The sequence below is a fragment of the Polyodon spathula genome, chromosome 6 (genome assembly GCF_017654505.1).
Source record: "Polyodon spathula isolate WHYD16114869_AA chromosome 6, ASM1765450v1, whole genome shotgun sequence".
Lineage (NCBI taxonomy): Eukaryota > Metazoa > Chordata > Actinopteri > Acipenseriformes > Polyodontidae > Polyodon > Polyodon spathula.
This window is the reverse complement of record NC_054539.1, coordinates 52,259,765-52,331,853: the sequence shown is the minus strand read 5'-3', so window position 1 is coordinate 52,331,853 and position 72,089 is coordinate 52,259,765. Positions and strand designations below refer to the sequence as shown.

Genomic DNA, 72,089 nt, shown 5'->3' with positions numbered 1-72,089 from the left:
AGAAGAGCTGGGAAGACATGTCGGGTGATTTCCTGCTGAAACTTGTTCACCGAATGCCTCGTATTTGTGAGGCTGTTATTAAGGCACAGGGTGGCTATTTTGAGGAATCCAAGATTTAGAAACAATTTTCAGTTTTCTTGAACATTGCTTTGATACTCCTTATGTTTTGTTTTGTATACTGTAACGTGTTTTCATTTTCAAATATTTATAGAAAAGTATACGACGTAAAACATTGTCAGTTATGAAAAAAAAATTAGTTTCCAGCAAGTTTACTCAAACTTTTGACTGGTACTGTTTGCGTGCGTGTGTGTGTGTGTGTGTGTGTGTGTGTGTGTGTGTGTGTGTGTGTGTGTGTGTGTGTGTGTATATATATCTCATCAACTTTCTGTGTGATTATATTATCCTGGGTCTACAATATATTCCCTCTGCAGCATATCTCGTCAACTTTTCATATTAGTTTACTTTCATATACCAGTGTGTTAATAAAGTATTGAACAAAGAATGTAGGGATTTTTCATAAGCCCTTGTATGAAAGTAGTAGGCGAAGTGATATATATATATATATATATATATATATTATATATATATAAGCTATTAAAATATATAAGCTAAAAATAATGAAATAAACAATCATCTCAACCATATCAGGGTTTGATATTAAACATTGCCCAGCGGCCCGGGGCCGGTAGAGGTCACAGTTTGGCCAGTAGTTGTGAAGCACCATAGGCCCAGCTGGGCCGGTTACATTTTTACTGTGCACATGTCTCTATTTCAGGAAAATGGGTCAGTGTGCCAAAAAGCTGAAAAAAAATTACAGCCCACTTTTTTAAAACAAAACAACTCGATTTCTGATTTCTTAATTTATGGGCATTAGTTGATTAATCGAGATTAATCTGTAGATTAATCAGTCCAAATTTTTAATAAAGGTAACAATCTTATAGCGGCTGTCCTGCTTAGTAATACTTTACAAAAATCAATAGAATCTTAAAAAAAAAAAACAATAAGCTCAATGGGAATTTGGTCTTTTTAAAAGCATTTTTATTATCATTTTTATTTTAGTAAATGTAACAAATTTTCACAGAACAAGCGTTATTTTGAGCCACTGTCACATACCTGAAAACACAAGACACCTAAGCTGCATTTCCAACATCGGTTGATTGATACCGTTACAGCGGCATACTTGGCTTCCTGTACTTCTTTTATTGCACCTAGCAGAACCTGAGACACCGAAGATTCTGAAAGTTTAAGATTCTGAATCTTGTTCAAGGTACCCGAGAATACCGTATTGGTGGTGTATACCTCCCTTTTTAACAATCTCCAGTTTTTCTGAGAAAGTCCTTGAAAATGGATTCATAACCAAATCGACACAATATCTCTACTGTCTGATGACATTTTTTTATTATTTGTAAAAAGCAATTTGAAATATTACTTTGAAGTTCACAGTATAATTCTCAATAAATGTCTCTATAATAAGCAATATCACGTGAATTCAACTATTCTTACACTGCTTACCCTAGCAAATTTATGTCCCGCCTCTGCTCACTAATGATTGGACACCTGCAAAACCAGGGCAGATCTTTGACTTTCTCATTGTTTAAACTCCCAAGACAGTCAAATGAAACAGAGAATACCTTCAACGGTTTATGTTCCACCACTGCTCACTCATGATTGGACACCTGCATAACAAGAGGCAGATCTTTGACTCTCCCATTGGTTAAACTTGCTCAAGACCTTCAGCCGAGAATATCTTCAACTGTTTATGTCCCGCCTCCGCTCACTTATGATTGGATTGCCGCAAAGAAAATGCAGATATTCTATTGGTTGATTTTATTTTATATAAAAAAATAAAATTACGCACGATTAAATTGTAAAAAAAAAACAAATGAATCTCCGATCATCTCTTTAGTTGATTAATCGGTCCAGTTAATCGGAGCAGCCTTAATTATTTTATTACTACATTGTGTCTAATTGTATAATACATTGGTATGAGTGATGCAATTACATTGTGTTAAGCTTATTTGTTACAGTTAGTAAAAGAAAGAAAGAAAGAAAGAAAGAAAGAAAGAAAGAAAGAAAGAAAGAAATGCCCTTGGCTTCACAAATGCAGTTCGGTTGTTTTTTTTTGTTGTTGTTGTTTTGGTCATAACCAACTTGTTTTGAATCAACAACTTGTTTTGAATTGCACAAAAACTATTTAAAACTTTTAATGACTTCTACATGTATAAATTATAATCTGTCTAGTTTGTTTTTGAAATAAATAATATGGAAATGTGATCTCATAGCAGCTTGAAGTAATTATTCACACATCTGCTGGGAAAGATTTGGTTCTGTTTAAAAGCCTGCATCACAAGTATCTAGAATATCTGAGTGATTGTAATGCTAAAAATCAAGGGTTGCAATATGGCAAGAACTTGGCTAAAAATTACACTGTGAGATGCCTTCAAGGGTACTTGTAACCAGTACCTCAGTACGTAGTAATATCACACATTGGCCAACACAGCCATTGTGTTAAAGGATGAGCCGCTTGCACAGGCACCCACTATAAATGCCCCTGGTGAAGCCACTAAGATCCTTCTGTTTTCTCAAGATGTTGCTGAACTGTTGCGCACAGCTCTCACACAGATTATATAGGTCTAGTTGATCATAGGAATACGTTATAGGCGAATTTCGGATGCCTGTGACAAAAATAAATGCTCAAAGTTATCCGAACCCCATCACCATCGTCATCTAGATCATGATCATCAAGCACACCATGACCGCTGTCATCATCATCATTACCATCATGATGAACGTGGTCATTATCATCAGTCAGAATCACCATTATGGCCAATAAACATTATTACTGGGCCTAAAGAACAAAATCCAGTAACGCTCTCCAGCTTTTTTCAGTTGCTACAGTTTTCTGCTTTTTTCATTCTCACACTGGATTTGCACAGTATGACTTGAGCTGGATGCTGGAGGAAACTGCTTTGCTCAGTACTCAAGCCTGTTTTAAATTTATTGCAAGCTTATTTTATTTGTATAACCAATAGATGCCACACAGCTCTCTCCTGTAAGTAAAAAGAGGTGGAGAGGTAACGCTATACATCAAAAATAGTCTTGAAGCCCAGGTGTTAAATCTAGAAGAACAAAACAACACAGAATCAATATGGGTCAGAATAATGGACAAAAATTCAAAGGGCATAATAATAGGGGCATTCTGTAGACTGCCAAATTCAGACAATGAGCAAAATAATCTGTTATACAATGACATTAGAAAAAGACAAGCCATATTAATGGGGAATTTCAACTTTCCCTGTATAAAATGGGAAATCTCGGTGGGGAGCACGAGATACTAAATTGAAGTGGTGGAAATGACAAATGACTCCTTCTTAACGCAATTTGTCAAGGCACCGACTAAAGGGGAGGCATTCCTTGATTTAGTCTTTTCAAATAACAAAGACAGAATAACTACAGCAAAGGTCAGACAACCATTGGTTACAACATGGTCTCATTTGAAGTGCTTTTTAAAACTCAAAAAGTAATGACTAAAGCTAAGGTTTACAATTTTAAAAAGGAATGAAACATAGACTAACAGAAATAGATTGGAGTAAAATAGAGAAAACATTCACAGAAAAGGCCTGGCTTTTTTTTTTTTTTTTTTTTTTTTTTTTTTTTTTATGTTGTACTAGAGGCGTAAAACAATTAAATCTCATAAGTAGTCAAATCGAAATCTAAAACAAAATGGTTTAATAGATCAATTAAAAAATATATTCAGAGAAAAAAGGCACTTTACAGAGTGTTTAAAAGTACACAGAAAGAGTACTTGGAACTGCAAACACAAGTCAGAAAGAGAGCTACAAATAATCATTGTTAAGGGGGCTAATACCAATAATACCAATGGACCACCATCATAAAGTGCTTTACAAGATACGAGACTAATGACATAATCATAGACGAAGAGAAAAGAATAGCAAATATACTAAATGATTACTTTTTACAAATTTTTACAAAGGTGGATACGGACAACATGCCCCACATGTCGACCTGTTCCTATCCAGTTTTAAATAACTTTAGCATAACCGAATGCATGCACACGGATTAGGGAGTGGTTAACATGTAGAAAGCAGAAAGTACTGATTAGATGAGAAACCTCAAAATGGAGCGAGGTAACCAATGGAGTACCACAGGGATCAATATTAGGTCCTCTGCTATTCCTAATCTACATTAATGACCTAGATTGTGGTATAGTAAGCAAACTTGTTAAATTTGCAGACGACACAAAAATAGGAGCAGTGGCAAACACGGTTGCAGCAGCAAAGGTCATTTAAAATTATCTAGACAGCATTCAGAACTGGGCAGACACACGGCAAATGACATTTAATATAGAAAAGTGTAAGGTACTGCATGCAAGCAATAAAAATGTGCATTATAAATACCATATGAGAGACTGAAATTGAAGAAGGAATCTATAAAAAAAAGACCTAGGAGTTTGTTGACTCAGAAATGTCTTCATCTGGACAATGTGGGGAAGCTATAAAAAAAGGCCAACAAAATGCTTGGATATATAGTAAAAAGGGTTGAATTTAAATCAAGGGAAGTAATGTTAAAACTTTACAGTGCATTAGTAAGACCTCAGTTCTGGCTACCTCACTACAAAAGGATATTGCTGCTCTGCAAAGAGTGCAAAGAAGAGCAACCAGAATTATTCTGGGTTTAAAAGGCGGAGGCTAAAATAATTGAATTTATTCAGTCTTGAACAAAGAAGACTATGCGGGTGATCTGATTCAAGCATTCAGAATTCTAAAAGGTATTGACAATGTCGACTCAAGGGACTTTTTCGACCTGAAAAAAAGAAACAAGCATTAGGGTCACAAATGGAGATTAGATAAAGGAGCATTCAGAACAGAAAATAGGAGGAACCCGCATGAGGAAAGACTAATTTAAATTTATATTTAAAAAAAAATAATAACAATAAAAAAAAACATTTATTTACAGATGCAGTTGCTGAGATTGTCATCCCGGTCTATTCACTGAGCGATGATGACTGTTCAAGCTACAACCGGCTTAGCATGGAGAGTGATGCTGAGGACCCCAGTTACACAGAGAGTGACCAAGAAGAGAATTATCACCACACACTACAGCACTACCTCTCCTGCAAGCAGTGTGGGCAGCTGTTAGACAACGCCATTGGAGGCCTGGGCCTCTCCACTCCTTACTGCCTGAAATGTGGGGCGGACAGTGCTGTTGGAGGGGAACCCGAGGAAGCTCACCCTGCCAAGAAAAAGAGCAGCTCCAACCAAATCAACCGGAAGGTTTACCCCTGCAAGGTGTGCAACTTCTCCTCACACTATTCCAACCACCTGAAACGACACATGAAGACGCACAATGGAGAGAAGCCTTTCAAATGCCTGCACTGTGACTATGCATCAGCACAGCTGGTCAACCTGCAGCGGCACATGCGCACCCACACAGGGGAAAAACCCTTCAAATGCAAGTACTGTGCCTTCGTCTGCAACTCCATGGGCAACCTCAAGAGGCATGAGCGCATGCACACACAGGACAAGCCAAACAAGTGCAACCTTTGCGATTACCGAGCCAGCAACAGCCGCATCCTCAAGAGACATATGATGGGACATGAAGTGGAAGAGCCTCCCTTGGAAACTGAAGGTAAATACTTGCACCACAAGGTAGAGTTTCTTTTTTTTTTCTTTTTTTTAAGGAAATAGATCCTAGGTAGCAAGATAAGGGACCTAATTTTGACACTGTTGCAAAGGCAAATTTTAGAAAAGGAGTAGAACTATTTAATTGATTGTCCTCGGTACAAGGCTATAGTGGAGGAACTGCATATACTTCTGTATGTGTGTAAATGGAATGTACTGGCAATTAGGTTCCATTTGTTTAAGTAATAATGGTCATTTTTAATTGTGCAATGATGTGTTCTGTTCTATTTTCAGATGCAGTTGTCTCAGACCTGACCCTCCATGTAAACAGCAGCACTGACTTCCTCCAGAGCTATGCAAGTCTAAAACCAGAGATGGATCCCCACAGCCTGCTAGACTCTAGGGATGTAACAGAGGAATCGGAGACCCTCCCTGAGCTCCTGTTTCCCTTCACCTGCCGCCTGTGTGGCCTGGTGTTGGATGATGGTTTTATGCATGAAGATAACTCATCCAGTCAGATCTGTAGCAAGTGTGGTCTTGAGGTGCTTTCCCAGGAGACCCCCAGCAGCCCAGAGAAAACAGAAAAGGTCTTCTCCTGCGCATTGTGCTCCTTCATCACACATTACCCCAACCACCTAGCCCGGCATATGAAGACGCATAGCGGTGAGAAGCCTTACAAGTGCCCACAGTGTGACTACGCCTCTGCCCACTTTGATAACCTGAAGCGACACCAGCGGGTTCACACGGGTGAGAAACCCTACAAGTGTGATCTGTGTGACTACGCCTGCGGCAACCTGGCCAACCTGAAGAGGCATGAGCGCGTCCATTCTGGCGCGAAGCCCTTCAAGTGCAGCGTCTGCAACTACAGCTGCAACCAGAGCATGAACCTGAAGCGCCACATGCTGCGGCACACTGGGGAGAAACCCTTCAAGTGCCAGGAGTGCCCCTACACCACAGGCCACTGGGACAATTACAAGCGCCACCAAAAGAAACACGGTCACTCCACCGAGGGCTGGACTAAACTACCCCAGACAGAAACAGGGGACGAATCGTAGTTAGTTTCCTAAAGAGGAGGGCCAGTAAATGGGTAATTTATGCCAATCTTGGTCTTAGAATAAAACACAAGGTTCAACACCATTTTCTTCCAGTTTTTCCTTTGAAGTGTTGCAGAGAGCCAGCATTCATTCTGTCTTATACCTATCAGTTAGGCATTGCTTGGTGCATGTTCTTACTATTATAAGTTTTGCCGCCTATGGAATAGGTGCTTTTTGAGTCACAGAGGTTTCTAAAAAAGTTAATTTGGATGGCAGGGAGTTGCCCAGCGTAGCTCATGAGCTTTTGTTCTTTTAATACATTCTCAAAACAATTGGTAAATTGGAATGTGTGTATTTTGTTGTTGTTGATGGAAAGGCCATGTAATAAACTTGAAACTTCAAGTCATCCACATTGATTTTTAAAGTGCTTCTATCATTTTATTTTTATTATTACTACTTGTGTCATCAAAATTTTGTATAACAAGGACATTTATTCAATTGAAATGGCTGGGCCTGTTAGTGGGATTTTTTCTTCAGATTAAGGTTGCTAATTTAAAGAGTTGACAAAATTTGACATTTTCACAGGAAAAGAGAGTGCTGCCAATTCACGTTGGTGAGTAAAAAGATACGGTGGGCTGATTCCTACTGAAGTCCAGACCAAAGGCTAGGGCAATGTATTAGGGAAGGCAAATATAACACAATACTTGTGGACACCCCATGGAGTTCACTGTTCTAATCTGAAGGGGAGGCAGTTTCTTTCAATGTCATAGAGTTTATCCTCAGAATATATGATGAGTGTCATATTTCTTAAATTATTTTTATTGTTAATATAATTTAAACAAATCATCCTAATTTTATTTTTATAGGAATATTGCAGGATTAAACCTCAAATAATGCATACAACAGAAAACTAAATGTAAAATTAAACTTTACCAATCTGAACATTTTTAGCTAACAATAGTATTGTAAAGCTAACATTTACCTTTGAAGAGTATCAGTATTTACTAATAACTAGTATAGTGGTAATTGTGGAAAACTTCTTCAGATGTTTTTATTGAGTAGGAACTAACGTTTTCAAAATGTAAAAAAAAACAAAAAAAAGACAGAAATCTTGCAAGTTACAGTTTGGGTGCACGCATAGGTTTCATGTTTGGTCAAAAATGTTTTTAAATAGCAAGCTGTTGGTTAGGATATTTTCTAATAATACCATTACTGATAATAAAACATCTTGTTTGCTAAAACCTTCCAACACTAATGAAATTATGCAATATTTTTATTGATTGTTGCTAACAACTTATTTATTGTACTACTGTTATTTTCTGTGTGTGAGGCGAGAGTGTATTAAATGGAATGTCCAGACAGTAATTTATGTGTACAGAAATAAAATAATTTATTTTTATTTTCTATACACAACAAAAGGATTAAATAACAAACAAAAAAACAAAATGGTGTGAGGGAAGGAGTGCAGGGGTGAAATCCAAAACAAACTGATGACTCGTCTTTAATTTGTCTTCGTGGTGACCATAAACAAAAAAAGACAAAAGAAATGTTAGTATTTCAAAAATCCCGCTGCACAAAACCAGTCTCTCCCTTCACCCGTTACTCCGCCTACTTTATTTTCGGACCAACCCCGAACACAGTAGTACGTTCCCTTTAGTATGTAATGTCCCGCCTCTGTAGTCAGTGGAACACCAATCCCCAACCGACACGTGTCCTTCTCCTTCACTTGACTCCAGTGGCTGGAAGTTACATACTCGTACTTCCGCCCCTCACCAAGGTGCCGCCCCTCAAAAGATGACTTTTGCCATGGTCACGAGATCTTGGTAAGGGAAGTCCCGAGTTGGTTTGATGCCATCTACTGTCGGGAGGCTGAATCACAGACCGAAAACCCTTTGACTCATCACACTGTGTTTTTTTTTTTTTGGTCAAAGTAAGGAAATGTCTTCTGCATGCAACCAGTCAAGAACAGAGATCAGGCATAATCTGGACTACCACAATACTGAGCTTTCCCAAATTGCACAGTGTTTTTGTGCACTCTTTCCTGTGACAATTTTAGCTAGCATTGGTAAATTGCATTTTTTTAAAACTACTTGATAGACATAGCTGAACACACCTTCATTTGTGAACCACCAAAAATGTTCAGCTCTGAATCCAAAATGTTCATGATAGTACTTTAGGACTGTTTTTAGTGCTTTTGAGATCAGTGGAAAGGCTATGAAAGCACCTGAAGTTTCAGTATTGTGGAGTCCTAAACATTTATGCTTTATCACACTGACTACCCATAGTAAAGTAGAAAATGTTATGCTGAATAGTCTTTAATTCATATTCTGTTTATTCGTTTGACATGTTTTATTAAAAAGTGAAATACATTTTATTTTGTTAAAAAAAAAAATGCTTGTGAATAACATTTAAAAGGCTTGTAATATAGGTTTTTGTGTGTACGTGCTGCAATCTAGAGAAAATTTACAAAAACTATATATATATATATATATATATATATATATATATATATATATATATATATATCTATATATATAATATATTATAATAAAATCACGACTACTGCAGTGTGGGTCATTTTGCCGTAAAAGTGGAAATACAGCACTTTATGAATATCCAGGGTATAGTGCCCATATTGTGTGTGTGTATATATATATATATATATAGATTTATTATATATATATATATAATATATATATATATATTTAAAAGAACATATCTTGTTTCTTGTATGACAGCCTGAGACTCTTAACTTGTGAACAGCTAGTAGGATTTCTTTGAAAACCTGTACACTCCTTTATAAAGGCAAGGGAAAAAAAAACATGCACACTTGTAGATTGTTATAACAAAGCAGTCTACCAAAATATTGAAAACCTACCTGTGGGCTTTTAATAGCTCTATGAGCACAGGCAACCACCCCACCCTTCCAGTTAGATTGGTTTTATTTCAGAGATAGACCCAACCATTTTTGGCACTTTTCTATAACTGACTATGAACTCAAAGGAAATAATTACTCAACGATCTGTACATGCCAACATAAATATAGTAAATAACCCTATAAAGAAGTATGGCTTTGCATGTGTGTCCTGCAACTATCCAACAACACATTCCCAAGACAGATGATTTAAAAAAAAAAAAAAAAAAAAAAAAAAACATACTGTAATTGCTTTAATTCTTAAAAAGTGTTTTTTTTTTTTTTTTTTTTTTGGGGGGGGGGGGGGGGGGGGGGGGGGGCTTTTCAGCTTTTCAGGACACTAAATTTAGTGAGTCTTTTCAGAAGAATGACCCATATACTCAGGTTTTTTTTAGTGCCTTCTGTCACTTCTTTGAGTGAACAGTCTGTTCCTTCAAATTGTCTTTCCTTGTGCCGTTTCAAGATTGGTAGCTACTGCTAGATTCTTCATGGCAATCTAAGCTTTTGATGCATTTTCCTTTTATTCAGAAGTATTTGTGTTTAAAATGTGTGTTTAGTGCCATTAATAAAACCGAAGTTCACATCAGTTCATACTATGACGTCTCTTGCTGCTCATTGTGATCATGGTATAAAGCGGGGCAGGGGCGGGGAGCCTTAGGCAAAGTAACCAGACACAGCATGTACCGTGACTGATTGAAATGCATTAGTGAATGACACATAATGGGATGTGTCAAATTATCTTAATACAGGAGGCACTGGCTCCAAATTGGAACACGCAAGGAATGGTGTAGGTTTTGTTGGTTGTTTTTTGCCAGAGTCAAAATGGCTGTTTACCTTTCTCCAGCAAATCTCATGAAAGTTATTTATACTTTCTCTGAGCACCTTACTGCATGATTTGCATCAATGTATGAAGTCTACATTAGGTGGTGTAGGGAAACATGCCACCGTATATATTTCACAAATTCATTTATGAACTTTACATGATTTGGAGACTTATTAAAATTAACTGAAATTTCTAAGTTCCAAAGTCTAACCAACATGTTATGATGATGACAACGTGGCTATCAATCATTTGTGATTCATGAAGTGCAGCATATTTAATATCTTTATAAACTGTATGTCTGTAAGATGCAGGATTATATAAAGTCTAAGGCAGGGTTGCTGTATAGAAGTACTTAGATTTTATTTGTCCACTATCATCAGTCTACAGAGATTAAGGCAGCCTCCAGCAGTACACAATCATATTCTCATAACAGCAATGACTTCCTCTGCACATAAAGAAATAAATAATTAAGAGTTATAGATTAGCCACTGAGATGCATGTTCAGCTCACGGTTAAAAGAGACAGTCGGTGGCAGAGCATTTCAGGCTCCTTATATCTGGAACACCCTACTTAATGCTGTTAGTGACTTAAATCTAGACCGAAGATTTACCTCTATGAATATACAGTTTTAGATTGTGAAGCATTCTTGGGTGAATTTCATGATATATATCTCCACAGTCTACAATTTCAAAATTACTTGTAAATTCTAATATATTTATCACAGTGGTATTGCCAGATTTGAGAACCAAAGGGCTATAGGGGATATAGATTAATGTTACACTATATTGTATTGAGAACTTGTTGGAAATGATCCTGTGCAGAGAGAATGCATGGGTTATTGTCACTGTGAAAGAAATAGTTGGTGACGTGTTTTGTAACTGAACTGTATCCCATTAAGACCACCCACACAGCATTTGACAGGCTGCACAAAATGTCAGTTAATCACCCGAGATGATTATTGGTTGTTCGTTGCGTTGGAAATAAATTATATCCTGTGGCTACTAAGTAAAACCCAACCAAGAAGCATTTGACAGGCTGCACATAACGTGACAATAAGCGGGTTTGTGAGAGGATATTAAGAGAGGTAATTTCTCAAAAGAACCTATGATGCAGGGCGAGTGTTTTTTTTTAAAATTGTGATAATCAAACGGCATGATATTAAGCAAGGTAATGTAAAATGGGTTAATCTGTATTACTGATTCTAAATTATTTTGCGTATTTAAATACATCGCACAGAAAAAAAAAGATAATAGTTTCAAGACTTTTTCGAAACATACAAATACACTTGAACCTCTGCAAACTGACAGTAATGTACAGAGTGAATGCCTTTTAATAGGGCCCTAGATATTTACTGGACTGGGGAAAACAAACTACCACTAGGTTTTTGTTTTAGTTTTCTAAAAAAAAATTTCAGACATGCTATTAAATACACTAATTAAGGTACATAATGGCCACTCCTGTAACTGCATTGAGGCAGTTAAACAATACATGTGGAAACAGCTAGTTGAAATTAAATCAATTGAATGCCTATTATTATCAACAAATTAAAAAGGGAATATATTTCAAGAAATGGTAAATTAAAATGTATAATAACACAAATGCAAGCTTTGATCTGACACCAAATAAACAATATTGGATTTACTGTCTTGAAATATTCATTCTGTACCTCCATAGCAGCCCAGCGCTATCAGTGCTCACTATTCATAGACTGCTAGGTAGACATCACAAAGCTGTTTACTTAGGGAGACCAAACTGGAGGGGAATTTCAATTAAGGGGCCTATAGCAAAAAAAAAAAAAAAAAAAAAAAAAAAAAAGTTAAGATTGTACTGCAAGTATATATATACTGTTATAATACTCAGCCTAGTGAAATAACTATACAAAGCTTTGGCCATACTGTACTAAAACAGGAACACAAGGGAAAAGTGTTTTATATTTGTGCAGGATTACACCACAGGTCAAAAGCTGCAAGCAAATAATGAGCAACTGACATTTCCTTGAAGAAAAAAAATGGCCCTAGCCTTTGCAATAACCTTGATGAAGGAAAAGTTCATTCTGTATTTACAAATATTTTCATTCATTGAACATTTTGTGCATATGTGATTGCAGTGTTTTGTTGTATTCAGAACCGTAGTTTATTTTTTCTAATACATGCTTCCAGCCTTTTGCAATATAGAGCTTATTTATTTGGAACATGGCTTTAGCACTTCTCTGAAAAACAAAAATTTGTGTGACAACATTATGCTTTTTTAAAATTTGTATCTTTTTTTTTTATTTGTGTATGTACTTATTTTTCTTGTTGGTCTTCAGAAGATCCATGTATTGTGTTTCCATCCCAGCACAAAGAAAATGAATAAATTACTTCACATGAGTATGAAATATGGGCTTTATATTATTTTAGATTTTACCCACATCATCAAAATTGGAAGAAATATTAACTATGGCATGTAAACTGCGTCATGAAATGTGATGGACTTAAATAACCCACTTTTTATAAAAATAAAAATTTAAAAAACCTGACCGATAGTCAGGAAAAACAATTCTGTTTCAGATTTTTTCTGTAGTGTTTACAAATTGCTAAAAATACATTATTTTAAGTGACAGTGTCAGGAAACTGAGTAGAAGACAGCAATTTCTTTTTTTTTGGGGGGGGGGGGGGGGGGGGGTTTTTTTTGCCATCTTCCAGTTCATTTAATTGTTCTTTATCCAAATCAGCATGTCTACTTACTACTGTGGGACTTTTTTGCAGGTAATTGGTCACTCAGTTTCATCTGTAACTGTAAAAGCAAGATGGCTACCGTCCGATACTTTAAATTCTGTGAGGCAGCGCAGTGATTTAGAATATATGACAAGGCTCCAACTTTCCATATCCATCCCATATACAGACAGCTGGAACCTTGCTCAACCAATCACATTGCTTATTTCATGTTCCACAGCCAGAGTTTATGTTATATATATATATATATATATATATATATATATATATATATATATATATATATATATATATATATATATTAATTATGCTGATTTAACTTAAAGCAATGAATGTTGCTCTTCAAAAATACATGTTATGGTATATTCAGTAAAGCACCCATCAGCTCATTTTAAATGTCATTTATTTGGCACCTGAACATTTAAGGGTTTATTTAAACTGTCATTTGTTCCCCCTGCAGTTCACATTATTTTGGAAAATATATTGGTAAGTCTCCTTACTACAATACTTTACTTTACCTATTTTCTTGGATTACAATAACTATTAAAAGACAGAGAATTGGTAACAATGTTCATAATACCTTATTTTCTTAAATGCACGTAGAAAGGACTATTGTGATCTTTAATGCTCCTTTTGTGCAAAATGCTTGAGTAAACTATACATTTGGCAGTTATGAGAAAGGTTTCTTTTTTTTAATTTATTTTGAAAAATTAGAAGGTTCTCGACGACAGCCGCCCCAATTCAATACTCAGTTCTGTGCAAAATGATTGTTAAAACAGGAGCAAGCTTTTCTACAGAACTCTACCAAACACTGCAAGATTCACGCTGAGGGAAGAGAGGCTGGCTTCAAAACTCATATCACATGATACAGTGGACATTCACTGTACCTTTTTCAAATATTAAAGGTGTACTGACAAAGGGAGATAAATTATACCTATAAAAGGCAGTAGAGTGGATCGATCGACCACTTTCACACACGTCACACTACAGAAAATATCAATATCCAATTATAAAGCAGTGTGCATCACTGACCAAATAGCAGTCCTATAATGAAGTGCAAAGTCACCCTTTAAAGGCCTTTTATCAATAGATGTTTCCCCCCATAATACACAAGAGATTTACAAACTTACAGTATTACTGTGTACAAAAGGCATACTGTTGTGGCACTGTATATATTTCACATTTCAATTTAAACTCAAAACTGTGCTTTGTTATATAGCAGACTTTTTCAATCAAATCTATTTACAACCCAAATACACTTTTACAAAGGTGTGTGGGTTTTTTTTTTTTTTTTTTTTTATATATATATATATATATATATATACACATACAGCATGAATCACTAGGGTTTTTTTTTTTTTTTTTTTTTTAAATCATGATAGTCCTGATGTTGGAAATTGGCAACGCTGCTTGAAGACTGTCAGAGACAAAGTTAATTAAATTGAATGAATTATCACAGGCCAGGACAATCGTTTGGGACACATACAATAATTTAATTGAATCTGCTCTGGATATTTCAGCCCTTCCAAAAACACGTTGATCAGTTTATTTTTTTTTTTGCTTTTCAAAGCAGGTGACTTCCTTCCAGATAAAATGCATCTAGAAGAAATGTAACTTATGCAGAAAATGAAGGATTCAGTCTGCAAATTTTGTTCTTTTGGCACTGATTAACAACAGAAATTGTCTGAAGTAGATCAAGGTACTTTATGTTCCTGTCACCTGACCACCCCTGAAAGAAATGCACAGTAATGATTTTAACCCAATAAGGCAACTATAAATTATAACTCAATCAACAACAACAATGGGAAATCCAAATTCCCTCAGGTGGCCAAGAATCTTGCAGAGTTCTGTATTACATATTTTGCTTTCCGCAGCCATGACTGGAAAGCTATGTTTATAAATCGTCATCTCCAATCCCCTCAAAGGCATAGTTGCCATGGATATTGTTGCCGCTGATGTCTTTGGCAGGATTGGAAGTGCTGATCCCTTGCAGGGTTACCGAAGTGAGCTTACTCTGCAGCAAAAGAAAATAAAAGGGGGAAAAAGAAAACAATTAAAGTAACAAATATGATTACCAATCAGAGGCATAGAATAGTGCAAGGTAGTGAAATGTACCAGCAGGTAGCATGAGTAAACTTCTTTTCATTTAGTAACATTAATTCCATACTTTCAGGTGGTTTTTCCACTATCAATCAATAAAAACTGGTCTTCAAAACAAAAGCTTTTCCTGTATATAATTATTTTGCTCCAATTTTATGACCAGGCTGCTCGTTGTATAAACAGAATACCATTCCCTATGGGATCACACTATCGTCCCTCATTCACTTACACCAACTAAACCCATTTGAAATAATATAACCAGCTTTTAAGAAAATACTGTATTTAATAAACAGCTTCCCTTTCTCATCTTCCAGTCTCCAGGATACCAATTTTCAATTTTAATCTCTCTTTGTATGTTATTATATCTCCTTGTTTTCTAGCCCTCTATCAATGCTCAATCTTCTCAGGTGACTAACTTTGCATCACACAAAATTATAAAATATATATCTTTTCAACTCACCGACAGTTTAACAATAGGCTCTCTGTTTGAGTCAGGGGAGTCCTATGTGGGGAAATAATGGACAAAATCAGTCAACATCATACGAAAGCAGCATTACATTTAACATCCCTTGATTTTTAAACACAGAACAGCCGAGAGGTAATCTTATTTTTAAACCAAGTGCAGAATACTTTGTATTTTACACAAAATTAATGCTTCTTCTGAAGATGGGTTCTTTGTTTTCGTGCAGTCTGGGGAAGAAGACTAAAGAGAAACAAAGTTTCAGAAGTCTGAGTGCTGTACTGCACTGTAGATGTACATTCAAACCCAATATAGGTTCCAGACCTGTGGACATGGGGCTAGAGGACCAGGGTTATGAAACTCAATGGGTGTTACCTAATTCTTTAACCCAAAACAATATTACAAATACAGGAAATATGCTTACCAATAAAGGAGGAGATTTCACAGCTTGTTCACTGTCAGACCGACGAAGGGAACCATTATGACGTTTCTTCAGCATCATATTATATATATATATAAAATCAGAACAGTAAAAAAAAAAAAAAAAAAAAGGAAATTAATACAAATCTCAGAATTACATGTTTTTAAATTGTACACATTGAACTGGATTTGTGATTTTCATACAACATTCTTTAACCAAAGATCTAAATACCAACAATATATTAATAAAAAATAAATTGAAAAAATAATAAAACCCCACATTACTCAGGTTTTAGATACTAACCTTCTTGATGCTGCCACCAGACTTCTTTACCATCAGTTCATCCACCATAGACTGCAGACAGATGCTCATCATAATTGCCTAGAAGTGCAATGAGCATTAATTAAGCAATAACCCACACCTGGGTGCACGATAAGACATATTGTGCGTTGTGAGGCACAAATCCATAGGCAGAGTGCCTTTATTCATTCATCAGTTCTATTCATCAAAAGAAAAACCCAATTACTCAGCATGGCCGTACACTAGTAATATGTGCTGGTTAGACCCTGTAGTGATCACTGGGTGTTAAATAAGGTTTAGCAACAGTGGCTTACCTGTGGACTGGTAATGGTGACCCACTGCAAGCGCTCTTTACTCATGAGATACTCAAACGCCAGTTCCAATTTAATGTCAGATTTCCCAGAGGTGTCGCTATTTGCCATACCGTTCGCCACAGGGACCTGCTGAAGAAATTAAACAAAAAAGTACTTTAATACAATTTTTATACAGCAAGGTCATGAGATTCAGAATCTGTCAGTAGAAACAAACTACTCTGATGAATGGGTAAATAGTAAAAACAGTAACATGACCTTTGGCCAAATCGTGCCTTGTTTTTGAAAAAATAATTTATATATATAATATATATATATTATATATAGATATACCTATATATATATATAATATATATATATATATATATATATATATATAGTACACCACACACACATGAAATTATAAGTAATGTATGACATACTCAGTACAGATGACACAAACATGGTATGTTTTTGTCAGAATATAAATAATTCTACATTGCACACTACTTTGTTTTAATTGGTAAATTAAAAGCCAACATGGATGTAAACAACATTACAAAGTACTGTAAACTATTCATATTCATGTAGATATTAGAACTCGTTCATATCTACTTACTGAGGAAGTAACCCGCCAGCACCGCATGCGCGTCACTTTAAAGCTTCCATCCTTAATCTGGTCATTTGAAAGTTTGACATGAAAGTTCAACTCATTGTTGCCAGCACTGACAATCACATGGCAGCCCTTTTCTGGGAAGTCTGTGATGCAGGGATCAAACTTCATGTAGCCGAAGTACTTCAGGGTCTGAGCAAAACGGATAAACTACACAAGCAAAGAAACACAAACAGATTTATTTTAAATGGATTTGTGAAACAAGGGGTCTGTGAAAGGTCACTGTTCGACATGCCTGACAGATGCTACCATATTCCCCACACGTCTGTGACATTCATCCCTCCGCCTTGAGCCTTCAGCAACACAAAGTTGATCAGTTAGATATGATTTTTCTTCATGTCCTTGATTTATTTCTCTTTATGTAGCTTGACATTTTTATTTATGTTGCTACAGTGGCTCTCAAAAGTATTCACCCCCCTTGAATTTTTCCACATTTTATTGTGTTACAACATGGAATCAAAGTGGATTTAATTAGGAGTTTTTGCCACTGATCAACACAAAAAAGGCCATAATGTCAAAGTGAAAAAAACCTTTGGCAGCAATTACAGCCATGAGTCTATTTGGATAAGTCTCTACCAGCTTTGCACATCTGGACACTGCAATTTTTGCCCATTCTTCTTCGGTCAAGTTGGACGGGGACCTTTGGTGAACAGCAATTTTCAACTCTTTCCACATATTCTCAATTGGATTGAGGTCCGGGCTGTGACTGGGCCACTCCAGGACATTGACCTTTTTGTTTTTAAGCCACTCTAGTGTGGCTCTGGTTGTACGTTTGGGGTCATTGTCTTGCTGGAAGGTGAATCTTCTCCCAAGTCCCAGGTCTCTTGCAGACTTCAGCAGGTTTTCCTCCAGGATTTCTCTGTACTTTGCTGCATCCATTTTGCCCTCTATCTTCACAAGCTTTCCAGGCCCTGACGCAGAGAAGCATCCCCATAGCATGATGCTGCCACCACCATGCTTCATGGTAGGGATGGTGTTCTTAGGATGATGTGCAGTGTTAGGCTTGCGTCAAACATAGCGCTTAGCGTTGAGGCCAAAAAGCTCTATTTTGGTCTCAGAGTCTCCCACATGCTTTCTGGCAAACTCTAGCCAAGATTTGATGCGAGTATTTTATTTTTATTTTTTTCAACAATGGCTTTCTTTTTGCCACTCTCCCATAAAGGCCAGTTTTGAGAAGCACCCAGGCTACTGTTGCCGTATGCACAGTGTCTCCCAGCTCAGCCATAGAAGACTAACTCCTTTAGAGTTGCCATAGGCCTCTTGGTGGCCCCCTTAACTAGTGCCCTTCTCATCCGGATACTCAGTTTTTGAGGACAGCCTGTTCTAGACAGATTCACAGTTGTGCCATATTCTCTCCATTTCTTAATAATGGACTTTACTGTGCTCTGGGGGATATTCAATGCCTTGGAAATGTTCTTATATCCTACCCTTGAGTGGTGCTTTTGTAGAATCTTATTCCAGAATTGCTTTGAATGTTCCTTCGTCTTCATGCTGTAGTTTTTGTTAGGAAATGTACTATCCAACTGTGGGACCTCCCAAAGACAGGTGTATTTAACCTGAAATCATGTGAAGCACCTTAACTTAACACAGGTGGACTTATTTAGGTGTGTCATAGGAAAGGGGGTGAATACTTATGCAATCAATTATTTTCTATTTTATATTTGTAATTAAATTTAGAACAATTTGTAGATTTTATTTTTCACTTTGACATTATGGACTTTTTTTTTGTGTTGATCAGTGGCAAAAACTCCTAATTAAATCCATTTTGATTCCATGTTGTAAAACAATAAAATGTGGAAAAGTCCAAGGGGGGGGAGAGAGATACTTTCGAGAGCCACTGTATATACAAAGTCTCCAGACATCTGGAAGTGCCTATTTGTCACTACAAGGCCAAAAACACTGGCACACAGTTTTGCATGCAATATTTATTTTACTAACTAGGCACTTCTGGATTTATTTATCTTCCTCCCACCCAGCTATTAATTTGGGAACACCTAGCATTCCACTGTAAATCACATGCAGCCGATTCTTATTAGCACTAATACTGGACTACCAACATCTGACCCACACATCATTCAACATCTTTTGCAGTCTGTTAACCCACCACAGACTGAGTGAATGGTCTCAGTTATGGCAGGTGCTAATGATGGTTACTAATTAGCATCTGCAACAGGCTGCCAGATTTCTTTAATTGGGTCTCCCATTTTCATCCATTCATTCATCCATCCATTCCTGGCAGCACCACTTAACATGGGCTGCTGACAAATGACTTCTATTGAATGCAGAACCAATAATATATTGCATGAATACTGTCCCTGGCTGCCCCCAGTAACCTAAACCGTTCTTTACACAGTAATAGTGGCTGTTTTCTAGATGATACAACAGATATGATAGCTTGCTATAATAACCTGGAGAACCGATTCCTTTTTAGTTATTTTTCTTTAAAATCTAATTGTAAAAAGCAATATACTGAAACTCCCAAGGTGCTCTAGGGTATTTGTATGATAGAGTAGTAAATAAAAATAAAATAAATAAATAAATAAAAAAGGTTACACTGCATTTTATTTATTACTTTTTTTCATTCCTTGACATTGCCGTTTCTTGTGGTCATAGACATGTTTTCATAAAATAACATGAGGTTTACGTGTGTCTTTTAGTAACTGAACAAGCAAATAAACTGAAAAGGCATTGTAAAACAAAGGAAAAAAAAACTCACCATTTTGATTTTGGTATATTACATTCCACATAACAGAAAGTCGCAAAAAAAATTGATTTGCTTTCTTAATCAAACACTAATTACCAAAGGAAATTGTTTCTTTTTACCCTCATGTCTTGATTGAGTTAACAAACGACATGCATCTGATCGGATTTGAACCTGCATTTCGTTCTGGCTCTAAAATCATTGAATTCAGGTTTATTAATTTCCACTGCTTTAGTTTCTAGTAGTGCATCGCTAATTTAAACAATCTGGTATTCAGTTAAGGCTTAACAACTATTAATTAATGTTTAAAGAGAGGGAGAAAGATGGAAAATAAACAAAAACTAGAAACCCTAAATATATACAATTATATAAAAATCACTACAACAACATTTAAAGCAAGTTGGGCACTGTTTAAGCAAGGCATTTCAGAGTGATTGCCTTTCTGTCCCATGGGATTCTGACTCTCTCTAAAGCAGCACAACTCTTTTTTGACCCAGATAGCCTTCCAGAGAGATCACTATGCGTGCGCTCGCCTAATCTGGTTTTTGCTAAACAAAAATTTTAAAAGAGGCTTGAGCTGCTGTGTTGATCCTGTTGTTGTTTTATAAATACCACAAATCTCACATATTTGTCATTTCTAGCAAACACGAACATCTGATATTCGTTCGAAGATATTTGTCCCAGTACTACTATACAGCACTACTACACAATACCTAAATAAAAATAAATAAAAAGATCCTGAAATTGTATTATTTTCTCTGCTCACCTCTTTTTTAGAGCCTTTCTCCTGCAGGGATTTGAGCTGTCTATGCTGCTCTTTATTCACCAGGATCCAGCCTCGTTCGGTATCGGAAACTGTCTGCAGCCCAATAAAATAAAAGTGAGCATGTCTGAGAGAAGGAGAACTACAAATCTACAGTTACATAGTAAAATAAGACTGTGCAGCATGTTCAACAATACTGCACAACAGAAGCAATCCATAGAACCCACATTTTTTTTTGTTTGCAATTCAGTTGTCACACTTTGTCAGTTTAACATTTTCCCTCAATAATACTATGATATTTTTTCCATTTTTTATATTTATTATTTTTGCCTTTTACATTTTTTAGAGGAAAATTTAGAGCACTAAAAGCTGAGGCACTGGCTACTGACAACAATTTCCACTTACTGCTCAGGAAGCACATTACTAATGAACGATCAGGTCTCAAAGGGAGAGACATGAGTGAATTAGCCTGCAGAATCACCTATGCCTCTTGCATATCAACATTTGACCTGCTATTTTATTTTATTTACTTATATATATATATATATTTATATATATATATATATATATATATATATATATATATATATATATATATATATATATATATATATATATATATATACACACACTTTAAAAAAAAAAAAATTCATCTAAGACATTCTTTAAAAAAAAAAAGGAAAAATGAAGTCCGTTAGCATCAAACATAATGTTCCAGATGGAGTTGGTCATTACATTGGCTGGCATAAAGTGCCTCATTTGAACTACAACTGGCAAAGGAAGAAAACTGCAACTCAGTACTATAAATCTGGCACTGTATCTGTCTTAATAGAACTGCCGGGCTGCAAGGAGGTTTACTGGAGAGGAGACGGGCTCTGCCAACATTGAAATTCGCTATGTGAAATACTGCAGATGCTTCTAACTGATACAGGAATAGATAACAGACCAAATGTTTTGAAGGAAGCAAGACTTACTTTGAAAGGTATTTTGTGAGCACTGCAAAACAAAAGGTATCAGCACTAAATTTATCTACAAGTCTTCAGAACTCAAGCCTGCACAATTCCAGTATAGCGCACTATACTGTAAATAAGACCTAGGTATAGTCACACAATCCTAGCTCAGAGATTTTAATTTACATGTGATTTGTCTTTGAACCTCACACACCTTGTATCTTTTGAGAAAGTGTAAAACAATTACACAACAGAGAAAACCTTCATATTATACCAGCAATTTAATGACCTTACTGCTTATGGGAATTCCCACTTCTGTGTAGTTAATGTTAAAAACAAGTTTAAAATGTCCAATGAAGTACATAGTGCTCATAAAACAATTCCAGTGAACCTTGCCTATTATACATAATAATAATCTATTTTTATATAGCGCCTCTATTTCTTAGGTCTTAGATTTTCTTACATGAAAAACCCACGCATTACAGAAAAGCTAAATTCGACTTTTTATTATTATTATTTATTTTTTTACTGGCAATTTATTTAAAGCTGTTTGTGCAGAGAATGTATTAAGCGCCCTTTAGCAACACTTCGGTGTTTCACATTGAAAACATGTCAGTCACAGGAAAAGCAGGGATTTGCACTCAAAGGCAAGCCATTGCATAGAGCCTCTGTGAGTATGGATGACTTCTAATCCATTCCAAAAAGTAAAACTGTAGATGGATTGTGATTTTATTGCTTAAATGATGTAAACAGTTATCAGTATGTAATCTGCTCTTCTATGCTAGACAACTCCAGATGTCTTTCCAGGTCATAATAAGACATGAATTAGGACAAGGAAGCAGCATATCACAGATCTTCAAAGTAAAAACAATTGCGATCCGTCATTTGTAGCCTACATAAATTTCAAAGTGGACTTCTACAGCTATGCTGTAATTTATCATTTGCTTTTCATAGGAATGACTATTCACTTGGCAGCAACACAACTTCTCAATTACCTAAATCATGGATATGTGCATTTTAGGTAGTCTGGTATGTCTGAACTTACCTGCGCATATAATAAATTTAGTCCAACCACGTTATCCATTATGTCGTTATCATATGCTGAATCCCAGTAACTGCAAAACAATATAAAACAGGCAGAGGGTTAGTTACCATAGTGATAGTGTGGATTCAGAAAGAAAGCCTGGATATTGCCTTGGCACGTCTTTTAACCTTTTCATCTTTAGGCTGCATACAAGAAAACAAACTTAAGTTAGAGTAAGTAGCTGGGTTCTGAAATATAGCTTTACACATCACCATGTGATGCTACAACTGTTTAAATAACGGACCTGTAATTTCTCTTTTTATTGTTAACATCTTGACAACTTTTAACACTTCTAAAACTTTTACACCTGCTATGTCTTTTCTTTTCCGTACAACATCATGTATTATAATTGATGTGTTACCTATGGAGCAATAATCCTTGCTCTATCAGTGCACTAGAGTGGACATTCTGAAAAGAGCTTTGAAACGTTTAAGTGTAAAAAGTTGTCAGGATGTTAACAATGAAAAGAGAAATTAAAAAGGTATGAAATGTAACAAGTTGTAACAACACACAGGGATGTAGAATGCTATAATTTTCAGAACCCCACTACTTATTCTTTAAGGTCAGCTTTTGACACACTTGTTTGACCTATAATGGAGAACATCTATATAAGCTTCAGTCAAAACCAGTTTTAGAACCAGATTGAAGCAGTTCAGCTATCCTGTTGAAAAAAATAGAGGCCATGCTTCCCTGTCACAAATATCTATAATAAACCACAATAAGCAGAATACCTTTTTGTCTAAATGTTGAGATAAAGATAACTTAACACTGATCTCTTTGCATTAGTGCAGGTAAAGTATTTCACGTAGACGCCCTTATAGTTACCGTAAAAAATACAGTACTTTTTTGGTGTTTGAGAGTGTTCTAGCATAAATTAACCATTACATCTTCAAAAGCTGCAGCACAATAGCCATTCCTGAATTTGGAAATGCCCTTTCAATGGCTTTCAGAACAATTCATGCTGTAACTTTCAATAATGTACTAGATACATTTCTCAAATAATTATCTAGAAGAGGCTCCATATTTCAGTTAGCATTACAAATAATGAAGCACAGTAGAAAAGACTGATGTAGTCCGAGTAGTACAGAGGACTTGCTTTTATATACTTCAGTTTATTATTATTATTAAGTCTATGAGGGCTCCTTCCCCACATTGCACATACATGACTCTTGGGGACCAAACTGTCCTTTTCTAATCACAAGGCTCCACATTACTAAGCAGGAAAGGTAACATTTGACATTTTGATGACGAAGTGGCTGTTATTGAGGAAATGTTAGCAACAGGTTTGTACCTTTTCCGGTGGACGATTCGATACTCTGGGTTCCTAAGGCTGGTGACTGATACAAACGGCAATTCAAACTCTTGCAGCTTTCGTACAACTAGGGATTTTGAAAAACAAAACAAAGTATCACAGACAAGCAAGTCAAGGATAATGCATTTTCATGCAAAAGTCAAACTAGGAGACATTAGAAGCAGGAACCAGCTGTTCAAAACCTTTATCACAGTTTGTTTTTCAAGATGCAAAGCTGTCACTGGTTTATAACCTCATGGTGTCACTTTAAAATTAGCCGACTAACCTGACAACTTCCTCTTTGTGGAGCAGTACCCAAAAACATGTATTTTTTTTGGTCAGAAGCAGCACACACCGGGTTCACCAGTACTACTACATACGTCTCATGTGGCAGCTATCATGTAATAGCCCAACAAAATCAGATGAGGAAAAGGTCTGACATTATGCTTACTTTTTGGTCTACTTCAATCTAAGATCCTTGAAAATACAGTAAAGTTGCGCTAATATAAATTTCAAGGGACCACCAAAAATAAAACGTCTTTAGTAGGAATCTAAAGCTAAATGCATACTGTCAGTTTTTATTGAAACTAGAGTAACGCACATCAATTTCCAATTACAGAACAATAAAAAGTACTGTGGATTTTATTAAAAATACTGTGAGTAAAAAAAAAAAAAAAAAAACACATTGCAAATGAACTGCACTTGAAACCCACATGTCCCATTCTGATCACAGGCATTTTTTATCCATAAAATCAAGTGTCCTCAACATCCAGGTATTGAGCAAATCATGATCAAGTTCATGAGTTTCCAGTTCAAGCCTGTATGATTGCATCCCTTTTTTTTTTGTTGACAAAATGTTTGAGGGACTGTTGAAATCTGTAGCAATGTCTTTCTTGTTCTTGTACGCAAGGATAGTACACATTTTTGCGCGAGCGCTACGGCAACTCGAAATGCATCATGGGATCTGTAATTTCCAAACAGCAATAAAATACAGAATAGGAGGTGCTAATGTGGATGCAAGTTAATACGTTTCCCCAATATCCTTTGGGAATAGAGAACAAGTACTATTTTCAGTAAAACAAAAAACATACCTGAAATCTTTACTAACTTTATATATTTTTTTTTGGTTTGTTTAATAAGCATCAGGAAGATATCTGCTGCTGTCATTACATCTAGAAAGTGTAATTAGGATTCGTATAATTAAACTTGGGACATTTCAAGGACTTCACATTTGAAAATAAATGAAAACAGTAAAACTGAGCCACCTCCCTAAAAGAGACCACACATTCATATTAAGACCACAAAAATATCAAAGCGGTGTCCAATTAACTGTAGTGATTTAATGAAACCTACATGCTTTAACCAGATAAACTAATAACAATCAAAATCAAACACTAACAATTTGAACACCGATATTAAAGCCACATTTTGTTGGTCCCCTGAACAGAGGTTTCTCTGCATCTCAAATGAATGGAGTGCACAGGTATCCACTTAATGAAACCAATTAAGACTGGCTTTATTTAATTCTCAAACGTCCAATACATTTCTGCACATTGTAATAATATGCAACTCCCTATTTTGCAGCCAATGCAATCCTAAACCAGCTTCATTGCATGAGCTTAACACCGTGCTTTAGAGTTTCACTCAAACAAGATGTCACCTGACAACTATGGATTTCTAGGTGAGATTCTCTCCTGTACCTGTTCTCTGTGCATGGAAACCACATTTTCCCAAGCTGTCTGCGAAAACAGCATAAGAACGCTACGCGTGGCTAATTTGCACATTGACCTCCTCCTTTCCCCTAGTGTGATGGTTTCCCCAAACCCTCACACTCCCACCACCATGCTTGGCGGTTGGGATGAGGCTCTTCTGTTCAAAACGCAAGGTTTGGTTTTTGCCAAACCTAACTTTTCTCATTGAGGCCACAAAATACCTTTGACTCGTCTGTCCAGAGAACATTGTTCCAGAAGTCTTGTGGATCATCTATGTGCTCTTTGGCAAACTTCAGAAGGGCCACAATGTTCTTTTTAGAGAACAGTGGTTTCCTCCTGGCTATTCTTCCATGAACACCATTCGTATTCAGTCTTTTTCTGATAGTTGAGTTGTGAACTTTCTCCATATGTAGACTATCTGTCTGACAGTGGATTGGTGGAGCCCCAAATCTTCAGAAATGGCTTTGAAATCCTTTCTAGACTGATCAGCATCAATAACTTTTTTTCTGAGGACCTCAGAGATTTCTTTTGATTGTGGCATAACGTGTTTCCACACATCTGTATGGTGAAGACCAGACTCACAAAGTTTCTGATCTTTATATAGGGTGGGGCCTCCCAAACGCACCCCTGAAGATCTACCTAATTATTTAAACACCTTTTTCTAATTATCCCCTTAATTGAGCTGATAAAACCAGGGGTTCACTTACTTTTTCACATACCATGAATCTTAATTACTCATTATTTGTCTAATTCATACATCATTTTCAAAAGACATGGAATTGGTTAATATAAAACCTATTGGACATTGAAGAAGGTTTTGATTCAAGAAGCCCATCACCGTAACTATGGAATTACCATAAATTATCATTGGGGTTCACTGTATTTAGGAAAAGTCAAGAATGGACAACTACATCGGATTGACCAACGCAGAGTAATTTACATTTTAAATTCTAAAATGTCAAATTGACACACCTGGCGATTCTACGTGTTAAATAATTGGCCAAGAACATTTTAAATAGGTTAAAACCGCCATGTTTCCTGTGGGTTATTAAAAACAAAAATAACCACATCATCTTTGTTCAGTTTTACTTTTTTGATGACATTACATTTATAAAATGTAGGATGTATGCACATCGCTTAAGTGATACTAAGTGAATCAGCTTACAGACTGAAAAAAAACAAAAAAAAAAACATAATTGGACAATCTAATGAGCTCATTCTTTTTGGATGTCTCTACCTCAAGCCACCGTGGGAACACTTAGGAACAAACTTCATTCCATCCCTTTTTTTTTTTTTTAAATAAATGGACTTTTCTTCTGCACTTTAAGCTAATTCTGAGCTGCTAAGCAACTTACTATTTAACTTAGGTCAGCAAAACTTTTGTTAGCACAGCATTCATTATAACATGTTAAAACCAGAATTAACCTACATGCAACATTTTGTTATTTCAAGAATTTAAAAAAGTTGGTTTCAGAAGCAATGACTCATCTTGTTTATCTTTCATCTGATACACTGTTTCTCATTGAAAGCGTAGAATCGCTATCTGATTATCTCACACAGAATGCTAATGTTCAAAATGTAGGTCTTTCCCTACTTCTCAGTTCTTTTCTGAAACAATTTGACACCAGAGCCAGGAGGCTGGTTTGTGAAGTCTCTTAGACTTTCCTTTCCAACTTTGGTTATGCCCTATATGTAATCAAATAGGGAACATAAGACTCCCATTCCCTAGCAGTTTGATCCATTTCAAGTTTTGTGAGTTGCAAGCTTTTGTAGTGATGAAGCAGAAAAGCAGTATATTTAATATAGGTTTAACTCTACGTCTGTGTATGCAAATGGTTTATGTAAGAGCTTGCAGCTCGTAACCCTGAAACAGTAGTGAAATAACTACTATGCAAAGAGAGTCTTATTTGTTTCTCTGCATTACATGAATGACCTACTTACTATTATCTGGTACAATAAGCTTTATTTAAATTTAACTTGGTTATTTTATTTGCAAGAAATATCACCAAAACAAAAACCTCATTATTATAACCAACATTATGCCATAACCGACACCAGGCAATAAGAAGAAAAAAGACAATTTCCACAAAATACAATAAGAAAATAATGCTATAGATATTTTCTACACCCACAGTGCTTAATATTTATCCAAGTATTGTTTATGGTACATAATTGGCATTTTCATAAAAATAAATAAATAATGTAACAAAATGTATAACGGATGTCATATATATAGCCTGAAGTAAACAAAATAAAGTTTATATTGAATATTTTGTACATTAGAGACTAACAAAAAGCATTTTAGAAAAAAAAAAAAAAACACTTTTACACTACTTTAATAGGTGTTTATATTAAGAGTTGGTTATAAGATTCTAGTGGTTTATTCTAAATTAACAAAAGAAAAGCCTGCGCTCAAAAAACGCATCTTAAAAATAAGAACACAATACGGTGCATAGAACAAAATAATATAGAGAATAAATGAGCTTTCGTGCAGACCGTTGTCATTTTTTTCAGAGGTTTAAAAATTAAGAAATAAGATGTACACACAGTGCCTATAGGAAGTATTCACACCCCCTTGGGACATTTTCAGTATGTTGTGTTACAAGCTGAATCTTGACACATGTAATGGGATTTTTTTTCCTTTGATTTACACAACCTACTTAACACTTTCAATGTGGGAAAAAATGGGGGGGGGGGGGGGGGGGGGGGGGGGGGACAAATCAATTAATAAAAACCTGAAAAAAGTCTTTATTAGATAAGTATTCACCCCCTTTGCTATGACACTCCTAAATAAGCTCAGGAGCAACCAATTGCCTTCAGAATCCACACAATAAGTTAAATGGAGTCCATCTGTGTGCAATGAAGGTTTTTTTACATTATTTCAGACTAAATACACCTGCCTGTGTATGGTCCCACAGTTGGGTAGTGCATTCAAAGCAAAGATACTACCATGAAGACCAAGAAGCTTTCAAAACAACTCTGGGATAAATTTGTGGACAGGCACAGAACAGGGGAGGGGTATAAAAAGATTTCAAAAGGCATTGAATATCCCTTGGAGCACAGTCAAGTCGATCATTAAGAAGTGGAAGGTATACGGCACCACCCAGAATCTGCTTAGAGCAGGCCGTCCTCCCAAACTGAACAGCCAGGAAAGAAGGGCATTGGTCAGGGAAACCACCAAGGAGGCCAATGACAACTGCGTTCCATGGCTGAGATGGGAGAAACTGTCCATGTGTCAACAATAGCTGAGGTACTCCACAAATCTGGCCTGTATAAAAGAGTGGCAAGAAGGAAGCCATTTCTGAATAAAAGCTCATGTATAATCCCGCTTGGAATTTCCAAAAAGTAATGTGGGAGACTCTGAAAAGATGTGGCAAAAAGATTCTGTGGTTCGATGAAACAAAAATTGAATCATCTGGCCTAAATGCAAAGTGTTATGTCTGGGGCCAACCCAACACAGCACATCACATCACCCAGGTAACACCATCCCTACTGTTAAGCATGGTGGTGGCAGCATTCATCAGCAGGGAAAAATGGAGAGAGCTAAATACAGGCAAATCCTTGAGGAAAACCTGCTTCAGTCTGCAAGAAAGACCTAAGACTGGGGCAGAGAGTCACCTTTCAGCAGGACAATGACCCCAAGCACACAGGTTGTGTAAATCAAAGGAAAAAAAAAACATTTAAATGCATCGAGATTTCAGGTTGTAACACAAACTGTCAAAATGTCAAAGGGGGGTGAATACTTACTATAGGCACTGTAAATGAACAGAATTTGGTGTGCCACTTTTGGATGCAAAAGTCTGCTGAACAGGGGATTGTTTCTAAAAGTAGAAAATAAGTAACTTTTTTAGATTTTGTTTTTTACCCAACCTAACATAGCTATTTGAAAATTGCTCATATGCACGATATATAATAATAAAAAAAGAGTTTCTAATGTGCATGCAAGCTCTTTCAGGGTTTGTTTACTATAAAAACTGTTCAATACAGACCAGGAAATGTGGTAATAAAAAAAAAAAAAAAATTAAAGTTTTTTGTAAGCATCTGTTAAGCTGCTGGGACCCTTCTTGGCCAGCTTTTTGGCCTCCCAAATAATTGCCACAAATCTAATCTTTAGGAACTGCCAAATTTCAAAATCTAGACCCCTGTACTTAACCCTTGCAGTCAATACTATAAAAACTTGGAAAGGGTGCAAAAAGACAGACAACTACGTTATTGGAATTCTTGGAGCCAGAACTTTCACAATTGCATACAAGGATGATTAATTTAGAAAACACGGATGTAAATAAAATACTTAAAACAGCACAGGGAATCGAAACTGGAGATAGCAGCGCTGTAGCTGACCTTCCATGCCACTGCAGTGCTTAAGGAAAAGCAATCTCTGAAAATAAATGTTATATTAAACTATACACATCTGATGGGGCCTTTTAAAGTTGGTTTACTGATGAAAGCAAATGGTTCATTTAGTAACTTAACCTGACTTTCAGAGAATATATATTAAAAAAAATAAAATAAAAAATACTCTTCAAAATACTCACAAGTATAGCCCTCATCCTTTCCCTCTCGGATCAGGAAAAGGCTAAAGTATCCAACCAGGTCATCAGGTAGACCTAACTTCGAAGCTACAGCCTACATAAAATAAAATAAAACACAAACATGCAGTCATAGAAAGCCAGACCTAGGCTGTCCAAATTACGAGTGCCTGGAAAATAATGGCAACATGAACAGTGTGGGTGAAAGTGCATTTCTTCTTAGCATGAGTTGTGAACAACATACTGATATCTCCATAGTGATTGTAATGACAAATAAAACACACACATTACAACTGTTGTGGGTTTCAGAAAAGGACATTTTTCCTTTTTGGAAAAAATATATATTATATATATATATAATATATATATATATATATATATATATATATATATATTAGATATATCAGTACAGCACAAATGCTGTTATCTGTGTCTACTTCCTCAGAACAGAAGATCTTTACAAGTAGACCAAATATAAATACAGACATCTATTTGACTTCTGAATTTAAACTGGCAGTCTTACCAAACAGAAGGAAACAGACACCTATTTGAGATGAGCCGTTCACACTTCCTTGCGATGCCACAGGACACACTGAAGCGATGTGAAAAAAAATAGGATGTGTCTATTTTTGCGATTTTGTCACACGGCAGGTAGCGCACTGACCAATGAGGAACAGCTTCCCCTGAGCACCTTCAGTAAACAACGGCAGAAAAAAAGATAATTCTCGCAGTACGAAAATACCCAGAGCTGTACAATAAAAGGACACAGCAATGAGGGAGAACATCTGGCAGTCCATTTCCAGGGAACTGGATTTAGCTGGCGTGTAGGATTAGTTTACCTTTATTGAAATAAGTATTCTGAAAAGCCATTATGTATTCTGCATTTCTATTAGCTGCATAACAGGACTATCATACGTGCAATTTTTTCTAGCTGATGATAGTCAGGACGAGTGTCGCCTATCACTTCGCTCACATCTGACACCAGGGCCGCCGAGAGCCGTCATGGGCCACAGGGAAGGATTGCTATGTGGGCCCCACCGATAATGAAAAAAAGTTAACCAGCACACACGGTACTACATTCATCAGCACAGCACATACTGTATATTGCAATCTCTTGATGATCAAACTAAATGGCAGTTTCATTCTTAGATGGAATTGTACAGTTAAAGCATGAAAGATTGCTGCATGTATATATGTTTTTAAAATTACACACATTACAGTACTTGTGTTTATAATGCTGTAGCTTCCTATTGCTTTGAAAATTACAACTGGAGTTTGTATACATTTTAGATCCTGTAGCAGTCAGACAGTCGACAATGCTTTTGTTTCAATTTTCTTTGTCGATCTGCATTTAACTATAATTATATTTTACGTAACAACGCCTTTAAAAGCAGAAAAAGCTGCAATGGTAGTATCAGATTCATTTAACCCGATTCATGAATGTTTTATGCACAAACAACCACCCTTCGTCCAAGACATACACTATTATAAACAAGTCAAACTTTAATACGTATATAACAACTTCGTTTTAACCATTAAAACTATTAGTTTCAAAATCTCAATTAAGATCTGCTGCAAGATAGTTTAATTTCTCAAAGTAATTATGTTTAAGTTATTTACAGTATTCAAACTAAGTGAATAAATATTTTTTGTTGTAGAAACTCCTTGTGTAATAATCATTAGTACAACACTGGACGCTTACTTAACATTTTAATGGTGTTGCTATAGACCCATTTTATTTATCCTGTACCAGAAAAAACCCCACTCATCTCATCTCTGCTCTTAACTAATAACCTGTATTAGTAAAGATATTTGTATTTTAAGCAATATAACCAATCATTCCCCAATTGTGTTTACCATCAGCTCAAGAAAGTGTTTTGTATATTTTATACAATAGAATTTTTCTAAAAAACTGCAGCACCATGTTGTTTTGAGCAAATTATAGATCTTAACAGAAGAACTGTGGTAAATACTCTAGTTTGTTTTTCTTTGCTTTCACGGACTAAAAAGTGGCAAGATGGCTTGAAGGATGGAGGAGGTTTGTGTACCTACCTTTAGGGAATATAAACAAACCAAAAAGCCAACAAAGCTGAAGAGTGCGCAGAGTACCTGGTCTAAGGAAGAATGTAGTAAACAGTTACCAAGAAAGTAGAATTCAATGTAAAACTGAAGTGAGGGACCGTGGAGTGTGTGCACCGGTTCATCTGCACAATGACAGTAGTTACTGTTTTGGTATGATGATGATTGATTGGGACGAGTGTGGCTGCAGATCAATTTCCAGTCAGTCAATCATCTAACCTACTGTTTAGAAGATGATCCTCAATAACAAAGGGCAGCAGGTAGTAACCAGGTACACACAGAAACGGCTCAGTGTGTTTTGACGGGCTTGCAGAAAATAACGTGATTATGGGATTTCCAAACCCAAACTTAGAAAATACTTGGAATGAAAATTTGTCTTGATCAATAAAATAATTCTTAATCACAGCTCAGCTATAACACAGATTCTTGCTTTTAAGAGTGAGCTGTTTACAGTAGTGAAAGCTTACTGAGTCCGATTGACAAATCCTCAGTTTTTGCATGAGAACCTGCATCATAAGAAAAAAAGGTCACTTTAAGCATCACAATACTTATGACTGAGAAACAGGGCACTTTTGGGGCATAAGTGTAACAGGGTCAATAATGACCCTGTTATCTTTCACGTATTTATTTGTAATTGATTTATCACTTTAGTAGCTTCTCCACCCCGTTCACCTTTTATGCCTTATTGGGTATTGACTAATATAATAATTAACAGTTTTATGCACTTGAATATAAATTGCACGTGTCTCTTGCAAACTGGATGATCATCTTTGGGGTTTGTGTCTGTGTGTCAGTCTTTCAGTGAGGTTGTGTTTGTGCAGGAGTGCACAGAGGGAAGTTAAACGAGTCTGTACATGGACTTTCCTGATAAGTATTCAGCTGGTGCACAGTATGCCTGTTTAAACAATGAGCATGACTGAGTTTTATCTTATCGGTAGCTCATTGGTATGGCAAGTAAATAGATTTTTTGTTATACAGTTTGTTTTATCATGTATTTAAAGCCTGCTTAACGAACAGTACCTTTCCTAAATTAGCTCAGCACTTCTTAAAAGTGCAATATTACTGTTTGCATGGTGGTATTTTGATAAACCTTAATTATGATGGAAAGTTTGTAATTGACCATTTGTATATTTTAACAACCGTGTTGTCAAAAAAAAAAAAAAATCTTGTTGCTTTTAGAATGTTTCTTTTGACCTTTTTATAATTTTTTTCTTGGTGACATCATTTCCTGTATTTTAATTCTGTATCCGAATAAAAAGAACTTCATCATTTATCTACTATTCTGTGCTTTAGATCTCACTGAACTGGCGTAGCCGGACTACATATTAAAACTATAACCCTGTGTTTTGTAGCCCCTCTGACCGAGCAGATGTTACAGAAGAGCAGGGGCTTAAGCCAGTTACTCATTCAATTTGAATTAATTCACATGCCAACTTGCGATATGTGCCATGTTTGCCCATTGTTTTTGTATCAAAATCCATTTTCGGCCGGGATAAACATGCGAGGGGGACGTAGAGCGGTTCCCCCTCTGTGAGAATCAACTTTGAAATAAGTGGCCCAGAGCAATTTAACCCCCGAAATACCCCAGTTACTTATTCGACTTGTGTTACATTTGCTACATCCGAATAAGAAGCTGGAATGTGAATAAGAAGCCAACTTCGGCATCATTGTATTACTGCCGCTTTGTGGAATTCTGATTTATCTTGAAGTTTTCAGATCTTATAACTGTTGAAACCCATAGAGGCCAATGTTCTTTCCCTGCACTACTCACTGAAAAATAAATACATAAATCAATTAATACATAAACACACTGCCATGAGATTTCATTTTTTTTTTTTTAAATCTCGCATAGCTACATGGGGCGGTACAAACCTCAGTCACCTACAAAATTGGGAAGCTCTATCAGCAATGGTTTCCCGCTTCATGAAAGACAGTGCACATGTTTTAAAAACTAATACCGGAAATTAAGTACGTGTTCACCCAGGGTCGGTCATATAAACTGCAGTGTAAGGTACCATAAAAATGCTACTTAAGAGTTTTGGGTAGCAGAATGCTACCAAATATACGTTAACTTTGAGCCTTGATAGACAGATAGGAGATACATTTTATAAGTCTTAGGCACATTCAGGACTTAAAATACACCTCACTGTTATGAGCATCAACAGTTTACTCAAAGCCTTCACTAGTGTTTTCCACTATTATTATTTTTAATTGACTTATTAATTAGTTCGGGTGAGAAGAAACCAAGCTTGTCAGGTTTTTTTTTTTTTTTTTTTTTAAAATAAAATATTGGAGAAATTGTTTTCTAATAGCGATAGTGCCCTCTTTATGAAGACCACGTGGCATTTGGCCATGACTTTGGTTGGCGCCCTCGGTTACCATTAGATTTTATCTGAGGAGTTTCCACAATACCAGAAGTATGAGGTTAGCATTTAATAGCAACAGCAGCAGATTGACAAAAACATACTGTATAGGCTCCCCTAAAAGAGATGCAATAATGTAACACAAGTTTAAGCACAGTGTAGCTAAAGTGACACATATCAGCTCAGCCAACAAAAATAAAATCACACCCATTTAATTTAAAATGATGCATGTTCTTTTCATAACTTGTTTCTGCTTAGGCCATCATTTGCAATGTTTTGCAACTGTTTCCACAAAAAACTGCTTGTCAAAAAACTTAAGGCTGATTTTAAAGAAATGAGATGGGGAAGCAGATTAGCTTTGCACAGGCTACAGTACAGAATGCTTAACTACAGTCACCAAACCTCCTCAAAAAACCAGCCATGAGGAGTCTGTAGAGACACAATGTTAGCTAAAATTGTAGAGGATATCGGTTAAAGCATGCTTTAAGGTACACTCTCTGTATTCTGATGTGTAATCGGTTCATGTTATTGCACTTCAAAGGTCCTTTCCATATATATATTACTGTAAAACCTTATTAAATCAAATCAAGCAAAACTTTGGACATGAGTTAGTCAGTCCCAAAATATTTAGCTACCATTTCACCTTCAAACCCTAACAGCGCCATAACCAATACAGATTGTCTGGTGACCATCTTGACAACCAAATAACAGAGTGAGCCATACTTTCACATTAATCATTTCAATACAAAACTAGGATGGCTAAGCCTTCAGCAGCTCACATGTTCTGCATTTTTAATGTTTAAAAAGAACACACTGAGGGTTAAGTATCTTTTTAAACTCTCTCATTAAGAGTTGCTAGATGACTATTGTGTTCTCTCCAGTATAACTACTACTTTATAGGACTGGAGTAATCTCATTTCATCCAGAGACGGGAACGCAGTTGTATAGGTCAAGAACATCTGAACAATGATTTGGAGTCCTGCAATTTCAGTAACAAAACCTTAGCACTGGGTGACTTAAACTACCCTACAGTACATAAAATACACACACTAGCCGTGGCCAAAAGGAGGTACTGACATTTCTGTGAAGAGCACACGTGTGTACGTCCATGTAACAAGGCTAAGTAGAGTCCAATTTATTGTCCAATTAACCTCTCCCAAGTATCCAATAAAGACGGTGCATGTTTTCAATAAAACACACCCCACCCCACGTTAACCATTAAAAAAAAAAAAAAAAAAAAAAAAAAAGTGTGTCTTATTTTCATTCAACTATGGTGCAACCAGGATCAATCAAACTTTGTTAATATGGAAAACAAAAAACTGATAGCTTTACAAAGCAACTTACAACTATGGAAACTTGTGGCCGTTTTACATTTTTAAAACGGATGTAAAACAGCAGCAACAGCTGCTTACTCTAATAAACAGCCTCTTTTTGTTCAATCAATTTCTAAACTCGACTATTAGCATTGGCAGACATAAATGTCCCATCCAAACGCCCCACTGACTCAGCCCAGCTGGATTTCTATACAAAAACACATCCACCTCCTTCTCGTCTTTCTGCCGACACTTCCAGATGGTACATTTCTGAAAAGGAGTGGGAGTTAATGCCAGCACAGCAATAGTAAAAAATACCGCAAAAACAGAGTCGCTGTAATGTTATTTTTGGCTGATAAAAGGTCTCAAGAACATGCGTCGTGTGCAACTGACCAAAACTGCTTTTAGATTAAGTTAAAATAAAAATTACAGAAAATTACAGATTTATAAAAATGGCACAGACACAGAGGTTTGGAGCACAGAACAGCAGATTAAAATCTACTGTAGTAATGTGGCAGTATAATACATTATCTAAATCGCATCACAAGCACAACACAGTCACAACAATGCATGCACTAATCACCATGTGTATGTTCCATTCTAGCATTCCATCCACAATATGTGTGTGTGTGTGTGTGTGTGTGTGTGTGTGTGTGTGTTGTGTGTGTGTGTGTGTGTGTGTGTGTGTGTGTGTATATATATATATCATATTGGTGTCAAGTTCAAACCATGTGGAAAACAAATAGCAGATCTGCCCTCATTCACCCACTGAACCCTTGTAGCTTAGGAGTACATATGGAATATATGCCAATATCAACAGGCTCTGAGACAGTTATTGTTGGTTAACCATTAAGGGAACAAGACCATTTTTGGTCTAAAGTTAAATTCATCAGCCTTTTAGTGTTGTGTTTTCTGAAAATACTTGGATTATAATACCACAGTAGAAATTCAAGAAGTTATTTGATATAAAAATTATATTTATATATGCAACATTACATTATGCTGTTTCTGATTCTATACATTATGTAAAATTACAATTCAGTATTACATTTTTTTTTTTTTTTTTTTTTTTTTTTTTTTTTTATTACATGTGTTTCTGGTTTCTTATACCATTCTGCCGCCATATAAGCTTCCCCACAGATCTCTGTCTTACCTCTAGGACATCCTCGGTCTGGTCTGATGTGAGTATGTTCACTTTCACTTTCTGCCCATTCGACAGGTAAACATCCAAGTGAACTTCCTCCGTGGGAATCTGCTGTGTTTCCTGCAGGACAAAAGGCATGGAGAGAAATCAGCACTGATTCAATGTAGTGGACGTCCAAAGCAGCTCATCCCACTGCATTCAAGGATTGCTTGTCCCTATCCCCATGCAATGCAAGTTACCAGGACATGGCAGGGAAATGCTGGTAGGTAAAAATAAATAAATAAATAAATAAAAAAGGAGGAAAGCGAAGACATGACAAATAGAAAAGTAATTTAAAAAACTTTGCAGTAAAGCACTTTTACAAAAAGAAGACATACAACAGACTTCCCTTACTACTTGTGGTCCACATGTCAATGCTGTTGCATGTATTTGTTAAAAATCTGCACACATTCGATAAGATATTAAGTGACAGGATTCAAATCAAACTGGAACAGATGTTTAAATAATAGTTTGGCAATATCGCCTACTTGAACATCTACAGTAATAGCATGCATACCCATCAAGACTGCAAATATAAAATTAGAGAAAATCAGTATCATGATAGATTGTAACACCCACTGATTTAATGCCATAGCCACGTTTTTAAACACAGAACTACCTGTTGGGTTTTTCTCAAGAAGCTGTTGAATGTTTCACTGGCTCCAAGTATAGGGTCCTGTCGCACTGTGGGAACACACATGCATACATGAACGCCGATATAGCAGTTAGCAATAACCGAATAGAGCCAACATCTGATTAAACAGCTCATCTGAAAAAATTGATTAGCTCAGTACAGTTACTCTAATCTTGTTTGAGACAGTGTTTATGTATTAATAATTAATTATCATTTTACAAACAATATTAATCAATGTTAACAGGTTCACATACTAATATACGCAGTGCCACACCAGCGAGAGGTGGTGGGTAACCTAATACCCTGTAATAAAGAATATAGCCAGACTACGCCACTTATGTTTAGAGAAAATAAGAAATACTGTTCTATTATAATTAGCTTCTGCTTTTATTGGTACTCGGGTTAGAGGCATCAGTGGAGGGGGACAGCAAGCAACCCACAACCCACACCAAGGAGCAGACAGTAAGTAATATTCAATTGTTCTTTATTAAAACAGGTTGTATATGTATGTATATTATACACACACACACAAAGACAATTACAGTTTATAATAAAAATCCACAATAATCTAAATATAAATCACACAGAATAATGATTAAAGCAAGTAAGGATACGCACATGGCATGCTGGGAGTACATTTTACACCCTTTTTTTATTTTTTGGTCAAACATCGAACAAGTAATTTATTGACATGGCCCAAAAAAAAAAAAAAAAAAAAAAAAAACAACTTTAGATTCTTGCTGAAATGTCAAAGTATTTTCTAAAAGTTTCCTTTAGTTCTACTGCATTCATTAAAAATCTACTGTTGTTTATATTGGTGGGTAGCACTGGAAATCTCACTTAGCATTACTTTAGATATAACCACCTGGTCTGAAATATTTTATTCTCATGTTAGTCAGCACAAATTAATTATACACTTGAAACCTGAATTTTTGTAAAGTTTAGATTCTGTGCTTTTAATGTAGATCAAGCCTGTCAAACACAGACCTGGGGGTCGAATCAGGCCAGATAAAAGGCGCTTCTAACGGTGCAACAACTGTGCAAAAAACACTCCACGGAAAGATCTTTTAAAATGAGATAGATGGGTGTCTTAGCATAGCACTTTATGTTTTTGTTTTACCAGCTAATATTATAGCTATTAAGTGTTTGTCTAACATTTCCCCCTCCAAAAAAAGTACAAAGTCCCGACACTCCTGCATACTCACCAGCCTGCATATACTTCTCTAGCTGTTCTCTTCGCTGTTCCACTTCAACTGGCGCGAGTGTAAAAAGTTTCTTTGGAGGGAATGCTGGGACTACATTATTACCATACTCCTTTTTTAACTGTGGGATGAGAGGTAATACAAATATAAAGGTTTGTTATATTTTAAACTGCCAGCCAAACAAATAAAAGTCTTTTGAATAACCAGCCAGTAGGGTTTGAATACTTTATTTATTAAAGCTCCAAGGAGGCCAAGAATTGAAACAAACTGCATTTTGGATGCAAGTTTTTTTCTTTAGATTAGATTTGTAGTCAATGTTGTATTACTGCATTCTCCCAGAGCTGAAATGACACAATCTAAACAAAGTTAAAGGCTTGGCAAATCAGATTTACCTGCAGAAGATGTTCAGAGTGGGCAAGCCTAACCCTTTCCACAATGTTTGGATTCATGAGTGACCTGATTAACCCTTTAAGATGTCTGAGAAACAACTGTACACAGAGCATTTTACATCTGGGATGTTTACCACTTCTTAAACTCAGTGACACAGAGGTAATTTCCAAGTTGCAGTACGATAATACTAACTGATAATTCTTTGCTTGTACCCATTTCAATGCCAGCTAAACTGATAAGCCCAGGCTAGATGTCACATGATTCAGCTCCTTTGCACAACATTGCCTCCATGTGGTTATTTTAATTCCCAATAAAAATGTCCATACCCTGCAAATGAATTTGGTAGCTTGGCAAGATTGAGTAACTTAAAATGTAGAAATTTTGTTGGGCATACACAGCTTGTTAGATGAATATGTGTACTGTGCTGGAACGCCCCGTGAAGCTTTGGAATTCTCAGCATGGAGTGCTTGTTTAAGCATAGTTTATGAGGAGATACCCAAATTGGTGTCATGCTGCTGTTTCTAACAAAAGGCTACATTCTTGTGTAGTATTAAGTTTGGTAAATATTTTATTGGAGCACAATTCATTTTCAGAATTACATACAGCTGTGTGACACAGTGCCATGAGTGGTCACCATGGCAAAAATAAGTGATAAGGCAGAAACTGTTTATTCTGGAAGTGTGGGCACGCTTATATTAAGAAAAAGGCTTTAAAACAAAAAACTGCAGAGTAGGCAGAAGAGAAAAAAACAACAGGATTGAGGATTACTGCGATTGGGTAATCATTCTCCAGGCACTGGTGTGTTTGTCAGGTCACACCAGTGCCTGGAGAACTTTATTTTGAATCTTGTATTAGAAATATACCCATTCCTTTATATTTAAAACAGCAACCTATGTTCCCTAGAATTCAGACTCCCTTGCATATACAGCCCAGCACTAGCAGGAAACATTCAACTACCAGGAAACAAACACTCAGTGAACTGTGGATGCAAAGTGTTGAAACCCCCAGCACAGTGTCAGTGTAGACATTTGTTCCTAAATTCAAAATGATTTTGAATTAGGCCAGCCTGGCAATATGTAACCTGCACTTTACCTGCTCATGTAGCCTGAGGAGCTGGCTGTATCTGACCCGGCAGTGCAGAACTCCGTTTACGTGAATGTTGTAAGCCTGAAAGAGAGGAGCAAACAATGGTACGTACAGAATAAAAAGGAGGATATTGTTCCACAATATAACTGTTTTGTTACATAAACAGCAATTTCATTTCTTAAAAACACTCATCTATCAGACTTTAGCATTTCTTGACTTTCTTCCTGCAACAATGAGCAAAATTCAGACATTCATAGCCTACACAAATAGCCAGTGCCTGATATGCAAGGCACCATTTAAATACAACTGTGTACATCAGTGAACAAAATTACAACTCCACCCAAAAAGACAACTTCTTTGTACTGCATCAGGGGTTTAACAATGAACTTGCACTTTTTTTGTTTATTGAAATTTGAGTTACATAACACTGTTCAAACTTGCAATATATAAAACTTAATGTTAATATAAAATATATATATAATATATATACTATATATATATATATATATATATATATATATATATATATATATATATATATATTACACACAGTAGATGGGTGTCAGCCATGACAGCAGAGTCAACCTTTTGAATCTTAACCACAGTATTCATAAAATAAAAAAAATAAAATTCAATCCTTACTCAAATTACCTCCACTTCATTTCAGCAGTGGTCTGAACATCTCCAGTTTGGAATTCTTTGAAAACAGTAATGAACATCAAATATTCGCAATAATTGGCCGAACAAGAGCCAAATGGCGGGCCAGATGACACAAGTCTCCTTGGCAGGGCTGTATCAAGAGCTGAGCAAGAGTGGAATTTCATTTTAATATTACCGCAAGGGGGCTGTCATGGTGGATCCCCGTATGACCTTCATTTCTTGCGAAGTGTTTTGCAATATCTATTCCAAAGTACAGATTAACTAGTTTTATATCATACCCTGTTTTTATCACAATTTTTCAAAAACCACTTGCCCTGCACCATAAGTTTTTTGAAACATTACCTATTTCAATATCATCTCACAAACCTGTGTATTGTCACCACAGTATATATAATTAATTTTCAACGCAACTAACAACCAATAACAAACGCTGACGGCAGTCATTATCATGGTACATTTTAAACATCATCAATATTAAAAATGAAAGACAAACTATCAGATACAACTCAAACTTTATTCAAGCAAACATCTGCACAGCTGAAGCGCTGTATTTAAATGAACAATTAAACATAAAAGGATTGATTTTCCAACTTACCACATACAAAGTACTATTTTAAAATTTTTTTAAAAAACTATAATAAAATAAACATTTCAAAAGAAACCAATGTGTAAACAGGTGTATGTATTATTGCTGCTGCTGTGTTAATTTAGTTTCAGTTTGTTTGTTAACGTTACACTTGCTTATTGCTTCTCTTTCACTTATTCGGTTAATTTAATATGTTGATGGAAGTGAGTCATTGCAAGTAATACATTTTATTTATGGATTCATTCACTGTGACTGGTGGCTAACTCAGTTTTAGAGAACACTTCAGCTGTAAGAACACTTTGCTTGCTTCCCGAGGGGTGTTCTTAGCTGGAGACGAAAAACTGACAAATTGAAAAACGTGACATTACAAAAATCGAACATTAAAATAATGTATTATGACTTCCGGTAGACTTTTGCAAAATAATTTTTGGCAGCTTCCAAAACAGTACTACCCTTTAGTGAAGGAAACCCTTTTGACTATAAAAACAATAAACAGCCAGTTATAGATCTACAATGTACTGTACACGTCACAGTATCGTAGTGCATATGCTCAGGAAGAAATACTGGGGTGGGGGCGACAATCGAACATATCGACGCCATCCAACTTTTGTCAAGTAATGTTGTTTGCAGTAACAAACTCGTACACTGTTTCAAAAATCAAACGTAGCTACTTCTGGTCCTGCTGCTCACATGTTTGTCAGTATTCGTAAAGATAAATGTCTTGTGAACTACAGAAGGTTCATTAAATCGAGAATATCTACACGTGTGTGTATCTATCTATCTATCTATCTATCTATCTATCTATCTATCTATATATATATATATATATATATATATATATAGAGAGAGAGAGAGAGAGAGAGAGAGAGAGAGAGAGAGAGAGAGAGAGAGAGAGAGAGACCGACACCGACACCGACACCGACACCAAGGCAGCATGAAGACTACAGAATGTAATGGATATGACAAATACCCCTTAATTTTTATCAATTCAGATGCCGTCTTGCAAGCAATCAATGCTGGCTGCTTGTATGTCATAAAAAAAAAAAAAAAAAAAAAAAAAAAAACATTTTTTTTTTCTTTTTATTATTATACTGCGGATCATGTTTCAAACGCAATAACTACAGTAATCATACAATAGTCAATGTCCAAAAACAACACCGTATACACATGCAATGGTACAACTGTACTTACCACATAAGTGGACCCATTCTCTCCGGAACGAACCTCGGTCTCGGGAATGGAAAAATGCATGTTAGCATTCCAACGTGGCCCGAAGCTACTTCCCTAGACAGCAAATACCGTCCCCCCCCCCAAAAAAAAACTTAAAAAAAAAACTTTAAAACATTTAGTTCTAGTAGTGGTAGCTTGCTTAGCCAGATAAAGTAGATCCCCGTTTTTTTTGTTTTGTTTTGTTTTAATATATGTATATATTATAATTACTGCAAATCTACCGTTACTGTTTCGTTACAGAAAACTGTAATAAGTTTTGACTCAAGAGATTAAAGTTAAACTTAACTCATGAGCTAAATTTTCCCTAATACCCCTACAGCAGCCATGTTGCAACCTTCAGGTAGTTCCACCCTGGGAAGAGGTGTTTTTAAACCTCTTTTTCATAGTCTGTTTTTTTTTTTTTTTTTTTGCTTTGCTTGTTTTTTCAAATTAAAAGTTGTTTTCACCACATTTACTTTCACTATAACTTTCTTTTAACGACCATACCGTAATCTTATAAATATATATTTATCGTTTACGTTATTTTAGATTTATTTATTTATATATCTATTTATTTATTTTAAATTAGCACTTTTTGTAACCCCCCTTTTAGATAATATATTCGAGTGAAGCAAATATATTCTGACGGGGCGCATACCAGAATAAATCTTGTTTTTAAATTATTTAAAACATACCCTATTTCTTATAAATGATATATTATGGAGATATATTATGATGATTATATATTATACTAATAAAATTATAATAATATTATAATTAATAATAATAATAATAATAATAATAATAATACAAATCCTACAACCTGTCCATAATTTGGAAATAACGTCCCTGCTTTTTAAATGCAGCAGCGTTTGCACTACGATATTATATTCTCAATATCTAGTTGGTCACATAACATTGGAACACAAAGCCCTCCGGCTTCAACCAAGAGAGAAAGGGAACACGAAACGTCATTTAAAAGGCGATGGCAGGTGATTTTAATGCTATAGCGGGAGACGTGCTGTGTATATTTTCTTTACTGGTCTAAAGTTAAAACCTTATCACGTTAGCAAATCTATTGTGTTGATTTTTGGTAAATATTATTCATTGACAAACGTAACCCCCACTGGTTTAATGGATAGTTCTTCAGTGCTTAGTGGTATAAGTCAGATGATCACTCATTGAGATGGACGGTCTTCCTTTCGCCAGGTTGTACAGCGAGATTTGCCAGAGACTCTCAATACAGCACGGATAGTTTTCGTGTTTTCTTGGTATTGGCGCAGCAAAAGTTAATCAGCCAAAGGCACATGTAACTTTTAATTTGTAGTTCCCGACACTCCTAGGTGTTTTTGCCGACCCCAGACACTTGTATCCACGCATATGTATATTACAGTACATCCGAGTTTAATGACAGTTAAATTGTTTTGTCAGCATGGAAACACACTAGGGAACGCACTTGCTGTGGTGCATATATCATGTTACACTATTAGTTGAGAAAACATGCCGTATTTTGAAAGATTGTCAGTCAGCTGAGAATTCTCTGGACTTTTTTTACATGGAGGTTTTTTTCGAGTCTTCTCATCATCATTCTGAATCTTGATCTCTGACAAAATGTTGGTTTCCTGTCAGTGTAACGCTCATTGTGGTCCCTATTGGCGCAAAGAAGTACGTTTTTCTCTCGATACTTGTTGATGAGAGTAACGCAATTTGTGGTCCCCACTGGACAAAAAGCAACATTAATTTCTGAGAATTAGCCATGGTGAAGAATAGCCTATATATTTTATAAAGTAAAACATAAATAAATAAATATTTTAATAAATATTGAAATAAATGAATACATAAATCAATACATAGACATTTCTTTCTTTCTTTATCTGTCTTGATATTTATTTATTTTTCATATCAGATATAAACACTTCCATTTAATGCTGTATGAAACAAAAAAAAATATTATAATTCCACCGAGGACTGCTTCAACCACCATTTATGAAAAAGCTGCAAAAAAAGGACATCAGTATTTCATAAATATTTGAACCTTTGGAATAAAGAAAATACAAAGTGATAGGTTTTTCATTAATAATGAAATATTCAGAACAATTCAGTAATTGTTGCTTTTATAAGAGCAACTGAACAGTTTGATAATAGACCCCTAGAGTCACAGACCTTTATCAGTAACTCACATACTGTATAATTAGCAAGAAAGTCCTGGGGGGGGGGCTCATATGCAGCATACACATGGGAGGAGTCATACACAAAAAATACTCATTATTATATATATAATAGACGTATCCCCCCCCCACCCCAGTAAAAATAGACATAATGAATCATGAATGTGTCAGCCGCACGAAGAGCACATTGTGTGGTTTTCACTAACTACTGTGTAGAATAAAAGGTAGAAACATAGGATCATGGGTAAGCTGTGCCTGGCTTAAAGGGATAATTAAACGTTGAGAGGGGATTGTTGTAAATGTGGTGGGAAGACTGGGGTGTAAACATAGGGGACACTGGGTTGTGGTGGTTTGTGGGTCAGGGCCTGTGGTCACCATGAGATTGGGATGCTTCCCTTTAGTGACCCCCTCTACTTTTCCTGTGTTCAGGCAGGTATCCATTGGGCTTTGTGTCAACAAACTGTTTGAGCTTTTAATGAGTGTGCCAGTGTACTTCCTTTCTGTGTTGCTAAATTGTAACAGTGTGATAGCTTCCAGGGAGTCCTTGTAAGGGCTGTCAGTTAACCCTGTTATAAGTGTTTTATACAGATTGAATGTACCAGTGGTAGTTCTTATGAAATACTTTTTAGTTTTCCTTTAAGTGAAGGCACCAAAGGTAAAACTAAAGATTGTTACGTAAGACCTTTAACCATTTGCTACTGAAAACGTCAAGTTCAGAAATAATTCTTTGCCAACAGCTGAAGGTTACCATGGCAATCTAGGATGTGCAGCTGCACATATCTCTAGTATAACAACAACTTACAGAAAAGCAATTGCCATTGACTTGTACAAAAAAAACAGATACAAGAAAGAGAAAAAAGGAATGGGATTTTGACCTGTTGGGAACATATTGTTTAAATTGTATTTGTGCCTTTATTTCATTTATCATGAAATAGTGGCACTGCCTGTCGGCCATTTCGTTCAGAGAGGGGAGTTAATAATGGACACACCCCTTGTAATTAACAGCAGTATACTTGGGATGCACTCAACGTATATAACCCTTTAAAACTACACCGAACAGCTAACTGCTCTAGGTCTCAGTGATTCTACGTCTTTACATTGCCTCATGATGTTCCTTGTTGTCATAATAGTATCCATTAAACTGTGACTACCCTTTTCTACAAAAAGCAGTGGTACCATCTAGTGGCCTACAACAGAAACAACTGACATTAACTTCAAAAATATCTGATGTTCAGATCTTTTGATAATTCGACACACAAGATGTATCACATTACAACGTGCGTCTTACAATATTCGAATATACTTCATTTGTAAAAACCTTTGTGTATACAAACTGCAAACAGTGCACATTGGTTTAATGTATTATGTGATATATGCACTCTAAAAGCCTACATTAAAACAATACAATTTGTGAAAAAAACAAACAAACAAACAAAAAATAAAGTGCAGCATGAATGCAAAAAAGAAATGATTATTTCAGAATCTGTTACTCCCAGCTTCAAATCGTTGACCTGAAAGAATGCGCTTCCCTTTACCGTCAACAGAGGGCATTGTAATTTTTTAATTCCAGCGCCGGCGTGAAAATGAGTCTCCTCACTGAATACTGTATTCCTTGATGGTATAGTAGGTAGCCTAGCTGTTAACATGGCAGACACAGAAGGCACAGCACAGCAACTACTAAATAACAGCTCTGGCGAGATACAAGGTAACAGAATTAACGATTTGAACAAGTAAAGAACCTGTATCTCAGTACTTGATGGTTTTGTTTGTTTTGTTTTTTCTTTCACGTTTATATCTTGTGTGGATTTGGCATTATTAGTATTCGCTGGCGACTAGGTGTGTGTTCAAACTGCTGCTACAGTATAAACCGGCAGGCATGGCGTGAGTTGCAGTGCAATTGCATCATTTGCATAATATAGTGTCAGAATTCTTTATGGACGTCATTCGAAGCAATTCGTATTGCTGTATTGTATACAGGATGACTATTACAATACAAATGGTTTGACATAGTCTAGAATGGCTAGAGTGTATTTAGGAAATGAAATCCTGGTACTTAATGATTTTCAATCAACCACAATTTAAAATTATATATATATATATATATATATATATATATATATATATATATATATATATAACATTATTCAACAGACTATTAAATAGTTAAATAACAATTCAGTTTGGTCAAGGCAATTGTACATGTGCAATACTTTGCATGCTTAGTTTAATTTAGAATGTTAATTTAATGTATATCTATAACTGCTCACATTTGAGCAGAACTCTTGTATTCAGACATATTTTGCCTTGTTCATGCTCTGGTTATATTAGGACATATGATATTTTCTTATTTTTAATGTTAAATTAGGCAGAATTGTCCCATTTTAATGTTTCAATTTGGTTGTTGTAAATGAGATGTTCTTTTTTTATATATAATTTCAGATTCAAAGAAAAATGTTATTTTGCAATCAAAGGTAAGTACTTTAGTTTAGTTTGAAAGATATATATATATATATTGTAGAAAAGCCATCTTTTTGACCAGAAATAGAAGTCTGTATAAAATTGTCTGTTTGCATTGATAGGTTGAAGGCAAGGAACTCTCCAAGGAGGAGAAGCAGAAGCTGAGGAAGGAGAAGAAGCAGCAGAAGAAAAACAAGAAAGATGGCAAGGGACCAGCAAAAGAGGAAAAGGCCAAGAAACCTGCCCCTGTCGTGGATGGACAGCAGACACAGCAACAGAACGGTGGGGCTGGCTTTCAGCCAAATATTTTACCTGCTTTGCAGTAGCCTGTGTGGAGAAGATCGACCACTAAATGCAAGATTTTCCACACTCCTTACATACGTACACATACACACATGATTGAAAAGCTAGTAAAGAACAGTAGCATTTTTACAACAAAAAAATAAATCCACCTTGTAGGTCATCTTACCTGAAGAGGTCCAAATTCAGATTTTTCACTAATGTCTCAAACTCCACATGATAAGAATGTGTCTGAAATAAGTTGATAACTGGCTTCATAGTCTTGATATGGAAGGTATTGAGAGTTAGTGGTGATGCTAACTACTGTAACCAATCTATCAATCTTGCTTTCTTTCAGCCCCTCTCACAGCTCCAGTGGCGACCCCTGAGGCACAACCAAGTGGAGAGAAAAGTGGCAAGAGTAAAACGGAACTACGTGCGGAGCGAAAGGCCCGGCAAGACGCTGACCGAACGTCCAAACAGGGCAAGAAAGGAGACCCCGTCCACATGGTTTACACAGCCAAGACAAAGGCCCCTCCAAATGAACCCCAACCAGGTATATAATATTCAATATTAGGTATACAATTAAGTATTGTATACCTGGGGGGGGGGGGGTTTGGTCCTAATAATTTTTCCCAAAGACATTTGGATTATCTGAGCATACTGTAGTACTGCGACGACTCTTTTTAATTTGACTCTGTTCACAGTTGTCAAAAGACTTCCAGAACACATTCAAGCGGACGATCCAGCTGTACTGAAAAAACTGGCCAAGAAGCTGGAACGCCAACAGGTAGGGGGGGGTCACTGTAATACGGTCTTACCAAGCCCTGTACATGTGTGCAGTCTACCCTAGAGTGCTATAGACCATTTAAAGGTGGTAGTTATTGTTGTTTTTCCAGTGTACTGTGTGACTGCAAGAGGCAAATCTTGTTGGTTTGTGGATTTTATTTATTTATTAAGGCTTTACTATGTTATAATAAATATCTTACATTTTTCAGTATCCATCCGTTTTCAAAGTATAAGTAGAAAAAGAGACTGTTGCAACTATCTAACCCATGGGCACATAGGTCAGCATGACCGGGATGTTCTGTGGGAGAGAATAAGTTCTAAACACCAAGGTTTGTCTGCTTGATTATAACGCAGACTGTTCTCACTGCAGGCAGTCTGCTCACATTTTTTTTTTTTCAGGCTCCACTAAGCAGTCGCAGTCGGATTGTCTCTGGGGTTTGGCGCAGAGCTGATGTAGTCTGTTTTGGGTGCCTTTGTTTCGATTTGTTGAAATTGTTTGTGTCAGTTGGTGATACTGAATCTGCAAGATTAGGACCTATAATATGGAGGACCATAATGACGGTCTTAGTGAAGATGCCTTGCTGACGGCCTGGAGATTTATATTTTTTAATATTTTTGGGTTTTTTTTTTTTTTTTTTCCTCTCTTAAAGAGTTTTAACCTAACTTCAAGGATGTGTTAAAATGTAATAGAAACCAAAGGCAAGAGATATTGTTACTGCAAAGGATTTTCTTGTATATTTGATTTAGTTGATTGTAATGTATTTTGTTATTTGACATGTCTTTATATTTAATGGCAGAGATTAAATGGCGTGAAACAGGTTTTCACATAATTACTTGGTGTTCAGAAAATGTCCGCAGAGTATAAAGAAAAATGCATTACAGCAACTAAGGTTCTGATCACAATAAAAAATAACAAGAGGGAGTGCATTTGTAATCCAACACAACTGTATTCTATTTCAAATGTCTGTGTTGTAAGTGTTTGTCCTGAACTATCGAAATGGTTTTTTCACATTTGTATTACTATTCCCCATTGCAGATTCCTTTGAGGTCAGATTATGGAAGCAAAGTCAGTCTGTTCTCACATTTGCTCCAGTACAGTCGGAAAGCCCCTCTCACCCAGCAGATGAGGTAGATTTGAATATTTAAAAACATTTCAATTATATAACTTATTAAAATAGGACTTTATGAATGCCCCCCCCCCCCCCCCCTCCCTTGGATATAATTTGAGTATATTAGCATCTCAGGAGCACAGTTTTTAGGATTTCTGACATTTTCATTTTATTTTTCCTTTGCAGCCTTCCCTCCACAGTTATCCACCCATCCATTGTGCGTCTGGGTCTGCAGTACTCTCAGGGAATTCTTGCAGGATCCAACTCTCGTTGCATAGCATTGTTGCATGCTTTCAAACAGGTAAAAAGCAGGCTTTATTCAGTAAAAAGGTATAGTTTGGGTTCTGTAATATGAAGTGTAAGGTTGTAGTGTAATCTGTGCTGTTAGCGATGACGTCTTTCAGGTGAGATATTACATCATGGTTCTGTCTTCTCGCTTTTACTGCACAGAAAAGATCTTGTGACAGGGCAGAAACCATGCACGTGTGTGTGTGTGTGTTTGTGTATTGTTTAAATAGATATACACACACCCCCACCTCCCATCCTTTGCCAAACCTAAATTCAAAATAATGAGTCTTTACAATACACAACAAAAGCACACTATGTACATGTGCAAGGCTGTCACAGATCTACTCTCACTTTTTGAAGGAAAAGGAGTCTCATTCATTCAACAATCTAAAATCAGTAATCATCACTAATATTTGGAACTGAAAATAAGATAATATGTGACTGTGGGCTGGATCCCTGTTTATCAGTAGTTGTTCAGTAATTGTAAATCGCTTTAGTTTAAATGTTCATTTTTTCGTTTTTTTCCTCCCGCAGGTTATACGTGATTACTCCACCCCTCGAAATGAAGAGTTATCAAGAGACCTTGTCAACAAACTTAAGCCATACATCAGGTACAAAACTCACACAACATATGCTATGCCACTAAAAATGACATTTCAGGGATTTTCCTGGTTAAGTATTTCCGAAATACTGTCGAAAAACATTTGTTTATTTATTGTTCGCTATTACCACATTTGTAATCTAAGCTGGCCAGTGTCATTGTATTAGGTGTAGAGCACATGCAGCAGTGTGAGCTGGGAACTGTCAGATACAGCAGATTAGTAGCGAGTGCTAAGCAGTGTGCAAAGCAAGGCGTTGTGCATATCAAACAAGTAGATACTGTTTACTGTAGGTTGGGTTTTCAACCTTTTTTTGAAACTGTACCACTTCTGTCTTGAGGTTTCAGCTTAAGTACTCCTTTACCAGTTTGCTCTACTGAATGGTACCACAGTTGCAATAAATAGCTAAAAAAAATCTGATTAACTCATGTATTTCTTTCCCATTTATTTAATATAAAATTTGTCACGACAATTTGGGATGGACACAGTGTTGGTTTAGGACAGAATACCGAACAGTGGGCTTAATTCTTAAAACTTTTAATAACATGTCTTTGGATGCACAGAACTAAAAGAGAGCACTGCATTTGGGAATCTGTTTGGTAACCCTTGTATTTGCTTTCTATTTGTTAGTTCTTATAAATAGTACAAAATAGTCTACACTGTAAATGTGTATCACTTTATCATCACCCTCTCAGCATAATTGTGAGCTTTTTAAAATGTTTAAAATATTAAAAAAAAAAAAAAAAGACACTAACGCTTAAAATAAAACTAATTGCTAGCAATGATAAACTTTTATATTAAAGCCAACATAAGTGACACAAAAGACTTGGTATAACTTTCTGTCGCTGCGCACTTCTTGCAGATCTTTTGTGTTTTCTTCCTTCGTTTTTCTTTTGCAAATAAAAAATGTATCTATTTTAAACACCGAAAACAAATTCAACCGCTATTGCTGTTACTAAAATGCAGGCACCTCATAAATAAAACAAAAACTCTAAGTATTATGATAATTATTTATGGTTACCAGAGCATATGTACCTCTAAAAAATGAAGAGGATTGTGTTTCATTGATTACTATTCAATTATATGACACGATGAAAACAGTAAAGTTCATGAGCAGCACACAGAGCTCTCCATAGGCAGAAATGGCAGAGAATAGAAATCCAGTCAATCGAAATCACACTTGCGTACAGGTGGAAAGTACGGACGTGATAGATCCTGTGTGTTTGTTTTTCATCTGCAGTTCACTTTGAGGTGCTAAAGAAAAATAAAATGTTTATGCACAGTAGTTTAAAGATGATATTTAATACCATTTAAAAAAAAAAAAAAATCAATTAATGAATTTCTTTTATTTTCATTTTTATTGTGCATTTGAGTCGTCCTATGTACTTGCCCCCCTATGACCCTTAGAAGTACCCTCAGGTATGCATAACCCTGGTTGAAAATCCCTAGGGTACTCACATTTTGGAGGCTATAATTCATTTTATAGATATTGCTCCTCGGACTGGCATCAATTATTTTTGTTCTGTAGGTGACAACCCTTGAAAGGAATAGCGTTAGGTTTTTATCCAGTGATCTGGTATTAATCTTAAATTGCTATACATAAAAAAAAAAAAAAAAAAAAATAGTTGCAGTTAAGCCATTGCGGGTTGCAGTTTCAGTAGAAATCGAATACAGTCTTTGAAAACCATGGTGTTAGACATTAGACAATTTGTATTAATCGCTAGTTATTCTGGTTCCAGCAGTACTTGTTATGGGTTTCATATACAGGATATTACTTTATCCTGACAGTATCTTTTATTAAAGTTGATCTGTGTTTAGAACTACATATACTGTATAAAGAAAAGCTCATGTTTTCCATGGAAGTTTTTACACTAACTACGCCTACATCTGCAGGTGTATTTGGGTAAAATGTGCTAAAATGAATAGCATGTTTAGACTGTAGAAAGGGTGCTTTTTTAAATTCATTTTAGTTGTATAGTTTGCTCTTAATTCTAAAAGACAATGGATATTTAACCAATACTCCTTTTTGTTGCAGTTTTCTAAATCAGTGTCGCCCCCTCTCTGCAAGCATGGGAAATGCCATCAAGTACATTAAAAAAGAAATTTCCAATGTCTCCAGCAATATTAAAGAGGAGGAGGTGAGCTGAGACAGCCATACAGCCATATCAGTCTAACTGATAACTAGACACAGTAAAAGGAAACTCATTGTTTGAATGATAATAACAAATGGAGTACACTTTTTATGGTCTATGTCATGTTAAAATACTACATGATACACATAGGGGTAGATGTAAGGATACACGGAAAGTGATTTGTGGGTGTAAAACCCCTGTAATGCAGCCATAAATTGTGTTTGTCAGCCGTGAAATTTACCAGTCACTAAAAATGTGGCATATGTAAATTTTAAGAGCTAAACTAAGCAATTTAAATGCAATACATATAACGGGGGAAATTCCATTCTCAGTCAGCAAAAATGTCATATATGTTGTTCACCTGGCGTTCTGCACCTGATATGAAATTTGCACTTTGCTATCATTAATCCATTAAAATTATATTGAAATGCATTCAAATGAAGAAAAGAGCATGGAGTTGGCCGGGATCTGGATACTCAGCGGGTTCAAACGTTATGTGATGTAAGGATTTTGCCTTGCACTTAGGTAATTGCTGACGCTCCAAAAACTTTACACCTCTTCTTACAAGGTGCAAACAAGTGTAGAAGCAACTAATTAAGAGTTGTATAAAAGCACACACCTGCAGAGACCTCACTGGCTTCAGGATGGCTGCTGTGGTACACTTCCTGATGCGGCGACACTTTGATCTTGTTGAGGAGAGGCAGGAACATGTTCAGAGAAGAAGGGCAAGATGAAGAAGACCCTGCATGTTCAATCCCAGGGTCACTTTGTTTGGGATGCTGGAGGATGCGGTGCTAAAGCATTGTCTCAATCCGCAGGTCCCTGACCTCATAGCTGAATTGAGGGATGAGCTAGATCCCTGCGTCAATCAAGGGACCGCTATCCCTGCACATGTGAAAGTGTTCTCTGCACTAATTTTAGCCTCTGGTTACTGTCAGACCACAGTTGGAATGTCTGGAGGGATAGCCCAATCCACCTTTTCCAGAGTGCTAGGCAAATTTCTGGATGTCAGGACAGGCCAATACACATTTCCTAAGGATACTAGCATAACTGATGTTGGCTGAAGCTTTTCCAACCAAGTCTGTTTCATGCCAAGTGAACTCAGCCATAAGGACTCTCCGCTCCTTCTCAGAAAACTTTTATTTGACATTTTATTTTTGGTTTGTATTTTTGTGCTCCACAATTACCATACAGCACCTATAGCTCTCTGTACTCCCAATTCACCACTGGGCTGCTAGTGCATTATTTGTGTGTGTTGAGTAATTTGCATTGCTCTTAAGCAATCTTAAATTAATCTTAAGCTAAATAATTGCCTGGCCGCAATGCAAGTTGGATTTTGCATCTGCAATTATTTGCACTGCGCCTATACTTAAATCTACCCCATAATGCACTAGTTATTAATCCATACTTACAATTGCATCAGGGAGTGACTATGGGATGGATTTGCCTTTACCATTGCTGGGTATTTTGATCGCATTTTATAGCACTGAGGAATACAGAATACATTAAAAAAAGAAGAAAAAAACAGCTGTAGTTTATCCCTGTTGGGTGTAGGTTGATGTGATTGGCCATTGTATTGTCATTCAAAACAACAACTCTAAATTAAAATGTCCCTACATTCTCCTGTAGCATCCTGTTTTAAGTAAGCTTCATATACCAAAAAACGCATTTCATCATCAGGAATAATCCTTGTCATATGCTTTTTATAGTTTATGGCGTTTTCTAAATTATTATAAACCTAGCTAACGTACATTTAAATATACCACCCTCACTTGGTAATTATTTATATCTCTTTTTTTTTTAGTTTTGAAAAAGATCTGTACCTGTCATTTCCTTCCTTTTCTAGGCAAAGACGATGCTACAGAACTGTATCGACAAGTACATTGAAGAAAAGATTCACTTGGCTGCAAAAGCCATCTCCAAATCTGCTTTTGAGAAGATCAGTGATGGAGATGTCATTCTAGTCTATGGGTGGTAAGAGCATCACTTAACTTAAATATAAAGATACAGCGATTCACAATATGTTAAGAAGTAACACATTCCTAGCATCCTGACTAGATGAAAACAGAGTTGATATTTATAATAATAATAACACAATAAACACAACTCTTAAAAGCAAAACTGTATAGAGTCTAAAGTCAGAGGTGAAGACGTAAGTGTATGTTCTCGTTCTGTTTTGTTCAGCTCATCCCTGGTGAACTACATCCTGTGTGATGCCTATGAGAGGGGGCGGAAGTTCCGGGTGATAGTGGTGGACAGCCGGCCGAGGTTGGAGGGCCGAGAGACCCTGCGCAGACTGGTGAGGAAGGGAATATCATGCACCTATGTGCTGATCACTGCAGTCTCCTACATGCTGCCAGAGGTAAGCTAAAACATGATCATCACAATGAGACTGGTCGAACCAGTAACACCATAAAACTATCTTGATTTTTAGGATGCTTTAGCGTTGGCAATACTTTTATTAACCTACTGTACGTGTCACTATTTGATTATTTGCTTTGGCCATGTCCTGTGAAGATTTTATACACTGGACAATTTTAAATGACATTACGACGGCACTCGCACACCCTGTATACTGTATGTGGAAAGAATGTCATCAATGTGGAGATTGAGATGGCACATCATGACTGCCAAGTCTACAATTCCTGTGTGTGATGTGCTTTATATTAATAACAACTTGCACTTCACTCAGCAGAATGAACTGAAGTTGGCATTATTTGTATAATGGCATGTGTTGAACCTGCTTCACAAATACATGGGAGGAGTAGTCAGGTGCTGTATTTGTTGTGGTTTTGTATTTTTTTTTAATGTATTTTGTTTTTGTTTGAGGTCTCGAAGGTGTTCCTTGGTGCCCATGCACTCTTGGCCAATGGCTATGTGATGTCACGGGTGGGAGCGTCCCAGATTGCACTGGTTGCCAAAGCATACAACGTACCCGTGTTGGTCTGCTGTGAGACGTACAAGTTCTGTGAGCGAGTGCAGACTGACTCCTTTGTGTCTAATGAACTAGGTGCTGATTTTTCCTGATATATATTTGCAAATCACCCTTAACAATCCAGTTTAATTGGTAAAAACTATACCATTTTTTTTTAAATTTGTTTAATGCTTATGTTTAGTTACAGGTTCATTTTCATTTTTTTTGGGGGGGGGGTGTGTGGGGGTGGTTTAATAGTTATGACACCCATTAGTATTCACAATGTGTAAACATTATCTTGTTTTTCCTTGATTTCCGTTAAACCGATGTTTTTGAAATAGTTTAAATTGATTAAATAATTTTTTGACAGTTGGTTTCATAACAACGTTCCACAAATTATTCATGCAAAAAAACCCACCTTTTTTTAATCTTATCAAAACTTCACTAAAATAAGTCACCAACTAAAAGCTTTGTAATTATGGTCCACTGTTTCAATAATAAATCTCCTTGCTTTGCATTAAGATGTTCTCTTTTCCCCCACCCCCCCCCCCCCCCAAGATGACCCTGATGACCTCATTGTGACCCGGAAGGGTAAAACCGAGCTGCAGAATTGGCAGGACACTGCTTCCCTTCGACTTCTGAACCTGGTCTATGATGTCACTCCTCCAGATTTTGTGGATTTAGTTATCACAGACTTGGGAATGATTCCCTGTACCTCTGTTCCTGTGGTGCTGCGTGTGAAGAATGTGGATCAATAATGGAGTTATCGGGAATGGTTTAATAGATATTCTCAGCTATATTTCTGTGTATAAAACTCTTCTTTGGCATGGAATAAAGTTATTAGTTCATTTTGTTTGGACAGTGTTATTTTATTTTAGATTTTAGATTTAGGTTTTAAATGAGTGGCATACCCAGGGGTTATAAAGTGAACCAAAATGGCCTGAACCAGTGAAGACACAATTTGTCAGCATGTTTTTCTGCTTGGACTTAGTTTCTTATAGTTTTTGCTTCTAAATCTATGACGCAGAGGTTGGATTTATTAATGAATAAACCTAAACTGGATAATCAGTAACAGTCAGTCTGCCATTGGTTTTAAAAATAGTACAGAACAAACATTCCAAATATATGTAGAAATCTTGATTTTTTTTTTCAATTTAATTTAGGCCTAAAATCGCTCAATTGGTGTGGTGTATTTAGATATTGAATGATTTATTGTTCATCACTTAGTAATTTGTACATCAAAGTGATCTGCGGGTGCAAAACCCCAATAATGGTGCTGTAAATCATGTTTAGCAGCCATAAAGTCTGATTTTATGTAAAGAATGGTGTTCACCTGGTGTTCTGCAATTTGTTTTACAAATTTGCACTTTGCCATCATTAAGCCATTAGAATGATATTGAAATGCATTCAGATTAAGAAAAGAGCATGGAATTGGACGGGATTTGGATACTAGCGGGCACAAATGAGATGCAAGGATTTTGCCTTGCACTTAAGCAATTGCTGACCGTCCAAAAACTTTACATCTCTTCTTACAGGTGCAAATCATTGTAGGAGCAAGTAACTAAGAGCTGTATCAAAGCACACACCTGCAGGGACCTGTCATTGGCTTCAGGATGCGGTGACTCTTGGCTGTTGTTAAGTGTAACACGTTTGGAAGAGAAGGGCAAGATGAAGACCCCGCATATTCAATCCCAGGGTCACTGTTTGGAATGCTGGAGGATGCGGTGCTAAAGCGTTATTGTCTCACTCCGCAGGTCATCCTAGACCTAATATTGAATTGAGGGATGAGCTAGACCCCTGCGTCAATCTGTGGAACATGTGAAAGTGCCGTGTTTTCTGCACTACTTGGCCTCTTGTTCCTTTCAGACCACAGTTGGAGAGATAGCCCAATCCACCTTTTCCTGCTAGGCAAATTTCTGGATGTCAAGCTGAAAAGGGCAGGCGATTACATATAATTTCCAAAGGATAGCAGCATAACTGATGTTGGCTGAGGCGTTTCCAAACAACTCATTTCATGCTGAGTGACAGCAGCGGTAAGGGCTCGGCTACTTCCAAACTCTGTCACCTCTGAGCTGCAATTGCAGCAGCTAAATAGACCAATGCGCTCATTGAGAACCTCATTATCATAATTGCTGATCATTATTTGTGCGTGTTGAGTAATTTGCAGTGCTCTTAAGCTTACATAGGGCACAGTGCAATATATAATTTCCTGTGTAAATATAGGGGATAAATTATATTTTAACAAATAAGCCAAAAACACCTATTCCCTGTTTTCTGCTCCACTATCATTGAAGCTCACTTGATTTTATAGTTTGAATACTGAATGCAGTACTCCCGCTTTATAAGTTGGTCCTTTATACTTGAATACTTGACTTACTTGAATAAATGCCTAATTATGTACAGAGAACATGTGTGACCAGAAATTCTACTCTAAAACTACAATTACCTTTACTTTGTTAATTAGTTAATTTCTTAGCATTCTGACCTGTGTATACACCTAACAGTGATTCCATTCTGTAAGATGACTACAAGTAAACCTGTGGCTGACTCAATTCTAATTCAGTCATGTCTTGTGTCTGGATATAGTCCCAAAAGGCAGGAAATAGCTTCCAGAAAAGCAAGACATGTAAACACATGAGACTCATTTGATCTTTCAACAATTATTTATACATGATTATGTAAATATTTAGTTTGATTGCAGTATTCCACTTATTGAGACCATCACCTTGCAAAATTGAGGGCTGGTTCACTTTAATCATGTTCACAGTGCAGCTGTGCGCATGTGCATGCTAGCTGATCTAAAAATGACCAGTAATCAGTTCTACCTGAAGTGACACTGAACTGTATTTGTTAAATGTTGATTGCACAACGAACTTATTCCACATGATACTGCCTGTAAAAACTTACTGAAAACTAACTGCTCCCATACTGTAGGTTTGGCTTACAATAACCACAACAACAAAAAACCAAATTAATTAGCAATGGAGTCAATCTCCTACAATAATACTAATCAAAATATTAAATAAAAATCCTTGGTAATACTTAAAAATAATAACAATTTTAAGAAAAGTATTTTTTCAATGTCTCTACATGAAAGACATTGGCACTTCTGGTTAAAATATGTTTCTAAAATTTCAAAATGTATTTTTATATTACAGAGTACCTTACAATTGACTACCTTCCAAAAATCGTATGTAAATCGCACCAGGACCAAGGGGCACAGATAACTAACAGCCAATGCGGACAGACTAGGGAAAGACAAGCAGGCAGATGAATTACAGTTGGGAGGGAACACACAACTTGTTGCAGCTAAGCAAAAGCATCCTTGTGTTTGGCTGTCCACTGGAAGTGCCGATCCTTGTCCAGGAGATAGTGCAAGGGGGCTAGTGATGGTTGCAAACCCCTTAACAAAGTTCTTGTAGTAAGATACTCTGTAGCACCCGCTGCCAGTGGAACAGGGCCTCGGAGAAGGTTGAGGCGTGTGCCAGCAGGTCACCCAGGTTGACCACACACGGCTGTCTGGGGATGCCGTCCAGTTCGAACGTGGCAGGGGTGTTGCACATCCTGAATGGCATTACATTGAACTACCAGAAGCCCTGTCCTGTAGAGAAAGCGGAATTTGGCTTGGCATTGGGGGTGAGCTCCACCTGTGAGTAGCAACTTCTTAGGTCAAGGAAGCTGAACCAAAAGGATCCAGCGATGAGGTCCAATGACTCATCGATGCGGGGAAGAGGGTAGGAATCTTTCTAGTTGACCGTGTTTAGTCAGCGGTAGTCTCTGCAGACTTTCTTTCTTGCCAACTAAGACCATGGGTGCAGCCCAGGTACTATTGGACGATTCAATCACTCCCGGCTCAGGCATCTCCTGTATGATTTTTCCGGCACCTCGCATCGGAACGGGTAGCCAGCGTGGTGGTTCCTGACTGGTGGGGTTCGGGTGGGGAAGGGAAGGTCGTGGGGATAGTGGCCATGGCTGCTGCTGTTCTCTGCTGCCGCTGCGCTCTGTGGTCGAGCCCTTTGCAGGAGCTGGCGCTTGTCGGGGAAGTAAATAAGGGATTAATTAAAAAGCGAGTACTCTGTTATTGAAGCTCAGCTCCATATTAAAGACTAACATTTTCTTATTTATTATTTTACTGTTTATTAATTTGCGATCATTCTGTGTTAAGGAGCTTTCAGGAGCTGCTCTTCAGTTATTGTTGCCTGTCATAAAAATAATATAATATCATAGTAGTGCTTTTCATAACTTTACAGATGTAGGCTGTGAACTAAATGCTGAGTCACTTACAATGAGGCATTGATTTAACATGTCATCTACAGGATGGAGCACAAGGAGGTTATGTGACTTGCTCAGGATCACATAGTGAGTTAGTTAATGAGAGAGGTGGGACGTGAACCAGCCACCTTCTGTTTACAAACCCTGGACTTTAACCACTAGAACACACAGCCTTCTAGACATATATAGTATAGGCTAGATGAGCCAAAGTGTCTTTGTAGCAGTATGACCTTATGTCATAATGCATAGCCACTGTACTTTGGATTACATTTCCTTTTGCAGCTATGAACTAAATGGTGCTGGTGTTTAATAACATTAAGATGGTTGTTGTTTAGAAATATAGATCTACTTTTTGTTTTTTCTTTCAACAAATACATCTTGTTGAACAGTAAGTTGAATTACCTAACACAGACCTCATAGTACTACTGAATATATTTGAGTATTTGTTTAAAATGATGGATACATTTTTTGATGAACGTTGTATTTCTTCTTTTTTTTTTTCCTCTAGATGGCTGCAAAATGTGCTATTGCATTTTGAGTTTTATTTTAAATACAATTACACTTTGGATAATGTCTATACACGGGGGGGGGGGGGGGGGGGGGGGGGATAAATTGTTGAAGATCTATATGAAGTTCTTCTTGTGTTTGACGGTCGGGACCTCAGGATATCAAAGCAAGGCTCCTTCCTGTCTGTGGCCGGGCTACTATCTGGAACTGCCAGCTTGCTTCTCAACAATGTGACGAACAGTCATGCAGGACCACACCTGTGTGGTGTTACCGTGACCCCAGCAGAAAAAGGAAGAAGATAACTGTAAACACACCTTCGTGTTACTCGCATCTTCACATTTACATCCTATTCTATAACCTTTTATATTCCAGCATTTCAATGATGTGTCAGGGTGTTTCTTCAATTCTCAGTTGATTTCAATGGGCCATTTGTGTTAACTATTGACTCATGGTGACTGGAGTGGAGGGAAGATAAGCAATTATCTAAAATCTAATTAAGGTCTTTCAGCATTATGACACCTTCCCCCATGTTCTTCCATTGACCTGTATGTAGAGTATCTAGTCATGTCCACTTGAAGTACTGCCTGTATGCCTTTCCCCTTCATTTATTTTACACATGTAGTTAAATAGTTACTACACTGGAACATCACAATAACCACTTACAGGTTAAAAGCAATTAAGTGTTAAACAATGGTGATGTCTGCTGGTAACCATACTAGCTCATAGGAAGCTCTTTTTATGTCATTAACCAACTTGCTGCTTCCTATAATGTTGTAATTTATTAATTGTACAAGTCTGTTGTTTTTCAGAAAACAGCTATAAGCGAGGATTCTATGGTTTGATATTTTCAGTTGTCTTCCTAATGTTTGGATCAGCGGTCTTGACAATGGCTGTGATTTTTTATTTTTTTTTTATATCCGTAAGTGTGCTTTTGATATTGTCAGTATTCAAAAATATGAATTATAGTGCACTTTAAAAGAACCATACTATATGATGATAATATTAACATAATTAAAGGACATCTTACTGTAAACAATTACAACATTATATATGATATTTAGACCACATATTACTTATCCAGTGTGCTGGACACAATGCAATTGATGACCCCACTTTTATATTTATTTGTTCTGTTCACAGGTTCCAGACAGACCAGAGAGACAATGCAGTCCCTCAGTTATGTATACCCTCAAAGAGGAAGTGAAAGGCTTTTTTTTTACTAAAGGTATACTGCAGGCATGTTACTATGGTGACATATCAAGAACAAAAGTTTCACTACAGCCCATTGTTGTAACTTAGATAATTACAGTAATGTGTAAAACAATAGAAGTCCAGAAGACACTGGTATATTTTTTTTTACATTCCTTTATTATTAACAAAGGTAATCAACTTGACTTTGACAGAGGGTGATATGATTTACCCTGAAAAAAGCATGTACCTTATTTATATCAGCTTCAGTAGCCAATCCCTATTAAGGTGCGCTATCAACCTAGAATGATACAGACATCAATACTTCAAAAGAGAAATCAAACTACAATCATTTTTATTATTTAGTGGCGTTTAATACATCTGAACTGAACTGTGCTATTGTGTTGATTTACAAAGGTACAAGTTTTAGAAAATTTGAAATGTGTAAATATGTACAGCGGCAATCTTATTTTGTGTTGTGGTCTATCCCTCATATGACATGACTGATTCAGTTTTGCAAATTTTCCCTGATATATCAAATCAGTTTCAGTCACAACTGGGAAAGACAGCAGCTATGAATTTGAGAGGACTCATTGTAGTTGGGAGGTGCTCGGAATGCTGTTACACCAGGAACCCTATCAAAACTGAGGCCTATGGGAAGCTCTAGAGACCCGATATCAATTAAATGATTGACCTTCAACCTATTGTCAGAGGTGTATCAGGTGTTTAAAATGTTAAAACTCTTGAATGTGTCTTGTAAAGAGGAATACAGATAATTTATCTGACAGGGTTTACTACAGGGTTTACTACTTTCTGTTCAATTCACATTATCATACACATTGTAGGTATTATAATACAACTAAATGGAAAGGTTTGTTTTATGCAGTGACATTAATACCCATAAAAGGGGTGTGAAAATAGAAGTGCAACGCACCCTACAGATCCCAGTACTATATTGTATTAATATTTTGTGTTAATCAAAGTGATTGGTTCTGATAAAATGTAAAAGGGTATAAGAATACATACCTTCTTTTAATTCATGTGTGTTTCTAAAAATCTTTACTGTCATGGTATCGTGGTATATGGTTCCTTGGCGACGTGTTTCTCTCTGCGATGCTTTGGAGCTCTTGCTGGTTCAGTTCACGAAGCTGTAGCTGGTTGAAGGGGACCAAACCTCACTGAAACGCCTGACTTGGTTCCGTTTGACCAGCCACAGCAAGACGTGGGTTTATCCTGGTTACCGGGCTGTCAATATTCTCTGCCTATCTTTTTTTTCTTCTGTTCTTTACAGTAGTTCTTACCTATAACACAAAACAAAGCATTGACATGAGGTGAGGGATGCCATTTTGAAATACACCATGTGCGGTCAAGAGTTATATATTCAATATACAGTATATACCGGTAGTCAAGTGATAATCAAGGAGTGACATCAACAGGGTGAAAGGTAGAATATTGCAACCAGAGGTAAACATATTACCTAATGTAGTTATATACAGGCATATTCTTTTATATGGTTACACAGCACGGCACTATTAAGTTTTACTGAGAAGGTGAATCAAAGTTGGCTCAGACCGTATATCCTGCAAGGGTGGTAAATAAAGGATGGCTCAATAGCTTCCTCTAGGGGCACTACACTAGGCTGTAGTGCTTATCTGAAACTATAGCATTATAACTAAAAAAAGTGAATAACAATTCCATTTAATGGTAATATGAATCACTAACATAACTGTGACTTTAATTAATAGTAATAGATGGTAAATTCAGATGTGACTGCGATAAAAGGAGGCATTTTGCGAGAACACATAGTGTAAATCCATGAGAGTTGCTGTCCAATAGCCATTTACTACCCAGATGTAATAATTTATTGTGGAAGAATCCAAACCTTTTCGTGAAAAAGGTGATATGCATCACATTGGTCTATCCTAGATTACTCATTTCCAAAATCAAATAAACACTACATATGATATCCAAGTACTTTTTCAAGCCAATGATATTCCTTTAGGTGTTTAGCAGCTTAGCTAACTCTTTACCAACCTGCCTCCTATCTCTTTTACTAAGCCCCCTTCATAACCTATAATAGATGGCACCTGCCCCCTGTCAATCCAGCCTTAACTATCAAGAAGCTAATCCCTGCTGGCTCCAGCTGTGCCTGATACAGACTGCTCTCAGTATCTGTGACTCAAGGCGCGTGTCACTGGCTGGAAACCCAGACAAAAGCAGCATTTTTAAAACCTGATGGGGCTCCGGGGCAACATGTGTGCACCTCATCAGGCACCTGACAAGACCAGGACCTCTCTCACACACACACAGCAGCCAGTGTCTCCCTCTGACAAAGGTGGAGTGACAAGAACAAGGTTTTTTTTCCCAATGCTAATTAAGAAATATCAATGTTTATAAAATGATAATATTAATAATAATACTTAGGTCATTTTAGACTTTTTTTTTTAGTTAGTGCAACAAGACACTGCATGAAATAATTGCTGGCTTCAACTTCTAGTAGCTAATGTTTGTTCTAGAAGAATTCATTATCACAACTGTTTCATATCAATTTAATAATATTTTCAGTATTTTGAAATTGTTTACCCATAGTATACTGACATATTAAAATCCCATTGCATTCCTGCTTCTACCAGAGTGCTGTCTGAGTAGGACACAGTAGGACCATACATGCAGTAGCACTTTCTTTCAATCATACTGTTGGTCATGCGGTAATTCACCAGTAGACATGATCCACACAAAGAGTTAACTCTGGAGGCTGGTCCCCCTAAAACCACACACTTCCTTACATTCCATAACAGGGTATTTCATATGGGGATACAAGGAAGCATGTAATCTCAGGGAGCAGAGACGAGAAGCTTGTGGGAGGCACAACAACTGCATACAATACTTATAGAGACAATGCGCCATTTTACCACCCCACCGCCCTCCCCCCCAAACTTGGTAATTCCAAAAGTAAGTCCATACTCGTTTTACAGAAATGGTATGGTAGGGTAGATAAAAAAATATTGAAAAATAAAATAAAAAATAAAAAAGGCAGCCAATTTACAAGCTTAGGAAAGTTACTGCCAGGTCAGCAAAGCTGTCTCTCTGACAACAAACCTTTCAGCATGGCTTCTTTGTGTAAAATATTTGAACAGGTCAATGATCAATATTCAGACTACTAAAATCTGTTCTCCAGAGACTCCATCGAGGCTATTACTTACTGCATTTCCTTTTCCCTAGCCAAAGATCTTATTTTGTCAGTCTGACTACACCCATACTATTGGGATATCATACAGTGCTCTAGCTTTTGTTTCCTGGCCTCTAATTCACTGGCAAATGTTTTAGGACTGAGCAGCTAACTCCAATTTTTCCAGGCTCTATAGAGAGGCTCAGTCTATCCTGTGGTGGTGTGTGTGGCTGGTCTGGGTCAACCGTTGCAAGGTAACATATCTCTAACCACCGTTTTAAAGTCACATACAACAACACCATTTCCTTTTATCAGCATATGTACCAAACATGCAGATGAAATAACATTCCTATCTCCACTACCTGCACACAGCACTGTAGGGAAATTAAATATTGGTATGTTGTCAAAGGGCTTTGAATATCCAAAATAAAATTACCTTGATAGCTGAGTGCTGCCAGAAATCCATTCCTTTGTCTCTGTCAAACTCAGATGCTGGTCTTTTTCCTTTTTTCTCTAAGGCCTCTGAGTGTTGGAGAAGTAGGCCAGACAGAGGAGAAGTCTCTCAGGATGCCCACAGCAGCACCAGCGACGAAACCCTCCTGGGGTTGCTACAGTAAGTGCAGCCTACTTTCATTAAGAAACATCTTGAAGAATTATTTTTCTCACTGAACGAAGAAGGCCGCTGTAGGGATTGTGCTCTCTGTGTGTCTTGTTTTTTTCCAATTTAACCTGTCTGTTCCCTCTTTAATGGAAAGCTACTCACACATTCTCTTTGGCAATTCCTTTTTCTGTGCATCGTTCCTGTCTCAATATTCCTCCAGATTGAAGTTGCAGGTGTTTTCTCTCCTACACTAAAGGAGTGCTTTATATCGGTATACTACCTTTGGGCTCCTAATATATCTTTGAAATCCTCTTGCTTAAATGTCCATAGTGTTTCTATGCTGCATGTCTGCCTATCATTTTATTATTATCAACCTAGAAATGACAGCTTACATTGTTTACACAGACAGTGGCATAGAAAATGCAGTTCAATGTCCATAAATAAAAGGAAAAATATTAAAAAAAGAAAAATGACCCCTATCGTTATCATTTTAGTATCTACTTGTTAATTGCTCTTATAGCACATCACTGCAGCATTGTTCCATATGGGAAACAGCAGAGTGAATGTAACAGCAGTTTAACTGCCCACGTTGCATCAAATCCAGCACTTTTCTGCTACTCAAAGTGTGAGAGAATATGTTTTTGAGTCCATATAGGGACCAATTCGATATTCGATATTTGTTTTCTCTCCAATGGAACTGTCCATAATGACCAATATTTCACTACAGCAATTTAACACATGTTGCATGTTCTTTAGGTACTATAACAATCTGGCATCATAAACAGAAACTCCATTTAGATACCATATAACAAGAATCATAATGCTAAAGTATATATATATAATTCTAATGGAATATTTGAAACGTGGATTCCACATTGACAAAAGTTTACAACACTTCACTTTAACAGTGAAATGTCAGCAGCCCAAGGTAATGCCACCTAATTCTATTGTCACGCTTTTTAAAAAAAGTACCTTTCATGCCTGCCCTTTCCTGTAAAGCTCCTTTCTCCTTCACTCTCTCTCTGTCTCACTCTCTGTGACTCCCTTCAATGTGCTGTTTGCCTTTCCCAGCATACCATCCTCATCTTTGGCCATCTCCTGGATTATGTCCTTGGAAGGTCACTTCACTGCCTTTTCTATCCCCCTCTCCCCTGTCCTTTTACACCCCCCCCTCCCCCTTCGACACAGCCCCCCCCCCCCCCCCCCCCACCCCCCCCTCACAGTGACATGATTTAGAAGCCAGGGCCTCTCTTTGAGCCTCCTGTCCACCCCAATCATTGCCGTGACAGGGCACCCGGGCCTATGAAATCACACCTCTCAGCTGTTCTCACTCCACTAGAGACATCTTATACCCACTGCTCCACATTATATAGAATGTCAATGGCTTTTTTTATGGAGGCTCATGGAAACAACTGTGGATAGTCTGGCCTTTTTTTTTTTATCAGTGTGGTGGAAAAATGTTTAGTGGGCACAGCTGAACAGTATGCCAACAGTGTATATTTTCTCTGTTAATTACCTTTGGAACAGACAAAAATATTTTGTCAACTAAAATTAAATGTGTAAAAGCACTTAGCATATATTAAAAAAAGACCTCATATTTTACTCTTGCTTGGCACAGAACTTACCACACCTCACTATGCTTTTGAATCTGTAAGCGTTGAGGTGGGTACTTAATACAAGAGAAATGGGAGCGTGCAATAGAATTTCCAGTGCTGCAGATTTAGAAGAGGCCAGCTCTGCAGTAGCTAAGGTCAGCACCTGTGTTCTATATTCAGCCTGAGTTGGGAATGCAGGCCCTGTTCACAAAAAGCTATGGTAAGGCTGCCCTATATCTCGATATATTGCTGAAGCTATTTTAGAATGATAAAACAGGAATACAAATAGAATGTCGCATATTATCTTCTTGTGCTGATTAGGCTCTGGGAGATTTTGTTTAAGGTATTCTGTGATGCTATGCTGTCCCCTGAAAAGGGGAACTGTGGGAAAGTGAATAGCAGAAGCACAGCAAAGTGTTCAAAACACATATAGTGAATAATAAGGATACCAGATAAAGCACAAAAAAGTAGGGTAAAAAAAAAAAACTGGAGAAAGCATGACCAATTATCTTGAAATGTTGTCATGGTATATGTACTGTGTGAATAAACAATTATTTAGTTGTATCTATTTATTTATTTTCACTGTTTAAGTTGAGATGTCTCACATATCACATGTAGATTGTACACTGATGTTTGTTAAGGAAATATACATGTAAACATAGACTTGTGTTAAAAAGCACATTATTGTCTTGTGTTTGTTGATTTTACCACTAACTTCTGTTATCCATGTTTGAATATCAGGCTTGTGTTATATATATAACTAGGGCTTCTAGTTTTTGGTTTTTATTTTCCTTCTCTCTCCCTCCCTTTAATCCTTAATTAATAGTTGTTAACTGAATACCAGATTGTGTAAATTAGTGAAGCTCTACTAGAAACTAACACAGTGGAAATTCATAAACTGAATTTGGCGGTTAGAGCCAGAATGAAATGCAGGTTCAAATAAAATCAAGTGAGATCAATGCACCTCGTTTGTTAACTCTATCAAGGTATGAGAGTAAAAGGAAACAACTTAGTGTTTGATTAAGAAAGCAAATCGGCTAAAAGTACGTTAAAGTATGTTAAAATCAAACCTGAAAACTAGAAGCCCTATATATAACATCATTTTATTTACAGTGATTCAGTGTGTTTACATATATTGTGTAAGTGTATGTAAGGTGTTTTCTTCTAAAATGAGGTTATGTGTCTAAAATGGTGTTGCCATAGCCACACTTGTGGCTAGTCAATGATTTCTATTGGCCAGCACTGGCTTAGACAATTATTTACCAGGAATACTGTCATTTTTCAAACAAAGTGGCTCCTAAAAGCGGAGGTTGTATAAATGACGACTATGTGCAACTGTAGTGTATGCCTAGACCTTTTTGCAATTGTGGCAACTGTAGGTTAGCAAATGGAAAAGCTAATTCACACTACATCGGGGGAACATATTACAGTTGCACACCTTGGCCACAAAATTAACCCTGGTGTTGACCATTGGTCCTCTACTGCAGTTTGCTATATAGGGATTATATATCACATATATTTCATAACATATATATGTGTTAATTCTCTGTTGTTGTTCCTGCTTACTGTAGATTATTATTTATCAGGCTGACAAAAATGAAAAAAATAAAAAAAAATTATCTGCTTCTGAAGACTCATAAAAACAAAACAAAAATAAGTTTGTTGGTTTGAAAAATTGCCACTAGAGGTGTGCAACTGTAATATGTGCCCCCGATGTAGTGTGAATTAGCTTTTCCATTTGCATTGGATGGCCTTGGTGTCTAAGTCACCTGTTACACCTTCTGGAAGGGAGGTGTTTTGGCGTGTTATTAGAGTAGTGTGGTCAAGCGGTGTAGATCAATAGATGACCTCTGACTCTGGGTCTGTCAGCATAGCACTTTTCAAGACCAATAAAATGTTAGGAATAAAATAATTAGGGCATGGAGATAATCTGGTTTAAAGAAAAAAAGAGAGGTATGTGTGTTTCTGTTTACAAAAGGATAGCAATATTGTAAAAGTAAAATATTCATATATTATTATTGATTTTAGACTAAAACACAAGCAGGCATATATATTTTCAAACTTACAGAATGGGCCAAATGAATGGCGAATAATTTTCTTGAGAAAAACATCCAAAGCGATGGCATTTTAATCTTGAATGGTTCTATTAAAAAATAGCATTCTGGTGTTTCAGTGTTTTTTTTTTTTTTTTTTTTTTTTTTTTTTTTTTGTTTGTTTTGGAGGAAATTAGAACCTGATTGACTATATTCACAAAATGTAAAGGACGGTTTTAATGGAATGTTTCTTTAATCCTATGTTGATTAAATAAACCCGATTTTCAGATCATGAAAATCCTTAGCAAAGGTTAAAAGTGTGTTCTTTTCATAGAACTAACCTAAGAGAATATGGACAATCATGAAAAAGTTCTTTAAAACAGTCCTTAAAGTTATGTTAATAGGGTCTGATACGTAAAAGAAAAAAAAACACAGGAAAACCAGCTGTGCAGTTTTCTTTGTTAATTAAATCCTAAACCTTTCGAGATGCCCTTTTCTAGCAGAAACACTTGATCCCTTTCTCAGTGGACAATCACTGCAATGTTTTGACTTTATCATCTTCATTAAGAATACCCTGATAACAACTCACTGCAAACTTGCACAGCTGTGTCACATCACACATGTCTTTATCTTCAAATTATTTTTTTAAGAAGATAATCCATCACAAAGGACAGTGTCTCCTCTGCACAAACCTAGTCAAAGTACGATTCCAGCTGATTTACCAGAGAACATTCTGTCATACTATCACACTCAAACAGACTGGGTATGACAAAGGAAAACACCATTTTGTTTTGTTGCATAGTTACACAGAGGTGAATTTTGATCTTGGGTTTTACTGGAGCTCTTTATGCGAAAAAGAAAATAAACCATAATCAACCTTTTATTGGAGGCATCGTGGCGATTTATAACAAGCTTGATTTTGACTCATGCTGGTTGAAATAAAAAAATGCATTTGGTGATACTATAAAACTGTATAGACAAAACTGGAACACATTTTTATGTTACCAAATGCACCCAGCTGTGAATTAGAATAAGGCTCAGAATAACTTTGCTCTTGTGGTTTATCATGCCACCAGAACCACTTGATGGAATTAAGGGCTTATTATGTACATTATGGTGTATGTTATTCCATATACAGTGTTATTGATCAGCTGTCCAGTCTACCATTTCCTCATTTTCCATTATATCCCTTGTGTAGAGGTGGCAGAGGGAAGGCAGAATTCCTGGGCAGACTGGCAGGTTGTCTGATTTCACCTATCATGCAGGCAAGGGGTTACAGCCACTTCACTGTCAAATGGTGTTACATGAGGAAGGCTTTAATGTGGGTTAGCTGTGCTATTTTTAGCAGTGCAGATACCATGTAGTCTTACCCACAGGGTCCATACTGCTATTAATTTTGTCTTCTGCTGCCATGGTTTTGCTGTATTTCTTTAATTCATTAATTCGTCTTGCTGTCACATCTGACAGGTTAGCAAAGATGCTCCTGTGGGGCAGTTTGGAGAGCCGGGTCATCTAGGACACTCTTGAGACCAGCAGCTGCTCCTCTTTCCTTGAAACCAGACACCCAAGAGCAGAGGGCAGGGTTTACACTGACACCTGGCTCCACACAACCCCGCTGTGCCTGCTCTGGAGTTGAACCCCTCTCCAACCCCCACTGGAAAAAGCAGCATGTGATGACGCATTTCTGATTTATTGAGATGAACACTATACACCGGCCTTTCCTACATCCCATCCAAAGGTCTGTTCCAGCTCAGTGCACATCATGTAAAGTGAACCTTACTTGTGGTGTTGTTTCATTAAGAGCTATGTATCAAAGTGACTTACAATTACTGAGCAACCACTAACAGTCAACTTCCGTTTTGCTACACAAATATGAACGGTATTTTTTTTTTTTTTTGTATTTTTGAATTTTTGGAATGTGGAAAGCTATCTGCTTTTGTCTCTAGACCATTTATGCCCAAAGACAGTTTTTCTCAGAAGCAGAACCAAATGTTAAAAAAATGACATTTTTGTGTGGTAAAGAAAGATTGAAATACAAACAGCAATATAATTAAACAAATAAGAAATTAAAACTAAATCAACCATATCTCTTTAAGCCCTTCACTGTCATACATCTCACTGCATGATACATTAAATTCTGCATATGTATGCTGCTGCATGTGTAAAATGATATTTGGTAACCATGAACCATATTTGCTCCATTGGTGGAATCATTACTCCAAGATTACAAGACTGGAATACATGTACTGGCACACAAATGCCTTATGAAAAAAATACATTTAGTTCTACTTTTTGTTTGCGGGTATCGGGGGGGGGGGCAAGCACACAAGCAGTAACTGAACAACTGAAAACATATTATTCCTTTACTTGATTAACAGGTCTTCACCCACCTACAGAATGTATAGTATAATGACGACTCCTTAATACTGACTGAATTTGTAAGAGGGGTTATTCTAGAAACTCCCACATCTTGCTGATTACAAATATAAAACTGAAAGTTCTGTGAGAAGCCCCCTCTCCCTGTTGTAAAATACAGTCTTTATCAACATCACTATGACAGATTATGACAACACATCTTCACGCTGCTTTGACTTAATTATCCTTGAGGAAATGTGTTTACCAGAGGCACCTGTAAGTACTAGTGCTAGTGTGCTATCATATCAGGAGAAATGTCCAATAGTAGTTTTCATTAAGGTATTTTAATTTTTTTTTTTCTGAACAAGACTAGTCCACGTTGCTACAAACATGATTCAAGGAATGCTTGTGTAGTTTTATATGGGGGTTGAGTTAAAAAGGGATGTTATGTATTGTTTGCAAGCTTCAGGAATATCAGAAACAGTCAAAGGCTTGGTCAAACACACTGTGATGTGGAATTAGCACATA

At 36.6% G+C, this 72,089-nt stretch overlaps 3 protein-coding genes and 1 long non-coding RNA gene across 5 annotated transcripts in view; 2 read left to right on the top strand and 2 right to left on the bottom strand.

The window, feature by feature from the left end:
• LOC121317316 (zinc finger protein 513-like) overlaps positions 1–8,062 on the top strand; it is a 31,999-nt gene extending 23,937 nt beyond the window's left edge. Inside the window, exons 3-4 of the mRNA XM_041253122.1 lie at positions 4,978–5,649; positions 5,937–8,062. Of these exons, the coding sequence (XP_041109056.1) occupies positions 4,978–5,649; positions 5,937–6,697 (1,433 nt within the window). The 3' untranslated portion in view covers positions 6,698–8,062. The remainder of the gene's footprint in view (positions 1–4,977; positions 5,650–5,936) is intronic.
• Positions 8,063–13,513: 5,451 nt separating this feature from the next.
• Positions 13,514–43,809, bottom strand: LOC121317314 (sorting nexin-17-like). Of its 2 annotated transcripts, none has more exons than XM_041253120.1 (15): positions 43,089–43,809; positions 40,658–40,732; positions 39,179–39,296; positions 37,959–38,023; positions 37,310–37,420; positions 30,408–30,498; positions 24,161–24,248; positions 22,831–22,900; positions 20,839–20,931; positions 17,318–17,521; positions 16,723–16,851; positions 16,412–16,489; positions 16,112–16,177; positions 15,688–15,729; positions 13,514–15,141 (listed from the first exon to the last, which is right to left on the bottom strand). In XM_041253120.1, the coding sequence occupies exons 1-15, from the start codon at positions 43,146–43,148 to the stop codon at positions 15,022–15,024; spliced, it is 1,410 nt and encodes a 469-aa protein (XP_041109054.1). In that variant the 5' UTR covers positions 43,149–43,809; the 3' UTR covers positions 13,514–15,021. The 2 variants fall into 2 exon arrangements, with proteins under 2 accessions (XP_041109054.1, XP_041109055.1); XM_041253121.1 differs by having other exon boundaries at positions 16,723–16,848.
• A 3,076-nt stretch (positions 43,810–46,885) lies between these two features.
• LOC121317313 (translation initiation factor eIF-2B subunit delta-like) lies at positions 46,886–56,689 on the top strand. Its single transcript, XM_041253119.1, has 13 exons — positions 46,886–46,979; positions 47,714–47,745; positions 47,854–48,013; positions 48,369–48,566; positions 48,718–48,800; positions 49,836–49,927; positions 50,095–50,209; positions 50,731–50,807; positions 52,831–52,933; positions 54,774–54,901; positions 55,112–55,289; positions 55,757–55,937; positions 56,400–56,689. The coding sequence occupies exons 1-13, from the start codon at positions 46,919–46,921 to the stop codon at positions 56,597–56,599; spliced, it is 1,608 nt and encodes a 535-aa protein (XP_041109053.1). The 5' UTR covers positions 46,886–46,918; the 3' UTR covers positions 56,600–56,689.
• An 884-nt stretch (positions 56,690–57,573) lies between these two features.
• LOC121317312 lies at positions 57,574–66,541 on the bottom strand. Its single transcript, XR_005950494.1, has 3 exons — positions 65,414–66,541; positions 62,835–63,109; positions 57,574–59,872 (listed from the first exon to the last, which is right to left on the bottom strand). It is a non-coding gene; the product is annotated as an uncharacterized LOC121317312 (long non-coding RNA).
• Positions 66,542–72,089: the final 5,548 nt, after the last annotated feature.

Coding starts and splice junctions, on each gene's coding strand:
- LOC121317314 (XM_041253120.1), bottom strand. CDS start 43,148: ATGCATTTTTCCATTCCCGAGACCGAGGTTCGTTCCGGAGAGAATGGG. Junction 40,733..43,088: donor AGAATGGGTCCACTTATGTG/GTAAGTACAGTT, acceptor CCTCTCTTTCAG/GCTTACAACATTCACGTAAA. Junction 30,499..37,309: donor AGACCGAGGATGTCCTAGAG/GTAAGACAGAGA, acceptor TATTTTATGTAG/GCTGTAGCTTCGAAGTTAGG.
- LOC121317313 (XM_041253119.1), top strand. CDS start 46,919: ATGGCAGACACAGAAGGCACAGCACAGCAACTACTAAATAACAGCTCT. Junction 49,928..50,094: donor CCTCTCACCCAGCAGATGAG/GTAGATTTGAAT, acceptor TTTCCTTTGCAG/CCTTCCCTCCACAGTTATCC. Junction 52,934..54,773: donor GCAATATTAAAGAGGAGGAG/GTGAGCTGAGAC, acceptor TTCCTTTTCTAG/GCAAAGACGATGCTACAGAA.